The 68938-nt window shown below is 38.5% G+C and overlaps 9 protein-coding genes, 1 long non-coding RNA gene and 1 other non-coding gene across 16 annotated transcripts in view; 6 read left to right on the forward strand and 5 right to left on the reverse strand.

Moving 5' to 3' along the window:
- Nucleotides 1–886: 886 nt before the first annotated feature.
- Nucleotides 887–5205, forward strand: LOC103415524 (probable glycosyltransferase At5g03795). The gene is made up of 4 exons (XM_029093741.2): nucleotides 887–1981; nucleotides 2112–2365; nucleotides 2538–2886; nucleotides 4486–5205. The coding sequence occupies exons 1-4, from the start codon at nucleotides 1649–1651 to the stop codon at nucleotides 5152–5154; spliced, it is 1605 nt and encodes a 534-aa protein (XP_028949574.2). The 5' UTR covers nucleotides 887–1648; the 3' UTR covers nucleotides 5155–5205.
- A 100-nt stretch (nucleotides 5206–5305) lies between these two features.
- Nucleotides 5306–20325, reverse strand: LOC103456295 (TOM1-like protein 5). Of its 4 annotated transcripts, none has more exons than XM_008395986.4 (11): nucleotides 19941–20325; nucleotides 19676–19751; nucleotides 18850–18963; nucleotides 18056–18134; nucleotides 17741–17839; nucleotides 17539–17652; nucleotides 16295–16452; nucleotides 15711–15786; nucleotides 6998–7083; nucleotides 6055–6216; nucleotides 5306–5881 (listed from the first exon to the last, which is right to left on the reverse strand). In XM_008395986.4, the coding sequence occupies exons 3-11, from the start codon at nucleotides 18948–18950 to the stop codon at nucleotides 5545–5547; spliced, it is 1212 nt and encodes a 403-aa protein (XP_008394208.1). In that variant the 5' UTR covers nucleotides 18951–18963; nucleotides 19676–19751; nucleotides 19941–20325; the 3' UTR covers nucleotides 5306–5544. The 4 variants fall into 4 exon arrangements, with proteins under 4 accessions (XP_008394208.1, XP_008394209.1, XP_008394210.1 ...); XM_008395987.4 differs by having other exon boundaries at nucleotides 18850–18968; nucleotides 19941–20145; XM_008395988.4 differs by having other exon boundaries at nucleotides 19676–19746; nucleotides 19941–20107.
- Nucleotides 20326–21658: 1333 nt separating this feature from the next.
- LOC103456293 (uncharacterized) lies at nucleotides 21659–25847 on the reverse strand. Its single transcript, XM_017322814.3, has 4 exons — nucleotides 25719–25847; nucleotides 24389–24511; nucleotides 24219–24308; nucleotides 21659–24044 (listed from the first exon to the last, which is right to left on the reverse strand). The coding sequence occupies exons 2-4, from the start codon at nucleotides 24488–24490 to the stop codon at nucleotides 21816–21818; spliced, it is 2421 nt and encodes an 806-aa protein (XP_017178303.3). The 5' UTR covers nucleotides 24491–24511; nucleotides 25719–25847; the 3' UTR covers nucleotides 21659–21815.
- Nucleotides 25848–28106: 2259 nt separating this feature from the next.
- On the forward strand, nucleotides 28107–32426 carry LOC103456292 (filament-like plant protein 3). 2 transcript variants are annotated; one of them, XM_008395984.4, is made up of 5 exons: nucleotides 28107–28561; nucleotides 29182–29336; nucleotides 29665–29845; nucleotides 30325–31643; nucleotides 31958–32426. In XM_008395984.4, exons 2-5 carry the CDS (start codon nucleotides 29226–29228, stop codon nucleotides 32120–32122), a joined length of 1776 nt encoding a protein of 591 aa, XP_008394206.3. In that variant the 5' UTR covers nucleotides 28107–28561; nucleotides 29182–29225; the 3' UTR covers nucleotides 32123–32426. The 2 variants fall into 2 exon arrangements, with proteins under 2 accessions (XP_008394206.3, XP_017178836.3); XM_017323347.3 differs by lacking the exon at nucleotides 28107–28561 and adding an exon at nucleotides 28830–28947.
- A 624-nt stretch (nucleotides 32427–33050) lies between these two features.
- Nucleotides 33051–33673, forward strand: LOC114821673 (uncharacterized). The gene is made up of 2 exons (XR_003769401.2): nucleotides 33051–33288; nucleotides 33386–33673. It is a non-coding gene; the product is annotated as an uncharacterized lncRNA (long non-coding RNA).
- A 1470-nt stretch (nucleotides 33674–35143) lies between these two features.
- LOC103415527 (fatty acid amide hydrolase) lies at nucleotides 35144–41271 on the forward strand. Its single transcript, XM_008353851.4, has 19 exons — nucleotides 35144–35661; nucleotides 36010–36119; nucleotides 36457–36517; nucleotides 36938–37134; nucleotides 37381–37510; nucleotides 37830–37907; nucleotides 38041–38188; nucleotides 38420–38532; nucleotides 38819–38894; nucleotides 38994–39065; nucleotides 39148–39196; nucleotides 39409–39480; nucleotides 39629–39709; nucleotides 39878–39981; nucleotides 40074–40166; nucleotides 40374–40442; nucleotides 40535–40599; nucleotides 40750–40811; nucleotides 40925–41271. Exons 1-19 carry the CDS (start codon nucleotides 35565–35567, stop codon nucleotides 41084–41086), a joined length of 1839 nt encoding a protein of 612 aa, XP_008352073.3. The 5' UTR covers nucleotides 35144–35564; the 3' UTR covers nucleotides 41087–41271.
- Nucleotides 41272–41410: 139 nt separating this feature from the next.
- Nucleotides 41411–41499, reverse strand: TRNAY-GUA (transfer RNA tyrosine (anticodon GUA)). The gene is given in 2 exon segments: nucleotides 41411–41446; nucleotides 41463–41499. It is a non-coding gene; the product is annotated as a tRNA-Tyr (tRNA).
- Nucleotides 41500–42644: 1145 nt separating this feature from the next.
- LOC103415526 (histone H4-like) lies at nucleotides 42645–43139 on the reverse strand. The gene has a single exon (XM_008353850.4). It carries the CDS (start codon nucleotides 43074–43076, stop codon nucleotides 42765–42767), a length of 312 nt encoding a protein of 103 aa, XP_008352072.1. The 5' UTR covers nucleotides 43077–43139; the 3' UTR covers nucleotides 42645–42764.
- A 1474-nt stretch (nucleotides 43140–44613) lies between these two features.
- LOC103415525 (putative SWI/SNF-related matrix-associated actin-dependent regulator of chromatin subfamily A member 3-like 1) lies at nucleotides 44614–49666 on the reverse strand. Its single transcript, XM_008353849.4, has 3 exons — nucleotides 47455–49666; nucleotides 46390–46681; nucleotides 44614–45631 (listed from the first exon to the last, which is right to left on the reverse strand). Exons 1-3 carry the CDS (start codon nucleotides 49228–49230, stop codon nucleotides 44829–44831), a joined length of 2871 nt encoding a protein of 956 aa, XP_008352071.3. The 5' UTR covers nucleotides 49231–49666; the 3' UTR covers nucleotides 44614–44828.
- An 8463-nt stretch (nucleotides 49667–58129) lies between these two features.
- LOC139191669 (uncharacterized) lies at nucleotides 58130–58918 on the forward strand. The gene has a single exon (XM_070812658.1). The coding sequence runs from the start codon at nucleotides 58130–58132 to the stop codon at nucleotides 58916–58918; it is 789 nt and encodes a 262-aa protein (XP_070668759.1).
- Nucleotides 58919–59517: 599 nt separating this feature from the next.
- Nucleotides 59518–68938, forward strand: part of LOC103401519 (diacylglycerol kinase 2) — a 10283-nt gene continuing 862 nt past the window's right edge. The window contains exons 1-8 of one of the 2 annotated variants that reach the window (XM_070813986.1): nucleotides 59518–59658; nucleotides 59764–59874; nucleotides 60739–61961; nucleotides 67153–67519; nucleotides 67593–67669; nucleotides 67801–67920; nucleotides 68015–68179; nucleotides 68770–68907. In XM_070813986.1, coding sequence (XP_070670087.1) covers nucleotides 60852–61961; nucleotides 67153–67519; nucleotides 67593–67669; nucleotides 67801–67920; nucleotides 68015–68179; nucleotides 68770–68907 — 1977 coding nt within the window. In that variant the 5' untranslated portion in view covers nucleotides 59518–59658; nucleotides 59764–59874; nucleotides 60739–60851. Of the gene's footprint in view, nucleotides 59875–60738; nucleotides 61962–67152; nucleotides 67520–67592; nucleotides 67670–67800; nucleotides 67921–68014; nucleotides 68180–68769; nucleotides 68908–68938 lie in introns of both variants that reach the window. The other variant, XM_070813987.1, reaches the window with a different exon arrangement.

Here is a 68938-nt window from a genome sequence, read left to right on the forward strand (position 1 = left end):
AAAAATTGGTACATTTCACATATAATAAGGTGGTACATTAATAAAGAAAAATGAGTACATTATAAATAAATTAGGGTACAAATAAAAGATTAAAAAATATAGGCGCTAAAAGAAATTAATACATGGGTACAAAATAAAACTAAAAAGAAAATACTACAAATTTTAAAAAATGTTGCAAATTAAAAATGGGTACAAACTAAAAATATAAATATATGATACAAAGTTTAGGCATAAAACATAAATATACCATATGTAATTTTTCTATTATTAATTAAATATACAATATCACGTGACAGTATACACATGGGTATAAATACAAATAAAACTTTAAAAAATATGGGCACAAAAAGAAACTAATATATGGGTAAAAATTAAAAATGAAAAAAAAATTGGTACAAATTAAAAATAGGTACAAACTAAAAATGAAAATATATGATAAAAAATTTAGCCATAAATATAAATATACTAATTGTAACATTTTTAACACTAAAGGAATATATTTAAAAATAAAAATATTTTATTATTCAAATAATTAATGATGTTATTAATATCCAAGAACCTTAATCAAAAATTGAAAATGAATAGGATTTTAATCAATGAAATTCCTTCAAGATGTTTTCCACATGATTGTTACTGCACATATATCATCCGATTGTCTTACGAGGACCTATGCGTACACGTACGTCTAACAAAAAAAGTTCGACGCAGGCAGTTGCGGGCACATAAGCTGTTAACAAATTTTCAGACATAATATAATTATATAGAGATATATATTCATAATACAAACCTGAGGCCATAAGATATAAGATCATATATGAAACATGTGATCAAATATGGCAGAAGCCTCGGCAGCTATATTCTCCAGCTTTCTACCATACTAACAGATCAGAAACCCTCACCATATCAACTATCAATATATAAAGAAAAAAACTTAAGAAAATAAAAACCTGGTCCGACAAGGCACTCCTCGAGTACAACAGTCAATCAATCCATGCTTCCACTGCGAGAGCTACTGGCATTGCGACTAGGTAACGAGAGACCCCTCGCATGGCAAGCCAAACCAGAACCAATGTCCTGGTTTCCTGGAAGTATTTTTCCCTCTCATTTTCTTCTACCCCCATCCAAAACTGTTTCTTCCTATTCCAAACAAAATCAGATGGCTAAAATATTTGTATTAGTAATTGTTGTAAGATTGAAGCATATTTAATAATTTTTCATTATTTATCGGATTCTAATTATTTTTAAGTTAAAATGTTCATAATAATATAAATTAGGATAATCTACATAAATTTATTTTTAAAGAAGTTAACTGCAAAAAAAAAAGGTCTAAATTTATTCTTCAATAATCTCGGGCAAATATTTTAAATCCAAAACCATTGGAGGATAAAAACTGTTTTTATGGGTTAAAGCTTAAATTTTTTAGGCTAAAAATTTAGTATTGAACCCATAAAAACAGTTTTTATCCTCCAATGGTTTTGGCTTGAAATTCAGTATTTAACCTCAACCAGTAGAGTTGGTCTTAGTGGATACATATGGATAGGATATGTATATATGGATACTAGTGCTGTGCATGTTTGGTGGATGTATATGGAGCTAGCCTTTAAGGAATTAGCTAGGACACTAGGAAGAGATTATCAGCTGGAGAAAAATGAGGCCCAGTCGTAACAAACCAGTTTCATCTTTATCCTCGATTTTAGTGGGATTAATACTCGTATTAACTTTGGCAGTATCTTTGTTGGTAATCTCAAGGGCTTCTTCCTCCTCCTCCTCATCTTCGTCTTCTTCAGAGACAACATGGAAAGTAGCTGCAGCTTCAGCTGGTGGTAGTAGTGATATTAATACTACTACTACTACTTACTCTCATGCTGCTTTAACATCCACTCAACCACCACCACAACCTCTACTTTTTAGTTTCTCTTCACTAAATAACCTAAATACAGCCAACTCATCTCCAGCTCCTGCTCCTGCCCCTCAAATATCAGTGAGTCTCTCTCTCTCTCTCTCTCTCTCTCTCTCTCTCTCTCTCTCTCTCTCTCTCTCTCTGTATGTTAATTTCTTAATCATGTCTTTATACATATCTTAAGTTAATCTTGTGTTTTGTCATTAATTAGGCAGCTGATGTGTTGCAAGAGACGATAATCCAGAAAGTAGAAGGAGACGTGATTAATACAGTGGATAATGATGTTGTTGCCAATAGAACAGTGTTCATCAGCGGCAGCCAGCTTGATAAAGTAGAAGCAAGTTTGGGTAGAGCAAGGTCTGCCATTAGAGAAGCTGCTAAAGTTAGGAATAAAACATCCACACATCAAGACCCTGATTATGTTCCTCGAGGCCCTATATATCATAACCCTAACGCCTTCCACAGGTACATTATATAGACAAAGTAAACTCAACTTGATTAATTAATGATTTAGAATTGCAGTCTACCTAACAACAAAATTAAGCGTCTAAATCAGAATTATTAACAAATATTTAGTTAATTAATTGTTGTTATACAATATAATAATTAAAAATAAAATAAAAGGAAAAGTTGGCAGGAGTTACCTAGAGATGGAGAAGGTGTTCAAGATCTATGTATACGAAGAAGGAGAGGTTCCAATATTTCACGAAGGGCCATGCAGGGGTATATATTCATCAGAAGGAAGGTTTATTCATGAGATGGAGAAGGGAAAATTTTATCGTACAAAAGACCCTCACAAGGCACTTGTTTATTTCCTTCCATTCAGTGTGGTTACTATGGTTGAGTATATCTATATGCCTGAAACCTTTGATCGAAGTGGCATGAAGCTTGCTGTGGTCGACTACATCAATCTCATTTCTCACAAACATCCGTTCTGGAACCGAAGCCACGGTGCCGATCATTTCATGTTGTCCTGTCATGATTGGGTACGTACATTATATGTTATCTTCTAATTACGTGTGCTAATTTTTTTTTTTAAAAAAAAAGCTATATGCACTTTAAATTGAATATTTTATAATCTTACCTTTACTCGTAAATACAATATATAGGTGGCTAAAAAAGCATTAAGAAAATCACTTGATTTTTCTTTTCAGTTACCAACTCCTTGCTTCATAATAAAATTACCGTTTATTAGCTTCCAAATGCACACAAGGCCAATGTAGCACAGTCTGGCCCTGCTATCTTTTTCTCATTTTTTGTCTTTCTATACGTTTGTTTCAATTTGCATATGTATATGAAGGACCACTGCAATTCGTGGTTTAGAGATATATATGAAGCAAGGTATGTGATCTCCTTGCCTGAAGAAAACATGATTGGCAAAACCTTTGTTTCCAATACCTCAAAATTTGTGAATGGGTACTATTTTGAAGTTTGTAAAGCTCGACTGAATTTTGATTGGAGAAGATTTTTCTTGTCCTTCTATGCCTCTAACATGCTCTTGCAGCAACAATGTAAAGAGCGAAATTTCACCACATTCTTCAATTTTATTATTACCCTTTTACTCGTTGAAAAGCACAATAGTCTCCTAATGATGATTCATCAAGCGCACCCCACTAACTCAAAGACACTTTCTTTGCTTGAAGCAAGCGCTGGTGCTTCCGAAGCCCAAACCATTAATATTAGTAGTGTGATTTATTTTCCTTTTCTGAGAAGATTTCCTATTGCACATAGATTAGGTCCTTAGGATTTTATTTAGGGTTTCATTTTCCTTGCCCTACAAGGGAATGTATCACTATAAATATGTCTCCACAGGGATAAGAATACATAATGTAAAATTCCCTCAGAGAGAGAAGAGTACATAACATAAAATTCCTTATAAGTTCTATCTCTATAATTTAACAATAAGAGGGTCAGTAAATTGGGTAATGATTAATCAGTACCCAAGTATTGTACCCTCCAAAAATGACACCAAGTTGAAATAAATACAAAAATGACCCATTCTTATTCAGTAGATACTTAATCGATATTTAATAAATTTTGTTGATATGACATCAATATTTGGTATTCATACTTTAATAACGTTGTTAAGATGTCGTTGATATTTGGTTGATATATTGTCTTCCACATTGTTTAAGTCACTCCTTCAAGTCAATTTTGTAGTTGTTACAACTTTTGCCATTTTTGTAAGAGCTCATTCTAATGGTGTCATTACTGTGCATTTCCCAATTTTTTTTAATTTCAATAATTTAAATTATGTTATTGTCATTCCAAATATCTCATTATACATTTTAAGCTTCTGTATTTAGAAAAATGCAATTGTGAGAAGTGCAAAAATGAGATTGTTGAAATACCAAAAATAGCACCCTTAGATTTTTTTTTTTTCTTCTAAGTTTGATTTTTGTTTATTAAATTAAAGAGAATCGAACTCTAAACTTATTCTAATCCTAGCTCATTACCTAACTCAGTCTCATGCTGACTTATTTCGACTTATTTCGTTTTTTTCCTTCTACTTTTCTTATTGCTAAGCGACTGTATGAGTGTATTAGTTGGTCGATAATATAACCGAGTCCTTGTTCATTTTACAGGGACCATATACGACATCCTTCGTCCCTGATTTATTCCACAACTCCATTAGAATTCTATGCAATGCGAACACTACAGAAGGATTTAATCCGTCGAAAGATGCGTCACTTCCAGAGATTAATCTGAAAACATCGGAAATGTCGGGAATCGGCGGCCAGCCTCCATCGAAGCGATCCACACTAGCTTTCTTTGCAGGGGGTCTACACGGCCACATCAGGTACCTTCTCCTAAACGAATGGAAGGGCAAAGACCAAGACGTGTTAGTTTACGACAAACTTCCTCAGGGAGTGTCGTACGAGAACATGCTCAAGAGCAGCAAGTTTTGCTTATGCCCTAGCGGGTACGAAGTGGCAAGTCCAAGAGTGGTGGAAGCAATTTATGCCGACTGTGTGCCGGTGTTGATTTCAGATGGCTACGTTCCTCCATTCAGCGATGTTTTGAACTGGAACTCGTTTTCTGTACAAGTTCCGGTCAAGAATATATCCGACATCAAGACCATATTGACAGCCATATCGAGCAGGGAGTACCTCCGGATGCAGAGGAAGGTGAAACAAGTGCAACGACATTTTTTGGTGAATGGACCCCCGAAGAGATACGATGTTTTCCACATGATTGTTCACTCCATCTGGCTCAGACGCTTAAACATTCGCATTAAAGATGTATTCACCTAATTGAGCTCATCCATTTGGCTAATAAAAAGAAATCCTTCAAGATGTTTTCTACATGGTTGTTGCTGCGTATCATCCGATTGTCTTACAAGGACAGATGTGTATGTACGTCTAACAAAATAAGTTCGACGCAGGCAGTTGCGGGCACATAAGCTGCTAATAAATGTTGAGATGTAACATATATAGATATATGTATATTCATAAGACAAACCTGAGGTCATAAGATAAGATCACATATGAAAACATGAGATCAAACATGGCAGCTATGTTCTCCAGCTTTCCACAACACTACCAGATCAGAAACCATCGCCATATCAACTACCAATATATAAAGAAAAAAACTTGAGAAAATAAAAACCTGGTCATACACGAGAGGCCCCTCGAGTAAAACAGTCATTCGCTGAAATCCATGCTTCCACTGCGAGAGCTACTGGCATTACGACTATGTAATGAGAGACCCCTCACATGGCCAGCCAAACCAGAACCATCGGTCTTGGTTCCCTGGAAGTATTTTTCCCTCTCAATGTGTTTTGCAGGTGGGGGTGGAAGATGCCCATTTGCAGGTGGAAGATGCCCATTTGATTCATGCAATGGCTCTAACGAAAGTGGTCGTATAAGTGGACGGTTCAGCCGTTCTGCTGGCTGGGTTGATCCAAGCAAGCCCAAGTGGGGGCGCTCGGCTGATTGCTCTTCATCCTCAGGCCTTACACAAGCTTTTCCTTTCCGTAGCCTGTAAAGTTTTTCAGTAAAAGACAACTGATTTCAGATCACCAAATCATACATGTTTGTAGACATCCCCATACCGAAGTTGAACGATATTTTTTCAAACCATAGTTTGCAGTGATCATAAAGATTAAAAATGTTCATACAAGGAAAACCTTAGGCCCATGTAGTTGAACATACCTTCGGACAAGCTGCTCAGCCTCCTCTTCCTCCTCAGCCTCCTCTTGGTTAAGATGGTTAACAGTTGGTATAGGCTTACAAGAAAGTAGGAATTCATGTCTTGCAAGAACCTTCTGGAGCTGCTCATTTAACTCAATAGCCCGAGAAACGGCCTTCTCATCCCTAGGAAAATTAAAGACAAGGTTCAGTTGGAGCTACAAGTACTACAGGTTATACATGCAGGCATGTTTGTTTTAAAGAATGGGCAGCATCTGTACATATACTTGTCCCCTAAACCAAACTATCATATTTTGAAGGACTAACTACGGATCCCATCAGAGCCATACAAATATTTAAGACCACATTCGAATATCCCATCCTTCAAAGTTGAAAACAAAACAATTCAGAAAGTGTTCTCAATCCCACAGTTTTTCCAGTCTTGCAATATCAACTATATCACCATAGAAAATAGGAAGTTCTTCCCTTGGAGCTAAAACCAAAATGTCAATGAGCATAATTAGTACAACAGTTTAACAATGTCCAAGGCTCTTGAGCCATCTAGGTTTTATATATCTGCACCTGAATGTGCAACTATGGATTTCAACAAGAAATTTATGTAGTCCAATTACTATCACCTAATTGGAAAAACTTCATTCGCCTTTACATATTTCTTCAGCTTGAGATTAAACATCAAAACACCACCCCAAGCAGGCGAAACTTCTCATGACATTTAAAAAGTAATGCTATCCCTGTATCCTTAAACAAAATCTAACTACATATTGCTAACGAGGTAACTGAAGCAACTCAGTATCTGGGGGAACAAACTCACCCCGTCTAGAGTTAAACTTATCATGTACCTAATGAGATTTAATTACCATATCAACAAAATTTAGTATGAGTACAGTGCTATGCAACCAATAAAAAAGGAAAATTGTTATACTTTACAGAATAATAGAAGCCTTACCGAGAAGTCATCACAAGATGCATAATTTTTTGCTTTTGGAAAGAACATTGTTCCACAAGATCAAGTGTGAATTCATCCTTTGCCCCCTAGAGAAACATATATCTAAGAGTCAACATTACAGAAGATAATTTAAACATTAAAGGGCACCTTTAAACATCAACTTGTCAACCAACCAGACATGCAATGTAATTATGTCATAATCATCATTTGATTCATTTTAATACAAGGGACATGCCCCTGGGAGTAACTCCATGTCCAACGTGAAAGATGAGGACACAATGCAACGGAAAAATGACTAAATGTGGCTTAAAAAAAACCAGGTTATGGCAAAGATGAATCCAGACATCCCAATTGGATGGCTTATTTTGCACAATGAGTTTTCATGAATGAATTCCCTTTGAGAGTTATGAGGTGACATCTGTTTTACATTTTCCTAAGAAAATCAATATATTTTGTTGTATGAATGTAAGCAAGGCCCCTGCAAGAAACAGTAAATAGTCTTGCAAAGTTCTCCTACCTTGTTATCTCATGGACATCTGGATTTTTTTTTTAGTTTCATCTTTTACCATTCTGTTTGTATTTCTAAAGACTTCGCCATAACATCAGAAAAGAACGTGATGATCATGATGCCACCATTTAATATAGCAGAACAGCTAGTACATTAGTTTATATAGCTATCGCATACTACAGAATGCGTACAACTGCGTTCATGTGACAAACCGTGGTTGGTCAAGATTGACTCAAACAATGACTGCATAGAGAATATCTGGGTAAGTGATAGTCATGTAAATTAGCTCCATTATGAGCCTCTATTCATGTCAGAATTATCAACTGAGCCACCAAACTCGGACATTAATTTCTGATTAGTCTCCATATGAGTGGCGAACGAGCACTTTGGTGCCTATCTACAAGAATAAGGGCGACGTACAAAATTGCATGAACTATAGGGGTATTAAGTTAATGAGTCATACAATGAAGCTCTGGGAGAGAGTCATTGAGCATAGATTGAGGCAAGAGACACGGGTTTCGGACAACCAATTCGGGTTCATGCCAGGGCGCTCAACCATGGAGGCAATCTATCTCTTACGAAGATTGATGGAAAGATATAGAGATGGGAAAAAGGATTTACACATGGTCTTTATAGATTTGGAAAAAGCGTATGATAGGGTCCCAAGAGACATTCTTTGGAGGATCTTAGAGAAGAAAGGAGTACGAGTAGCATATATCCAAGCTATAAAGGATATGTATGAAGGAGCAAAGACTGCCGTAAGAACTCATGAAGGACAAACCGAAAGCTTTCCCATAACTGTAGGATTACATCAAGGCTCATCCTTAAGTCCTTACCTTTTTGCGTTGGTAATGGATGAGTTAACAGGACATATTCAAGATGATATTCCTTGGTGTATGCTTTTCGCAGACGATATAGTGTTGATAGATGAAACTCAGGAAGGGGTAAATGCAAAGCTTAACCTTTGGAGAGAAGTGTTGGAATCTAAAGGTCTTCGCCTAAGCCGATCAAAGACAGAATATATGGAGTGCAAGTTCAGTGCAGATGGAGGCCAAAACGAGTTAGGGGTGAGGATCGGAGATCAAGAAATACCAAAGAGCGACCGTTTTCGTTACCTAGGATCTATCTTGCAAAAGAACGGAGAATTAGATGGAGATCTCAACCATAGAATACAAGCTGGATGGATGAAGTGGAAGAGTGCATCTGGCGTGTTGTGTGACCGCCGTATGCCACTGAAGCTCAAGGGAAAATTTTATAGGACGGCAATAAGGCCGGCGATGCTGTATGGCACAGAATGTTGGGCGGTGAAGCATCAACACGTACACAAAATGGGTGTAGCGGAGATGAGGATGCTTCGTTGGATGTGTGGGCACACGAGAAAGGATAAGATTAGGAATGAGGATATCCGGGGTAAAGTAGGAGTAGCCGAAATTGAAGGAAAGATGAGAGAAAATCGGTTACGGTGGTTTGGACATGTGCAAAGAAGGCCTACTGACGCTCCGATTAGAAGATGCGACTATGGGACAGAGGTTCAGGGCCGAAGGGGTAGAGGAAGACCTAGGAAAACTTTGGAAGAGACTCTAAGAAAAGACTTAGAGTACTTGGATCTAACGAAGGACATGACACAGGACCGAGCACAATGGCGTTCTAAGATTCATATAGCCGATCCCACTCAGTGACTTGGATTTTCCAAGTCTCCAACCGAGAAGTTTACCTCACTCGAAAAATTAAGGGAACACTACCCCAACCTACATGCTCCACTCAGAAAGCTTCAACATACAAGCTTCAACAAAAGAAAATTCAAAGAACTTAGCGAAGAAGGCTTTGGTGTATTTAACACAATACGTTGAAATGAAGGAAAACTTATTTATTGATATCCCCGATAAGCTACAAATATGTACATATACATGAGTCAAAATAAACAAACAAGATGGAGCCTTCACAAAGGTTGCTTAGGAGAAGTCTCAGCAGTCGGTAGAGCCCCAGAAAGAGAAGGCATCGGAGGGGGATCATTCGGAGCCTCAGTACTGGACAGAACCCTAGACGGAGGAGGCATCAGAGGTTGATCATTTGGAGCTTCATTACGCGGTACAGCCCCAGAAGACGAAGGCAATAAATGCCTTTGGAACAAACCCACAAATCTCTGATGATCAAGTAAAACCTAACCATCAGTTTCCTTCATCTGGTCAAGCTTCCTCTTCATGTTTGTAGCATAGTCATGTGCGAGCCGGTGCAACTGTTTATTCTCATGCTTGAGCCCTCTAATCTCCTGTTTGAGACTCATCACTTCGGCCGCCAATGATTCAACTTGGCGGGTTCGAGCAAATAGGCGTTGGGCCATATTAGACACAGAACCTGCACACTGAACACTGAGAGCCAGTGAATCCTTAACAGCTAACTCATCAGACCGTTTGGAAAGTAGTCTGTTATCTTTGGGAGTGAGAAGGTTCCTGGCCACCACCGCAGCGGTCATATCATTCTTCATCACGGAATCCCCAACGGTAAGAGGACCAGTAGGGGAGACGAAGGATGGGCGCCATATGTTGTCTGGAGAAGGCGGGGCTGCCTCTTCAACAAGGTTCAAGTCAAAACGACGGTCGGAGGGGCCAGACATTTTCAAAGGTATTGAAGAGAGAAGAGGTCGGACAAATCAAGATCTTAGAAGTGCAAGAATGGAGCTTCTACTGGTGGAGATTCAAGTGTGCTTTGGAACTTAATGCCAGCCCCTATAAAAAGCTGCACTCGACGAAGCTTTAGACATCGAAGAGGCGCCTGCTCAGAAATCGAAGAGGCGTTTGCTTTCTCAAAAGCTGGGCTGCTTAGAGACCACGAGGGTTGATCTCATAAATCGAAGAGGTGTTTGCTTTCTCAAAAGTTGGGCTGCTCAAAGACCACGAAAGCCGATCTCAGAAATCGAAGAGGCGCTCGCTTCCTCAAAAGCTGGGCTCCTCAGAGACCACGAGGGCCGATCTTAGAAATCGAAGAGGCACCTACTTTTCCAGCCTTGTCAGCACCTGTCACACGCACACTCAGCTTTGCGGAAATTATGGGTATTCTGTCGAAGACTTCTGGGGAAGTAGAAAACACATGAATCTTACTGTCCAATCACCCACTTCCCACACGCAGCAATAGCTCATGGGTACCACAGATAACTTTGCCAAAGTTCTCTGCCAAAGTTGAGCACGTGAAGCTTGCAGCTCCCACTACATCGCTCTGACCAAGAAGGGTAAAAGAATAGCAAAGAAACAGCACTAACAAAGTTTAGACCCATAAATTTTGAAGGTCTAGCTACCATATTATTACCCACAAGGGTAAAGGAACAGTACCACTGTTGGATAATTGGAAAGTCCCTGTGTGTCAACCTCCGTGCTTCGTGGCAAGGTAGACTAGCAAACATGCCCAACCTTTACTCACATTCGAGAAAACACTCCCAATAAGATTGCTTGCTCCAAAATCGAAGAGGCACCGTCCTCCGAATCTCGAGAGCCAGACTCCCAACATGACTACTTTCTCAAAAATCGAAGAGAAGGTAAAGGAACAGTACCATTGCTGGATAATTGGAAAGTCCCTGTGTGTCAACCTCTGTGCTTCGTGGCAAGGTAGACTAGCAAACATGCCCAACCTTTACTCACATTCGAGAAAACACTCCCAACAAGATTGCTTGCTCCAAAATCGAAGAGGCACCGCCCTCCGAATCTCGAGAGCCAGACTCCCAACATGATTACTTTCTCAAAAATCGAAGAGACACTGCTCCCCTAATCTCGAGAGCCAGACCCCCAGCATGATTGCTTTCTCAAAAATCGAAGAGGCATCGTTCTCCGAATCAATCGAAGAGGCGCTCGCTTTCTCAAAAGCTGGGCTGCTCAGAGACCACGAGGGCCGATCTCAGAAATCGAAGAGGCACCTTCTTTTCTAGCCTTGTCAGCACCTGTCACACGCACACTCAGCTTTGCGGAAATTATGGGCATTCTGTCGAAGACTTCTGGTGAAGTAGAAAGCACATGAATCTCACTGTTCAATCACCCACTTCCCACACGCAACAATAGCTCATGGGTACCACAGATAACTTTGTCAAAGTCTCTGCCAAAGTTGAGCACGTGAAGCTTGCAGCTCCCACTACATCACTCTGACCAAGAAAGGTAAAAGAATAGCAAAGAAACAGCACTAACAAAGTTTAGACACATAAATTTTGAAGGTCTAGCTACCATATTATTACCCACAAGGGTAAAGGAACAGTACCACTGCTGGATAATTGGAAAGTCCCTGTGTGTCAACCTCCGTGCTTCGTGGCAAGGTAGACTAGCAAACATGCCCAACCTTTACTCACATCCGAGAAAACACTCCCAACAAGATTGCTTACTCCAAAATCGAAGAGGCACCGCCTTCCGAATCTCGAGAGCCAGACTCCCAACATGATTACTTTCTCAAAAATCGAAGAGACACTGCTCCCCGAATCTCGAGAGCCAGACCCCCACCATGATTGCTTTCTCAAAAATCGAAGAAGCATCGTTCTCCGAATCTCGAGAGCCAGATACCACATACCACTTTTTCAAAGTGCTCTGACAGAGTTAAAACATGTGAAGCTGGCAGTTCCCACTACCGTGCTATGACCAAGCAGGGTAAAGGAATAGCATTACTACTTGTTGTTAGGGAGACTCCTATATATGTCGACCTCCATCCCCAACGGACAGGCAGACCTGCAAAAATGCTCAACCCTTCCTCATATCTGAGAGGGCACTCCCAACGAAGCCTTTCGAAATATTCAGCTTTCTTTCCCCCCGATAATACCTCTGCAAACAAGCTATACTAGAGCAAGAATATCTCATATCATCAGGGTTAAAAGCAAGAGTATCCCATATCATGCTTTTTCCCTGTCTTTTCCTTTGGCCTTGTTTTTACCTGCAAGATAAGGAGAAAGAGAGCAATCAGTCAGCACTTGAAATCAAGCTCCTAGCCAGGAACTGACAGCCTGGAACCCCTTACCTGATTACTTACCTGGCATTGCTCTCGAGTACTCATCTTCAACATCTTATGTTGCCAGGGAAGATACCGCATCTGCTTGAGGAACAGATAGGGCAAGTGCGAAGGATACAAGGAAGCATGTGGAGACAAGCGTAACAGCACACGTGCCGATCCATCCATTACTCTGTCAAAAGCAAAAGTATCCCATATCAGCAGGGTCGAACGTACTCTAGATTTGATGGACTTGTTTTGACCCTCAAATTCTTCAGTCGGCCTTATACTCTGGAGGAAACCAGAAAACCCTCCAGCTCAGTTCAAGAATAAGCCTGTGGAAAGTTACTTCTTCAAAAGCAAAAGTATCCCATATCATCTCTTCTCATTTTTCTTCTCTTTATCCTTCATGCTGCTGCAAGATGGGGAGAAGGTGAACAATCAGCCGGAGCTCTGATTGCTTACCTTGTCTGTCACCTCTTTCAGCAAATCCCCTAGCTCGGCGACTTGGGGGACTCCTACTACATGGTTTGTATCGCGCTTGACCAAGCCTGAAACTACAAGTAAGCTTCAAGTAAAATTGATACATTACCTTGTGCATCTCCACCAGTTAAAGATACCACCCCTGGATGGAGGAAGAGTACTTCCAGAGAAGCTGCCACATCTACCTATGAGACAGATAAGGCAAGTCAAGATGATACCACACTCCGATACTTAGAAGTTTCGTGATTACGAGATCATTCTCCCACAATATTTCCTAATGTCATTTGTACTCTAATGTCATTTGTACTAAATCATTCACTTGTACTCACTAAAGGAGAGCTTGAACCTATGTACTTGTGTAAACCCTTCACAATTAATGAGAACTCTTCTATTCCGTGGACGTAGCCAATCTGGGTGAACCACGTACATCTTGTGTTTGCTTTCCTATCTCTATCCATTTATATACTTATCCACACTAATGATCGGAGCAATTTAGCGATGATCACAAAAAGCGACCGTTTTCGCTACCTAGGATCTATCTTACAAGAGAACGGAGAATTAGATGGAGATCTCAACCATAGAATACGAGCTGGATGGATGAAGTGTAAGAGTGCATCCAACATGTTGTGTGACCGTCGTAGGCCACTGAAGCTCAAGGGAAAATTTTATAAGACGGCAATAAGGCCAGCGATGTTGTATGGCACAGAATGTTGGGCGGTGAAACATCAACACGTACACAAAATGGGTGTAGCAGAGATGAGGATGCTTCGTGGGATGTGTGGGCACACGAGAAAGGATAAGATTGAGAATGAGGATATCCGAGGTAAAGTAGGAGTAGCCGAAATTGAAGGAAAGATGAGAGAAAATCGGTTCCGGTGATTTGGACATGTGCAAAGAAGGCCGACTGACGCTCCGGTTCGAAGATGTGACTACGGGACAGAGGTTCAGGGCCGAAGGGGTAGAGGAAGACCTAGGAAAACTTTGGAAGAGACTCTAAGAAAAGGCTTAGAGTACTTGGATCTAACGGAGGACATGACACAAAACCGAGCGCAATGGCGTTCTAGGATTCATATAGCCGACCCCACTTAGTGGGAAAAGGCTTTGTTGTTGTTGTTGTTGTTGTTGTAGTCTCCATATGTCTGACCACAAGTTTCCAGCCAAGATAGCACGCATTAAAATGTCAAGAACAGACTTCCTCTGAGACAAATAATACCTTACATTAATCTTTAAACTTCAAGTCTTCAACCTAGAAACAACAAAGCTAACTTAATTCTACAGTACGAAAATTTGACCCAAAATCAAGGACTAGACTTGAATGCCCCAACTCTCACTCCCAGTGATAACAGTGTCATCGACACAGACAATCAAAATTGCAATGTCATGATCTGTCTCTCTCTATTTAAAGAATGTTGAATGCTCAGTCCCGCTTCTAAACTTGTCATGAGTAACCATTATTGTTCTCAACCGGTCAAACCATGCTGAAGGGGATTGTTTGTAGGGGTGGGCTACCTTGTTAACAAATCAGCTAAACCGAACAACACAACCCGGGTTGGTTTTCTTCTGTTCTCTCTTAATTTTCACACTAGGGTCACAATCCAAACCAACCGGCTCCATTTAATGATAACTGGTCACTCTGAGGACCCGTAATAACCAAACCAACAATGATTCAACTACCTGATAATACTTATTAAGTCGTACCATTTCCTTTTAACCCTAATAGGCTATAACTCATCCACTTTGTTCTGGTCACTCATCCCTCTCATCAACTTTCACATCTTCCCTCTTTCACCTACTTTGTAAGTACCTCCCAACGCCAATACTCTTTTAGCTGTAAAGCCTCCTTCATTTTAAAGGTTTAGTAAGTCGACTAACCCAAGGCTTATTACTTTCTGCATATAATGCATGCCTGTTGTTTGCATGTAAACATAAAATGTCATGTACTGTTGTTTTCTAACAGTGGTTTTAGTAATCTACATCTTTCTTCTGAACTATAGATATCCATACGCATGCCTAGTAGGCACACTGTAAAAGTACGAGGACTCTAATTGGACTGTACCATCAAAGTACAGAACCAAGGTCGTACCCAGTGCACAAGGCTCCCGCTTTACGCAGGGTCTGGGAGAGGTGAATGTCGGCTAGCCTTACCCCCATTTATAGAGAGGCTGCTCTCAAGTCTCGAACCCGAGACCTACCGCTTATGGGCGAAGGCACTTGCCATCGCACCAAGTGCGACCTCTAAAGTACAGAACCAAGGAATAAGTATAATAATCCTTGAAAAAAGGGACAGATTTTTGTAAGAGACGGAAAAGGAATAGGCAATGCAGCTTACGTTGTCCATCCACATTAGAAATTAACAAGAAAGAGTTCCACACTCAAGCAGTAAATTAATTCCATTAGGCAACTTTTGGCATGCACAAGGCTCCTGTTCATTTCCATATGTGAGGTTGGGGTTGAAATTCACTTTTAAGCTAAACATCAGTTATGATAAGATAACCACCTCCTGACACAAACTTCCCATCATCAAGCACTAACTTGACTCTTCAAGTATTTATACATGTCATCTTTTCCAAGTCAATCATAAAGAAGAAACAAACCAGCTAAGTGATCAAAAATTTAAACCATTGTAAACTGGACAATAACTACTTAAAAGGCAAGGAAAGATATGAACATGCAACAGCTTTTGTGTCATATGGCAATGAAAGCCGCTGTGCAAGTGTGCAACTCATCTTTTCCAGAATTTAAAAAGCAAACGATAGTCCACAATCATACCTCAGGATGCTGACTATCAACAGCATCAAGAACTTCCTTCAAAACATCTAATGCATTACTAGCCTTCTGAATAATACTGCATAAAATAAGTACAGAAAAATCAAAACACGTGCTATCAAACTACACACACTAAGGAAAAAAAAACCCAGCTAACATGCTTAACCCCTCATTCACAAAATTTATCGTGCCATCGGTACAAATAAATTCAGAAGAAACAAAAATGGATACACAAGGAACAACTCGCTGTAAGGATTTTAGAATTTTTGAGTAAAGGAATACATTCTCATTTGCATTACGATAGGAAAAACATGAAGGCCTAACTATTAATCACAAGAAAATATACAGGCCTACTAAATAGGTCAACAATGAATGGCTTCACATGAGAGCACCAACATTCGTAATTTGCATCGGTTAATTTAGTCACCAGATTGGAAAAACAAATTTATGTACATTAGTTTTAATAACAAGAGATGGATAACCAAGAATGACAGACTATAGTAATGGTGGTTTTTTCTAAACTGTTGACTAGTGCAGTAAAAACCATTTGAATGCCCAAGTATATTCAAAGTAAATGTGGACGGTACCTAGATTCAGGAACAATATGTGGCTCTGCTTGAGGAGCAACCCTTTCATGTATAGATGATGCTAATTCACCATTAGGTGAACTTTTCTTAGCTGATTGTGGCGTTGGGCAATTCGTAGTGACCTGATGAGGCCTTTGATGGAACTCTAGTCCAGCACTCTGAAAATATTTAATTCAGAAATTTAAGACACAAGATATAGTCATTTCCTAAATATCTTTTACCATTAAACCACACCGTACTAAAAAACTGCAAAATATGTTCTTCAGAAGTTGACCAAGAAGCAGATGTTTCAATTATATGAAAGATTACAACCATGACGCCTACCAATACACTAATCTAGTTTCAGAACAATTTTCACCCTAAAGGAGGCCAAAATTGACATTTTTGTATCATGTGCAGCATGCCTCACAACTTGTAATTTTGAAAATTATTGAAACTTCAGTGTGTGTGGTTGCGTATTTAGCTAACAATTTAAAAGACAGCATTCATATTTGAACCCAAAATGGACCCTCGGGTGAGCTATCCCCAGTCCCCGGAGATCTTTCTAGTATATGATCATTATATAAGCAAAAGAGCTTGATTTCTATATGTTATTCGGACATCGGCATGTGCTTGGTGCAATGAAAACAGATTTGAATGTATAAGGGCTCAATCGTACGTTAAAATTACACTCAAAACTGGACTTTTCATGAGGAAGAAAATCTTCTGCAAATTGATGATTGCATTCAAACTTAGAAAAAGTATTATTAGTTGTCAACTGGAAACTTTATGTCAACATCATATCACCACTAGTTTACCACCTCAAAAGCCCATTACTCCACACCATTTCCCCCAGAAACATCCAACTTATTCATCTGAATCATTCCATCAACACTTACATTCTTAAAATGGCCTAATTGCCACACACAAAATTGGTCTTTTCAATAACAAGATTACTTACAATTATATGGCATAACTTTGATTTCTACCCATAATAAAATGACAAAATCTTAAAATATTTGAAACTGATACATCCAAACGCTTGTATTACAATTTACAATTGATTGTGAAGAACAAATAACAAAGAGCTCTATTATCTATAGACCTCGAAGTTCACATGACATACTTGGTAAAATCTAATCTATTTTCCAGCTACAACATGCCAAGAATCTAAACCAACCTACATGTGGAACAATTCTAATTTGGTTTGTTCTCATATTCATAAAATGAGCGTCTGAGTATGTATATTACTTGTTTGTACCTACCACCAAGTCATAATAAGCAGTATAATACTGTGGGAACTTCCCAGAAGCACCACCAAGGGATGTCTGTGTGGCATCTAGAAGTAGAAAGATGCGCTCTCGCACTGGCAAGTCTGACTGCAACCACATAAAAATGCGAACTGGATAAATTAATTATGAAATCAGCCAATTGTTAGCTACAGAGAAAATGAGAACAATTTTACACCTTTTTCTTGACTATCTTTACTAGAATAGGAAGAAGCCCAACATCGACCACCTGTTTATGAATATGTTCTCCTATGTTGTTCATCAACATCTCCAGCAACTACAAAATAAAAGGATAAATGGATGATATTACATCTAACTACATAACAGTAGAACAATATAAGTATAAAAAAAATTAAAAAAAAAACTCAGGTTTGAATGTCCCTTGATGTGCACGATTCAAGGAAGAAGAGAAGGGTAGGAAGGTACAAGAAAAACAACCAACATGATGGCTAACATAAACCAAATATCATCACAAAATCAGGCAATTACTCACCATAACCGCATAAAGTTGAGAATTTGCATGTTTACTCCCCAGTCGTTTTTTTATTGCTTTAATGACATCTCTAGCTTGCCTGCGCCAACCCAAAATTCATTAGTACTTATAAGTAATTTCAGCTCAAATTTCAATTTCCAAGCTGTTAGGTGTAGGTAATGAGAAAGCAACTTATTAAACTTGTATGTGGCTAGAAAGGGATCGTCTGAGAAGAACTTTCCAGATACAATACTCAAATCAACATATAATACATATTAGTTGATTCAGAACTTCCAACTCAAGGTCATAGGTTTCTTCGACAAAGTCGATAGTCCCAATCCAACGATGAAACCTAGATACAAATGTGTACAGTTCTTAAGGGATTAGCTACAAATGCTTATGAAAAAAAATTCAATCCTTTTTTGTCAAACTTAAATATCCTAAGGTCCCAATAACAGTGATGAAACCTAGACACAAACAAATTATGTGCAATCCAGTTTACTAGTGTAACCATCAACATCATATTAAACATGTCGCCCATAAAGTATGGATAGGTAAAAAGGCATTAAGCTGTTTCACATTATACTGAACCAGAAATACCTTCTAATACATTGTCCCCCTTCCCAAGAAAATTAAAGGTTGTAATTAATGAACTCCGAAAAATCTTCAGACTACAAATCAAAATAACAAGCACACATGCATTCATAATGTGTTACCCTATCTTCTTCTGAGAGAGAGAGAGAGAGAGAGAGGGAGGGAGAGAGAGAGTGTGTGAGTATGAGAGAGAGAGATTTGGAAGCTTTTAGAAATTATACCTATGATCATGCGCAACTAATTCACATATTTGAATATTCTTCATCCAGTCCATTTCAGCCAGTTTTTCGCTTGTAGCAGAATTGACAAGCTCAGCAGCCATCTTTTGGTTAGTTCTGGACTTTAAAAAGTGAATAGAAAGTAAGAATATGAACTAAAGATAAATTCAATCATTGAGGTATAAGTTCAAGGAAAAAGTGCCTATGCATCCTATGTTGTTCCTACTTGCACGCCTCTTGTGATTTCATAAGGTGTCTATTTGTCATATATCATTGATAAACATGGACACAACTATCCTCCCATAATATTCACCCCCCAACCAAATCCATCTAATGTCAGAGGACGAGATGCCCCTAGAAACCCAAACTAAGTTCCATGATTCAGAAAGACAGTAAATTTTGTTACAATAAGAGATCCTCTGAAACAAAAGCCGCCAAATTTGCAAAAGAACAAAAAAACAAAAAATAAAAACAAAACAAAAAAACAAATTTAGTGCTTCCCGAAACAATGAAGAAGCCGAATTTCATAAGAATGCCAAAGATCGGAACTTGATCCCACAAAGGCTCTAACCACTATCCCCCAAAACAGTCAAACATAACCAAAGAACAGCCACCAGACCCTAAGAAAGTAACTTCAAACTCTAAATTACTGCATTTCGGTCACAGAAAAAATCATAAGTAGTCGATCCTACAGCCATTCAATTGACTATTACTCCAACCTACCTAGTAGAAGAATTTTCTTCAATACTACGACCCATTCATATACACATACATTTTTATATACTGAATAAGAAATAAAAAAGTAAATAAAGTATCAAAAAGAATTAACCTGAGACGGAGAATTGGAATGTCAGCAGCAGCAACTTGAAAACTGATGGCCCTTCATATGCTAATGCCACTCTACTCTGCAAGCAAACATTTTTCACATATTTTTCTTAAGAACAATAATAAAACAATTAAATTCAATAAATATAATTGAAGAAAACGAGGGGGGGGGAAAGGAAAACCCTTGGATTTCACTCCCGAGACGAAAGAAGAAGAAAAAAGGACGATATATACATATATATATATATATGTATGTATGTATATATTACCAATAAAGAAACAGGGAGAGGAAGAGGAAGAAGAAGGAGATGAGCTGGTAAATCCTCAAGAGCCTAAGCATTTCTCCATGTACCCAAAACCCACACAGATCAAATCGAAGAGAGTTTACAGCGATTTGGTAGTAGAGCATATATAGTATGATTGATTCCCGTTATTAACAACAAATTATGTATTTAATAATATTACAAAGCTTACTTAAATAAGTTTAATTTAAATAAATAAATAAATAAATAAAAGGTGATAGAAAATGTAAAAAGAAAGTAGGAAAAGTTTGGATAGCCAGAGGGGCTTGATGTGGGATGACGAATCTTGTCCGGTCTTTCCTTCTTACTTTACTTGCTAAGCTTAAAAAGATAGAAATTATAAATGATTGATACAATATAATATATGGAGTTGTCTATGTATTGGCACCGCCAGGGCCCCCATCGGGCTCCATATTTCCTCGAAAAAGTAAAAACTTGGGTTTGGGTTTTCTCACAACCAGAAGAAAATTATTTTTAGCAGAGTTTGGGCGAGAGACTTCTTGATAAGTTTTCGTGTTGCATTTTTCTCTATGTTTTTTCGTTATTTTTTTGCTTATTTTTAGCGACTTATTTATTAGGAAGAGAGTGAATTCGGATTTGACAAAGAAAAGCCTCGAGACTCGCAATAAAGCGCATGTTGTGGAATGTGTGATCAAGTTTCACCAAAGAGTAGAGCAAGCTAGTCTTCAAGACTATTATAATGTTGAGATAGATGAAGAGAGAAGCTCATAGTCCATATTACATTAAGGAACTCACGGATCCGACACTCGTTGAACTCCGACCTTGTCCACTCTTTCCTTCTCACTTTACTTGCTAAGCTTAAAAAGATGGAAATGATAAATGATTGATAGAATATAATATACAGAGTTGTCGAAGTAGGGGCACCGCCGGGGCCCGTCGAAAAAGTAAAAAAACTTGGGTTTGGGTTTTCTCACAACTAGAAGAAAATTACTTTTAGCGGAGTTTGGGCGAGAGACTAGAATAGTGTCAGAATTGTTGACTTCTTGTTAATTTTTCGTGTTGCATTTTTCTTTATGTTCTGTCTTTATTTTTTTGCTTATTTTTAGCGGTTCATTTGTATCCTCATTTCGGCGGTTCTTGTAGGGAGGAAAGCCATAAGGTTCGTGGAGTATGTCCAAAGCAACGATTGTATACAATTACGAAAGATAAACTAATAAATGTAATTATACTAACTCACATGTACACTATTAACTTAAGCAATTTTAAATGAAAGTGGTACTAGAATAAGTGGCCTCCTAAGAGTCTTCGTGTTGCATCTCCTTTATTTTTTATTTTTTATTCTTCTTGATTTTTAGCCTATTTTTGGCGGCTCATTTGTTTTCTCGTTTCGAGGACTCGGGGGTCTTGGGATATGATGATGGCCGATTAATTTAATAATAATAATATCTAGCTGCTCTCGTAGGGAGGAAGGCCATAAAGTTCATGGACCATGGCCAAACCAAAGGTTTTAACAATTACTAGGTATGAATTGTCGAATGCGATCGTACTAACTCACATGCACTAGAATCGGATTCTAACAGAATTCTGAAATTAAACGAGATTGAGCGAGAGTAGTACTAGGATAGGGTGATCTCTTGGAAAGTCCTCGTGTTGTATCCCCTCCATTATGGGGTTTGACAACGGATGATAAATGTACTAATAATATCTAACGGCTCTTGTCGGAATGCCCAATAAGGTCATACAAAGCAATGATTATATACAATTACGAGTCATAAACTAACATATGCGATTAATGAAGGCACACTACTATACAAATTAACTGTTAAATCTTGTGCACATTTTCATTTATCTCAATGGATGAATGTAGCAAACTTGACATAATTACTTGATTTTAAGCTTTGGCCGTCTTTTAGCGGTGAATCCGAATTTGACACGCCCTCTTTTAGCCTTATTCGGCTGCATCTTGACTCGCCTGCGTCGAAACATTTGCCACCAATGCAACTTCTTCTTCTTCCTAATAATGCAACTTCTTCCTCCTCCTCCTCCTCCTCCTACTCCTCCTCCCTTTGACAAGTAGTTATTGGATTTCTTCGAATGCCTTATGTGCCTCAACAGCCCTTCCAACAGCGCATGAAAATGCCCAACCTCCCCCTGCTTATTATGCAACATGTTTTTCACTTTCACCAATGATTTTTTGCTCCCTCTGCTTTCTCGGGTGCCATGCGGGTTTTCGTGGCTGTCAAACATCTTCCTCCGTAGGTGTTTCCATCCAGAATGGCCGCGATCATCATCACTATTACCATTTCTGTCATAGTGGTGATGGTGATGGTGATGGTGGTGAAATATGAGTCCCAACCTGTTCTTGAGCCTCCTAAACCGTCCAACTGACTTGTCCGGATATCTTTTACGGCTATAGAGATCATCATCCTCCTCCTCCTCCTCCATTGATGAGCTACAGCTACTATTCCGTGAACTACTACTAGCACTTACTTCTGCCGCCGTATTTATCGACCTTGTTGAGGAAGAGAGATCACTTCTCATTCTCATATGAATATCACGAGTACGTCTCCTAGATAGGCCTCGACTCCAGGAATCCTCCTTTGAGTATTCATTACTACCAGCGCTGCTTTCAGCTTCAGAATTTGTCTCACTTGTCCACGTCGACCATGTTTCGGAATCAGTACAACCTGAGCTAGTCTCCTCCTCCATATCCAATACTTGCTTTCGTGGCATTCTCTTCTTCTGTTGGCCTGCATAAGACATTTTGTGTGTCCCACTAGGCTTGTGTTCATCTAACAAAACTGGCTTCACGGTCATTGTATGATGTCTCTGGTTTGTCACTAAACTAATTCTCCGAGTTTGACTCATCAACTTCTTACAACTAGGTCCATGTCCAACTGAAGAAGCTATGGACTCAGGTGGCACGAACCGATTAGATCTTGCAGCCCTTATTTTTCTAGTAGTTGCATTTTGGACTGGAGTGGTTTTCCATGTTTGATCAGGTGTCTTCACGTGCATAGGAGCCTGATTTGGCGTAGGAACACTTAGACCATTAACATAACCTGCCATCTTCTCTTTCCGACTCACTGGTTGACTCGGAGGGAACCTCAGCGATCCAAGTCTCTCCATCAGGCCCTTGGAGGAACCATGTTCCCTAGAAGTAGAAGCAAACTTCCCAGTCGGATTTTGAGACAGTAGTTGACTCGCCTGACGAGTTAGCAACTGAGTTCCACCCAACAAAGGAAAAGACTTGTCCATACCACTCAACTCTCTTCTAGTAATAGTAGTACTAATAGTAGGAGGAGGAGTTACCCGTTCTTCTATCTGCGCTGTAGGAGTAGGAGTACAAGGACTAAATGAAATGTCGCGCTTGAAAGAACCATGTTCATTAGCATCGTTGTTGAAGGAATTCGCCATTCCAAAAGAACTCAACTGCACAGCCAAAATGCGCGACTCAATTTGTTTGATTGCATTTGCAACTACTTTAGAGTAATCACTACCCTCATCTGACTTTTCCTCGCTCTGGCCAATCGGGTACAAACCGACTTCTTGCTTGCTATCCATTCTTGTTGGAGATATTGGGGAACAAGCACCAGAACTAACAATGCTTGGATTTCCAAGAGTTTCACTGATGTCATTCCCTCTCACTGTGGACTTTGTATTAGATTCTTGTAATCTTTTAGCATGCTCATCGAGAACATTGAGATGACTATGCCAATCATGTTGCTTATCTTGACTAACACTGTTTTCGTCAGGTACCTTGACTCTGTCATTGGAGAATTTTGTTTCCTTGGCTGAGTACTGTTTCTTCAGATTGTTTTCTAAGCAGAATCGACACACTTTCTTTTTCTGTTCAGGCAGGTCCGATGAGATGCTTACTTTAGACTCCGCAATTTCTCTCTCAGGCTTCAGCTTCTTCAGTGACCCATCCTCCTCTGGAGCGAACATGTACTTTTTAGAATCCTTTCCATCATCATTCAAGACCCTGTTAGGAGAAGATTTCACTGTAACTGTTGGGGAAAGAGGAGAATTCTTCTTAGGCACAGCCTTGGGTTGCTCTGGTTGAGAGGGGCAAGGTTTGCTACTAACAGCTGCCTGAGTTGTTATCATCTGCAAAACCAAGACCGTTAGAAACAAAGTTAGAAATAAAAGTCACAGGATGAATTAATTACACCGTACAAATCCTATGTCGTAGAAAATTATAAATTCACAAGAGAGAAGCAGGTTAAGAAAATCACAAAGCAGAGCTAATACTGCAGAAGTGCACCGATGCAACAAAAGTACCTTCAAATGAGTATTGAAAATCTTTTCAGCCGCATCATCTAGAAGATCTTTTAACAATTGTCGCGCTCTCGTGTCCAAAGCTTTTTCCACCTTCACGAAGATAATATCAGGAACCAACAGAACATAGAAAGTCATGTTATAAACCAAAAGAGCATAGAGTGCTAACTTACATTGTTTGAATTTACATGTTGCGGCCAGCCTTCGCCATTCTGGAGGAGTCCATATAACTGTCTCAATGCATAGAGATCAGACAAGAGTTCCACAGGATTCATGCTTTCTCACTGGAACCGAACCTGTAAGCATGCATTTCCAACAAAGATGAAGTTTACAAACCATGAATTGAGTTATAATAAAGGAAGAATGTTCAGATATCACTAACTAACATCAGTAGGTAATTGAATTTGATTTTGATCAAATGACATCAATGTTTACTTAGTACTTACAAGGAATAAGAGTTGTAATCGTTTAATTTTTTTAAGCTCCTGCGTTTACTAAAGTGTAGGTATGTGAAGCATTTCACTCCCTAACTTTTCCCGTGTTTACTTACACATATGAATTCGGAAAACTATAGGTTTCCTTTTGGAATTCTTAATCAAATACCTCAAAATCAGGAATCATATCAGTTAGGGGTAGTTGATCTGATCCCATTCCCTTCCTTACTCCCTCTATTCCTAAGTTTTCCGATTCCTTCCTTTTTCCATTTTTGTTATCCGATTACTAATTACTAAATACCATTAAAAGAAAGAACTTGAGAGAAAAAAAACATGAAATTGATTGATTATTCAACAAGTGGCAGTGTTAGTGTTGCATACTGACAAAAAATTTATCATCTCCGAATGTTTAGGCGAGGGACTTCCAAATCTCGAGAAAGGAATGCCCAACATGATCACTTCAAAAGTTATGTAAGAGGGATTTGGAAATTACTACTCCAAAGTTCCAAATCTACGTTGAATTGGAGTAGTCATTTTCAATTCTCTCTTACATAACTTTGCAATGATCATGTAGACTGTAGTGCATTTCTAATCACTGCTATCTAACATTTTAATGGTCCATAAGTTGGTCTTAGTACCAACCAAACAAATTGCAAATGATTCCTTTCAAGTAGTCATTTGCAAATCTTTAATCCAATCTTTGAATCTAGAAAATAGGAATCCCGGGAAATTAGGGTTATTCTCAACCATAATTTACCAATTTTCAGCAAAAACTGGATTTTCTCAATTGCCATAAACTCAGTATCAGTCGAGTTAAAATCACATTCTAATAATCACGTTTTCACTAAACAAATTGTGAATATGTGATGATGATGATGATGATGATAAAAATAATAATAATAATGAGAGAGAGAGAGAGAGAGAGAGAAATTGGAGTGGGGCTTGATATTGATCACAGAAATTCTAGAAATTGAACAGGCAACATCAGAAAAGCAAAATATATAAAATTCCAAATACCGAAAAATGCGAAAATGCAGTTAGAGAGAGAGAGAGAGAGAGAGATAGAGACCTGAATGTGATTGTGGTTTGAGCCTAGTTTACGTGCACTGCTTGAGACTGGTTGAGGGGTGGAGAGGGAGAGAGAGAGGGAGGGAAATTACGTTAAGGGTCCGATGACAGGGTAGTTGACGACTTGATGGAATAGGGAAAGGTTACAACCCATTTGCAAGCGAACTGGAGAAACAGGAGGGAAAACTGCCGCTTTTATTTTTTTAGACTTATTAATTGATTGCTGTCAAACTGTTATTTAGCCTTATTTTAGCGGGCGTTTGTTTGTCCTCACTAGACTTCATTAGACTATACTAGATTAAATTTGAAATGTTGATTAATTTTAGGATCTAGGTTCTCTGAAATAAGTGTGATGTGGGTTTTCTAAAATAAGTACGGTTGTTTTTTTTTTTTGTCGATATATAAGTATGATTGTTAGCTTGGAAGTTCATGAGGTCAATTAGAAGTTTTCATAACTAAAATTGAAAATAAAAATATAGTCCTAGCCATTCCAATACTACATCAAACGTTTCACAATTGTAGTACGGCTTAATCCATATCAAGCCAATTCAATTTAATCTCTGAAGCTAATCCAGTCCGAGATAGTTTGGTACAACAAATGCACTATAAAAGTGTTATTTTCATCTCATTAAGTCTCATTTCACCTCATTTTTATCCATTTTGTCAAATAGACATTAAATTACAGAGTATTATGAAAATTTCATTTTGACACAACTTTTTGCCTTTAAGAGCAATTTCACCCCTAAAGACTTTGCGCTAGCACCTAGCGCATTTATCCGCTCAGTGAACAGTAATAGACCCCGATAAACAGTAATAGGCTAAATGCATCTCCACCCCTAAAAATAAGCTGGCACTCAGCTTATCTAATATTATATTATTTTATTCATATCAATTACTATTTTATACTTTTATTTTTATTTTTTTCTTCCTTTCTCTTGAAAGGTCTAGCATTTTTGTTTCCTTCCCACTGCTTCCATTCCCTCTCCGATCCTTTCTCCCCTTATTTCTCCGATCAACCGTCTCTCTCCTCTCTCTTTTTTCCCCTTTTTTTCTCCATGTTTTCTTCTTCAAATAAGGAAGTGATTATGCAATGGTCTTTCTTCTTGTTCCTCGAATTAGAGAGAGTTATCTCTACGCGGTCCCTGTGCGTAGCAACCGGAGTCCCAGGATTGGCGGGGTGGAAATCGGGAAGAGGAAGGAGGGATTTAAGATGGGGCGTATATGAAGAAGGCGTACGGGTGTATTGGATGGGGTTCCAGGGATCGAGAGGCGTTGGAGGCGCGATGGAGAGTGATGGAGGTGGAGATTGCGATGAGGGCGGTGCAGGTGGAGATTGCAGAAATAAAATTAAAAATGCCCACGACGTCACGCTGGCGTCAACACAGCATCATACGGGCCGGCTCACGCCTCTGTCGATTTTGGGCTGGCCTGGAGACTAGCTTGGGCTGGGTGCCAATCAAAATGCTGGGCTGGAATGGTTTCACTGGGTGTCGGGTTGGTTTTTTGGCTGGGTGTTGGCCTTTCTCACCCCCGGTGGAACTGCTCTAACCTAGTAAAACAATCTAATTTCCGTTTTTGACAACTCTAATTCAAACCCATGATTTTCTCCAAATGTACGACAAATTGTCATTGTTGCCAAGAAGATTAGTTATCAATAGAACTCAAGGATTGGATTCTCAAGCCTAAACTTCTTTCTCCTCTTTCACCGACCTTATAAGTTGTGTCCCCAACTTTTCTCGCCACAATTCACATGTGCCCTAGTAAATATGTGATGATCAACCAAATTTCTCATATAAGTGCCACGCGACCAATCAAGTGGCTTATCTTTGCTTGTGTAACAAATGAAGTGTCCATACTACCTTTTAATTTAATGTTTACTTGATAAAATCGATAAAAATAGAGTGAACTGGGAGCTAATGAGACGAAAATAAGACAAAACCAATTTAATGGGGTGAAATGAGACTAAATGACAATTTTATGAGATAAATCAATTAATTATAAAATCTATATAACACGGGTATACTGGTCAATAAAATAAGAAAATATACACAAAAACTTACACATGTTTTTATTTCATTTGCATGTGATGTCAGAATGTTAGTGTACTCATGTCTTTTAAATCATGAGGTGTGCTATCCACACACCATTTTTTACTTCTTACACACCCTTTGTTAATTTATGTCCGTTTATCTTATTCAATTCATCCGATCCGACGGTCGAAAACTAAAAAAATATAGAAGAAGTAAAAAGATGTATGTGGATATCACAATCCATAAATCATTACGATGAGAGAGGGGTCTAGTCGCGTTGGAGGACTTATATAACACGAGTGTACTCTTACAGCGACATCGCGTACTAATAAAATAGAGACGTATGTAAGTGTTTATCTATGTGTACTTATTTCGTTGACGCAGAAGACGACATAGCGGCAGCTTGTGTGTTGGTGAATTCCAGGGATTAAGTGGCGCGACCTTACTAGTTGGGGAAGCAAGGGGGAAAGTGAGACGTTGCTGGAAAAGCAAGGGGATGAATTGTACACTAGACGGGGGGAGCGAGAGGTGGATGGGCGGGAATGAGGGTGACACGCCACCATTAAGCATTGCAAAGTCCAAGGAAGAAGAAAGAAAGAAAGAAGACAAACGCAGAGGTGTTGATGATGACTCGATGATGATAAACACATGTGTCCTTTTCCATGGACCTCAACCTGGAAGAAGAAAAACCTCTCTTCCAAATTAAGATTAAAATTAAAAATAAATCAAATCAAAATTAAAAGACATAAAGAAAGAAGCTTTGCCCCTGCTTCCTCCTCCTCCTCCTGAGTCCTGAGATCTGCAGCATCTGCAGGTTGGTTGTCTTCTACTTATTTACTGCCATTCGATTCATTTTTTTCAATTTATTTGTACTTGTAGAATACAATTTCTTTTGAATATATATATATTCCTTGCAAATTGTAATTGATAAGTGACTACAAATGGATTGGGTTTAGTTGGTAGTATATCTATTTCCAGTTTCTTGGGATATCCTTGGCCGTTGGGTGGGTGAAGGGTCAGGACTCATCAGCATCAGCAAGCAAGCTAAGCAAGTGTGTTCCATCCCAGTTGTATTGCCCTTTAAATTAAGGGGTACTTTGAATCTACATACAAATAGAGACAGAGTCCTATGTCTTTCTCTCTCTCTCTTTCTTTGTTTGGGTTGGTAACTTGGTAGTTGGTGCTGGAATACTGGTGGAGGTTAGTTAGATCAAAATTTGGACTGTATATTTTAAGTGAATTTTAAGCAATTCTGCTGACGATTGAACATTTGCTATACAGCAAGTTACTCAACTGGGTTCTGATTTAAATTATCGTATCTTTGTTTGAACCTTAAGTTTTAAGCACAACTGTGTATTTGGGGTCTCGAGTCAAGGTGGCCTGTTGCTTTCTAATGGTGCCTAACATTATCATGAAACTTTGATGATAATGTAGGCCAAGGCTCTGACCGAGATGCTGTGGCGTTGCTGATATTCCAGATGGACAGGCGGAGTCGGCTATGGCAAAGGAAGTCATCAGACAAGAGTCCCGGCGACACTGAGAGTTCGGGATCCATATCTTCTCACTCTGAAAGGTTTTCTGATGATCAGGTTGATTGCATTCACATGAATTGTTCTCGTACAATTCAGTTTGCATTTGAAGTTTGATTAATAATTGGATTGTCGAGTTGCATGAATGTTGCAGATGTGAATGTTTCTGCTTAACATGTTGTTACTTAATCATAATCATTTGTTTCTTTCGATTGCACAAAACCATTTTTTTCATCTCTCTCACTCACTCTCTCTCTCTAAAATGGTGAAAAAGCAAGAGAATTCATTGTCAACAAGTTAAAAGCTTTCCTTGTTGTTGAGTTCCACTTGAATCTGTTTAAGTGATGTTATTGATCAAACTTAAATGTTTCTTACTTTGATGTCAAAGGCAAATCCAACTCATGGCATTCTATCGCCAGAAGTCGCTTCTAAAGCTCCACCCGATGATCGACAAGTTAATGGGAGTGTTGAGGCTTTGACGGAGAAATTATCCGCTGCTCTTCTTAACTGTAGTGCCAAAGATGATTTGGTAAAGCAGCATGCTAAAGTTGCAGAAGAAGCTGTCTCAGGTTTTAACTTTTCTGCTTTCCATTTTTTGCTCCCACTATATTTTACTGCAGTTCGAAATTTAGGCTACTTTCTTGAATCTTGTTGTGCATAATGTGTATTCTTTACTCTGAAAAAAGAAACTCTAAGGATGTGAATCTCAAAATTAATAACCAAAATTAGAGAAAACATGTAAACGATATAAATAGAAAGCTAAAGTGTTTCTCAACTGCATTTTCTTCCTATTTTAAGGCACATTTTATTATGAATGGTATTTAATGACTATATATCCGCATTGTTCGCATACTTATGCAATCTGCCATTACTTGATTTTGCTGAAACATTTTTCTTTTTCCAAGAACAAGAATTTCATGAAAGTCATATTCTTAATGTTTCTTCAAGTATTTCTACAATGGATGTCGTAGATACTTTTACATTATATTGTTTTTCCCTATTTTAAAAAGGTCTCATTAGTTGTTCCTCTATTCCATTATAATGGTAGGCTGGGAGAAGGCTGAAAATGAAGCGGTTCGTTTAAGACAGCAACTTGAGGCTGCAAATAAGAAAAAATCAGCTCTTGAAGACCGAGTTGGTCATCTCGATGGAGCACTGAAAGAATGCGTGAGGCAGCTTCGACAGGCACGAGAAGAGCAAGACAAGAATACCAATGATGCTGTTGCCAAAAGAACTCGTGAGTGGGAAAGTTCAAAGTCCATGCTTGAGAGTCAGATTGTTGAGCTCGAAGCACAACTTCAAACTGCTAAATCGGGAGCTGCTGCCTCAACTGATTTTGATTTGCTTTCAAAGCTTGATGCTACTGAAAAAGAGAACTCTGATCTTCAACTTAAGCTTCTTTCTCGAGTGAAGGAGCTAGAAGTCAGGACTATTGAGAGAGATTTGAGCACCCAAGCTGCTGAAACAGCCAGCAAGCAATATTTAGAGAGCATAAAAAAAGTGGCTAAGCTTGAAGCTGAGTGCCGTAAGCTAAAAGTCTTGACTCGCAAAGCATTACCTGCTAATGATCACAAATCCTTTTCTGCATCCTCAGTTTGCGCAGAGTCTTTTACAGATAGCCAGTCAGATAGTTGGGAGAGGATAGTGGCAATTGATCTGGATACACACAAAGTGAGTGGCTTGGAGCATGATCCAAGCCAATCAGATTCACGGGCTCCTGCTCAAATAACAGAACCTGGCCAGTTTAAGAACAAGAAGAGGTTTGGAAAATATGTCCCTTCAGTAGAAATCAATCTCATGGATGATTTTCTTGAAATGGAAAGGCTTGCCGCAACTCCAGATACAGAAAATGACAACTGTCGTCAACCTAGCGTTAGGGAAAACCCTTTAAAAACTGAACTTGAAACCATGATACAAAGGACTGTGGAACTTGAGGGGAAGTTAGAGAAGATGGCAGCAGAAAAAGTGGAACTCGAGATGACTCTGACTGAGTGTCAAAAGCAGCTTGAGACATCACAGAGTCAACTTACGGAGGCTGATACGAAGTTGGAAGACCTTAAAAGACAGTTGGCTCATGCAAATGACTCGATGTATGATGCACAGGAAGAAGTAAAGTCCTATCAAACAATGAGAGAAGATGCAGAGTCACAACTAAGAGCTGTTCAAAAGGACTACAATTCCTTGCTTTTAAAGGCTACTTCACTGGAAGAAGAGGTTTCTAAGGAGCGAGATTTATCAGCTGAAAATGTGGCCAAATGCCAGAAACTGGAGACTGAGCTATTAAGTATGAAACGTGAAGCTGAGCTCCAGCGTGAGGATGAGCTCCAACGATTGCGCAGTACTAATGGTGAATTGAAGATAAAGCAGGTTGGTTTTCTTGAACACACTAAACCCAATTTTCAAATTATAGTAAATGAAACTATGCATGTTGGAATAGAAGGAAAAGTGAGGAGAATATATATGTAGTGGAAATGAGAATGTTGGATGGATGGTAGGATTGAGTAGAAAAGAGAGCTAAACATTATGGACTCATTGGGAAACAATATATGGTGTAGGTATAGTTTAAGAATAAAATTAGGCTTAGGTGGTATGCCATCTAATCAAAGTAAGAATAATAAAAGAGATTAGAGATTATCTTTCAGATATGTTGGTTTTTGATGTTGTATTCTTGTTTGTGGCAGGAGAAAGAGCTAGCATTGGCTGCGAACAAATACGCAGAGTGCCAGAAAACAATTGCATCTCTTGGCCAACAGTTGAAGTCACTTGCAACACTGGAGGACTTCCTGGTGGACTCTGAAAGGCCATCGGAGCTTATCGGCGCGGGGATACAGTGTGGAACAACATGATTTACACCCAAATCTGAGGCTAGTATAAATTTTGAAAACAGCAGATGATTAGCCAAATCCTTCAAATATTGGTGGGTTTAATGAATTTGGTGAGCTTTTTGCTAGATTTTGAAGGCAGCAAACGAGAATTGTAATAGAAGGAATTGTAATAGAAAAATTGTAGATAGGTCTTTTAAGATTCATTGTATAGCAATAACTGTGGAATCAATGCCCCTCAATCTACAGTTTGTATTTACATACGTGGTGGTAATGTTGAAACAAGGTACAGTACAATAATACATTGGAAGGCACATTGTTTATGGAATTTTCTTTTAATACATTCGATATTAATTCGATTTGAATTCCTTTTAGCTAAAATGGAACCTAAAAATATCATTAGACCGTAGCACTAAATAGTTGTTTGTGGAAAGTTTTAGATTGTGGGACATTTTATAATAAATTTACTCTCAAGGCTGTAACTTCAAGGAATTGAATAAAGGCCAAATACATTGTTTCTCGCTCCAGGAAAAGTACTTTGCATGAGATGCATGTTGGGCCATGTGTGAATTACATGTGCTTCTTGCCATCCTATTTGCGTATGTGTATTAGGTATGAAACTTTGTCACATGTGTGATGACATGCTGAGAGCAAACCATAAGGGACCAAGCATGCTTTCATAAGGCATTGGACAATATTAAAAGAGACATGTCGATTGTGGTCTAAAATTGTAGACTACTCCTATGTGCATTTATAATGGTCGTTTGTAACTTCAAGATACAAGCCTCTTGATAAAATTAGAAGTGTGTTTCTGTCTACTTATATCACAATCAAGTGGTATCTATCTCTATTTGTAAGTGAGCGATCTTGTGTGGCTAGCCAAATTCCTCACACCCTACACACACACACATATATATATATATATAAGAAGGTTTTCAAGAGGGCAAAATATATGCGCCAATCAAATGGTGAACCTTAGGGTCAAGAGGGCAGATGTGCTAAACTCTCTTATTTGGGCTTATGAGAAAGGATATAACGAGTTAATGGGTTACTGGGTAGAGGCGGGAAAAACTATTGGGCCAATTTTAATTGTGGTATGTGATGTTTATTGGAAGGTGTGTAGAGCTCCGGCTTGGGTGATCACATCACCACTTTTCTTGTGTTTGCCATTCTCGGCCCCGTTGCCTGTGGTTTGTAGTTTTCCATTGGTTTCCCTTGTTTGGTGGTTTCGATCTTTGTTGTGGTTGCATACGGATGTTGAAGTTTGCTTATTTTCCAATTTTGCAGCTTGGAGTGGCTTGATCTCCGGCGTCTTCTTGAGGTGTTGGCCGGTGATGCGTTGGAGGTTGCTCGGTTCGAGGCGCTCTGATGGCGGCTGGGGTAATAGGCTGCTAGGTTTTTGTTTTTTGTTTTGTTGTTTTGGGCTCAAATTCTTATTTTGGGTTGGGCTTTCTTTGCTGTGTGGGAGGTCCATCATTATGCTTTGTGCTTCACTTGTATTTGGACCGCCTTTTGTATAAATTTGTTCTGTTGGTAATAAAAATTACCTTTGACCAAAAAAAAAAAACAAATAAACAATATCATTCACATTGAGGGAGAGAGAGTGAGTTTAGTCTCACAATGAGCTAGTAATAATATGGTTCAAATTCATTTGTGGCGAGAATTGACCTCTCACTTACAAATTACAAGTGAAGAGAAATACCGCTAAATCGTAGTACTAAGTGACTACAACTTTTAGTTTGTTAATTCCTCGTTCTTAATGTTATTATCCTAAGATTTCTTGTACCTTCATTACTTGTAGTCGCATGAATACAATCACAATATTATTATTATCATTATTATACGTGCTTGATAAATTCGATACGTGATTGTGACCTGAATTAAGTAAACAACATTCTTGTTGGGACGTTGATATGTATATTTTTGAGCACCAATCAATAAACACGAACAATAAGGAAGAAAACGAACCAGGCATTAAATTTGAAATGCTCATGTGAAGTGGAGATTCCACCTCAAATAGCCAGCTTCCCCCAAAAGGTACTATCATCAGTACTTCCACATTGCAGTTTGCGTGCTTGACCAGAAAACCAAACGTAAAATTATTAATAAGTGGAAATTTGCGTACTTACTTGACAACCAAACGTAAAATTATTAAATTGTTTTATCAACGTAAGAAGAAAAAAAAATAGAAGACGCAGCAGGTGAGAGTAAGACAATGACTGGCATGACACTGAAAGTTGGGTTCCGTCATAAAATTATTGTAATATAGAGAGTAATTTAACTTATTTATAAGTTTATGCAAGATCATTTTTTTTAATGTGAAATTCATTCTCAACGGGATGACCTAGAGCACGTGTGACCGTTTGGCTTCACACGTGGGACAATCTGGCTCTGATACCATGAAAAAAGTTAGGATTTCATCATAAAACTAATTGCCAATATAGGAAGTAGCCCAACCTACTTACAAGCTCATACAAGATCCCTCCTCTCATCAATATGAGATTCGTTCTCAACAACAACTACATAATTTCAGTAACGTCTCGTACCAATAAAATAATAATGCGTAAGTTTTTATTGACATTTTTATTTTTTTGACGCAAAATACCACGCCTCGATGTCGTATACAAGAGTTGTTCTCAGCGGGTGGAGGAGAAAATGTGCTTTTAACCGGTAAAAAAGGTCGGATCGTCTTCGATTGCATCGACGGAGAAATAAATAATTCCAAACTTTAGTGAAACAACTGCTGCCTAACTTTTCCCTCCCTCCCGCCAACTCCCTACTCTACGGGAAATTTTTTATTATGGCGGAAACACAAGTGGTACATGTGCTTTAATAGAAGTGGTGATAAATTTTATTTTTTAAGTTATTAACTTTTTATCACACATATCCCACCATTTATGTAGGGACACATCATGTATCATCTCATGTACTGGCCATACTGAAAAATCTCTTATACTCTACTACTAACTCCACGCTCTCTCTCCCTCTCCCTCTCCCTCTCTCTCCCACCCTCTCTCTCTCTAACATTTAACTTACCCTCTCCCTTTTCAAGCAATCATGCAATCATCCAATCATCCATCCGTGAACAAAAGCAAGCGCGAGGGTAGTTGTATGTTAGGCAGTTAGGCTCTTTCAGTTTTACTCTGGCGTCTGTCCCTCTCCCTATTTATTAATAAATAATTACAAACAATTTTCCTCTCCGTATTAAAAAGTATTATCATCATCATCATAGGCTCATAGTTCATAGGGATCTTCTTTTCCAGTTGTTAGAGTTTCTTGCCTTCTCCGCCATCCCTCCCTCCTTTTCTCCTCCCCAGTAATATATATATACACACACACATACGTATATAACTGGGGAATATACTGGTTGTGTTGGTGTTTTGATTCTTCAAGTGTGTTTGTAATAATATATATATAGTTTGGGTATATTGATTGTGGGAATTAAAACAGAGGAATTAATTTGAATATGATGAAGAAGGAGAGTAGAGTGGTTTACCAGGCTGCAAAGGAAGTTGATCTGAGTGCAGGGAGCTCCCAAACCTACTTGCGAGCCAATGTCAAAGGTCCCTTCCCTTCCCTTCCACTTGTATATATCTTCTTTCTTTTCTTTTCTAGCTACTTTAATTATGTTCTTTCTTTTTACTTTTAATTTTTTTTATAATTTGTCTATGATCATCGCCTCACTACATCGTTTTAGACTGTCAAAGAAGCTGCAGGTTGTCTATTAACTATCAGTCTTCTCAAATTTGGTGATCACTGGATTAACACTGGACAAAACATCCAGTGATTTTCTGTGCTTGATTTGCTTTAATCTACTGTTTCTAAGCATGTGCTTTAGTGAAATTTAGAAATTTTCAATTTGTTCAAATGTGTGTAATGTATCTACGCACTAAATCTCATTTGCTCTGTAGCTCCTCGTGTGGCTGGATTTCTGGTCAAGGTGTTCGCATGGTTTTTGGAGTCCCGGATCTTTGGAACCTTGATATTGTACATACTCAAAAGAGATAACTTAATTCATAAGGTACACACCCACTTTTTATATATTTTTTCCATTTATCTGGTAGCCTGGTAGGGGAAAAAGCATGAAAGCATTCGATTGTCACAAGCAAATCCGCCATCCTATCCAATAAACCGATCAAAATTGGATTGGATCAGTCAGTTTGGGCGGGTTGGATGTGTCACCGTTGTACCTTAGTATTAAGGTTCTTCTGTTTCCACCGAAATGCTTGCTCATTATATGCAACTCCCTAAAAGGAATTTGCACAACATTTTTGTAATGAAGGAGCCACTATATCTAGTTGATCACGGCACGTCCATCATCCGTTCTCAGTTGCTGAGAAATTCTTTGAACTTTGCAGCTGATCTCAAATGCTGAGATGGAGGAGGCACCTGTGTATGTTCCCATACATCCATTTGACGGTATGTATTCTTGACTTTATCTTTGCCACTAAATCCCTCTGAAATAGTCTATCACTTTGCATCAAACGATCAAGAAACCAGCAACCATTAGGATGTATTATGTTCATAACTAATGTTAAGGTACCAAATTACTACTTACTCTTACAAATGAAATTTTAATCAGCTGCTGCATAAGCTAAAGTTTAAGGTTTGTTGTTGTTGTTGTTGTTGTTGCTGCATAAGCTAAAGCTGGTTGGCAATGGAGTTACTGACCTGATCCCGTTGAGCGGAAATTGATTTTTTTTTTTTTGTGGAAAATAGCACTTGCATCCATTTCAACTTCACCCTCTGTTGTCTTAGAAATGATTTTTACACGGTGATGAATTTTGTCTCATTTTGCAATTTGTAATGAGATTTAGTTTTAAAATCTTGTTAATGCAGATGAAGAAGAACAAGATGTCAAACATGTAGGGGCTGATTTGTCTCCACCCGAACTAGTTCAGCAGGCAACGGAATGTCTGCCTCAGTCCTTAGAAAAGAGTCAAAAGACATTTAATGGTTTAAACTCCTCTTTTCGTTCTTGGACAATATCGGATTATTCAAGAGCCTATACCTCTGGAGATGTAACTCCTCGAACGGTATGTAATATTTTTGCCACTGTTCTTTTCTTCTTTCAATACTCTCTGCTTACTCCATATACTGTTTTCATCGTTATTTGTGTTGATCAGAGCCAAAGGCCAAAGAGATTAGCGCTTATTCACTTCTTTTTTTTCTGTTTCGACTCAGTTTTTATGTTTCCTAGTTATAAATCCCCAACTACAACTAAAAATAAAACGTATTCTGTACTTCCATACCCTCAGGCCTTTTTTCTTCTATTTCTGCAGGTTGCGGAGCGCCTTATAGCTGCCATCCGTGAATCTTATTCTCCATCATTTCAGATGTCATTTTTTATCAACTATGATGCTGAAGATATTTTAAAGCAAGCAACTGAATCCACTCTTCGGTATGAACAAGGTACTTGTGGAGACTTAATTGTATTCTTGAGGACATGGTAATACACCAGCATTTGCGGTCGAATGGAGAATTTTTTTACTACCCACCTTGTAATGAAATGCATTTCTACACTGATTTTCATCTCTCTCTCTCTCTCTCTCTCTCTCTCTTAAACTGGGAAGTTTCAGTCGCAGATACTTAAAAATCAAGACTCCTCGGTTTTGAAAGCATGTTAAACTTCGGTGGTTTTTCCAAGTCATATGGGCCAACTATTGTTTCTTATTCCCTGCCAAATCCTGCTACACACTCTTATATCATCCGTATTACGCTTCCTTTCCAGGAGTGCCTATTTCAGCTCTGGATGGGGTACCAATTGCAATCAAGGATGAAATAGATTGCTTACCGTATCCCACTACAGGTAACTTACGTTTCAGGTTTTCCGTTGACAGGACAATTCATGTCAGCCAACATTCATATTGTACACATTATAATCACGGTCTCTTTAGTTCAAATTTGAGTAACAGTTTCACAATCTGAAAACCGATTACTAGGAGGTACAAAATGGCTGCACAAACTAAGACCTTGCACAGATGATGCATGCTGTGTTAAGTGCCTCAGACTATGTGGTGCAATAATTGTTGGGAAAACCAATATGCATGAACTTGGAGCTGGAACAAGTGGGATAAATCCCCACTACGGGTAAGATCGATCTAATACTCCACATTATATTACCAGAGAGAAATTTTCCTTATCCTATAGAGGTCTTCCTATTTTATCAATGTATGTGTTTTGTTCTGAGTCAATATCAACTGAGATACTAGACTCCATGCCCTAATTGCCGGAAAAATATCGCTGTCATATTATTTTCTCAGTTAGTTCCGTGATCTCAACTGTTATCAGCATGTTTATTTTAAGTCTGCTGTACTGTAGGGCGACCAGAAATCCATATGATCGCAGCAAGATAGCTGGAGGCTCTTCTAGCGGATCTGCTGCAGTGGTGGCTTCCAGATTATGCCCTGTTGCTCTTGGTGTTGATGGAGGAGGTAATTTATTTCTCTCGTGGAAGAAGTTCGTGTTGTAATATAATTTTCATTTATCACATTAATTATCATCGATAACGTCATTTTAATAACGTTGTGAGAGAAGAGCAAAAGGGTCTATTTTTAGGTAGAACCAGAAGGTGAAGGGAGAGCAAAGTTTACACAATGGAGTAGGGAAATTTGGAAAACTTATGTCCTCATGCCTGCATGTGTGTGTTTGTGTGTGTTGGAGATAAATACGTATTGTGCAGGAACTGAACAGTGTATTTCATTTGTAACATATGATTAGGATCTGTACGGATGCCTGCATCTCTTTGTGGTGTTGTTGGTTTTAAACCCACCTTCGGGCGAGTACCTCATTCGGGGTAAATTAGTTGTTCAATATTCATCTAGTACTCTCTCTTGTTTCATTTGTTTGAAGGTTTATTACCATCATTCCATACTGATTTGGTTTTTTTTTTTAGCGTTCTTCCTCTAAATTGGACGGTTGGGATGGTTGGAATACTAGCAGGCACTATTGAGGATGCATTTATAGTGTAAGTAATGCTCTTTTTCTATGTGTTTGTAGAGGCCTTTCAGGATATTGAGGTTACAGCTTTTTCATTTCACGATCTGCAGCTATGCAGCTATTAGTGCGCGACTTCCGCCACATCAACCTACTGTATCAGTAAGAATGCTGTTCTGCATATTGATTAAAGCTATTTGTTACCATATACGTCTTTTCCTGTTGTGAACTTATTATCGGATAATTGGCATTTGCTTTAAGTATCCAAATTTCAGACTCATATTGTTTTCGTAGCAGTCTTAGCGTTCACCTTTGCTTACCTTAGTTGTTTTTCTTTCCATGCTTGTGATTTTTGATTGAAAATGTTCCGGCAGCCCAAATTATATTTTCCGCTGTTGAATCCAACAAAGTCTATATCCGGTATAAAATTGGCAAAGTACGGAGAGGTAAGTGACCTGCAGTTTCTCTACCTTATCACGTATATGATGAAAAATTACATTTCAAAGATAAGTGACAACTCGTTTTTATGTATTAAATGAGTTCTCGCTAACATTTAGTTATTTGATTGTCAAAACCACTAATTGGCTCGATTAGTGGTTTAATGATTGCAGTGATGATATCAGAGAATGCTGTTCTAATGCCCTGGACAGGCTTCACAAGCAATACGGCTGGAAGGTACTCGCTGTCAATTGCTTGCTTCAGAAGCACTGTGAAAACTTGTACACTTTCCATGATTACTACATAGTCAAACTTGTACACTTTCCATGATTACTACATAGTCAATACAGGAGCCGCTATCGATTACTTTCTAATTTTTTTGATTTTCTTCTTCTTCATCTGTAGACTGTAGAGGTGACCGTACCAGAGATAGAGGTGATGCGCCTGGCACATTATACAACAATCGGATCTGAGTGTACCGCTTCGCTTAGTAATTCTCTTGAAAATCTGTACGTTGTTGACCACCACGGTTTTCTCTCAACTATCCTTTTCTAACAGACAAGAAATCCAAAATGCTGACACAACAAACTCATAAAAATAGGGATTACAAAGAGTTGGGATGGGATGTAAGGGTAGCGCTTGCGGTCTACGGTTCTTTCAGCAGTAAAGAGTATATAAAGGCTCAAAGAATCAGGTAATCTTTGGAATATATATCGCTAACTGCTAAAATTTTCAATTATTTTTCGTGAAACAAGCGATATTACACTTTAAACTAAAAGTTTCAGTTTCATCAAAACTAGAACCTCTTACAAAGGTGTCAAAGTGGTTTATACATCAAAACTCAAACGCTTAATTTACAAGTCCTATATATTCATTTGAGAAGTGGTCTGTATATCCACAGGAACCGGCAGATGCAGTTTCACATGAATATATTTGCTCATGCAGATGTGATTGTTTCTCCGACAACAGGGTAACAGACTGATTTTACGAGATAACACATGAAACATCAGATGACATTTTGAAACATGTGTTTTCGATTGAATCTAATTACGGACATAACAGGGTAACTGCCTACTCGATTTTCGATGATGCTCTACAAACCGGCGAGCTTGACTACATAAATGGAGGTATGAATGAATCGACACGCCCAGAGTCACAGATCCGCTACCGAAATCAGCACCATCGATCAACTGCTTTCATGTTTTGATAACATTAGTAGAGTGATGTGATTACAAAAAAAGCTTACAACGGAATCTAATCAGTTTTCATTTACGCAGCTGCGCTTGTTCGATACTCGATAGCAGGAAACTTTCTGGGGCTACCGGCAGTGAGCGTTCCGGTATGCATGCATGCACGCATCATCTCGTCATTACTACACACAACCTTTTTAATTACTTGAGATTAATATTAAGCAGATAATTTTTGTGCGTTTGTGTTTTGTTTCCTTGATAGGTTGGATACGACCGAGCAGGGCTGCCAATTGGTCTGCAGCTGATAGGGAAGCCATGGTCTGAGGCGACGCTTATTCACATAGCCTTTGCGCTGCAGGAACTGTATGTCTCGGAGTACAGAAAGCCGGAAGTTTACTACGATGTGCTAAACCAACAAAAATAATTAAGGTTTGTAATCAAGAAAGAGTTGGCAGGTAATTAGGAGCAGATTGTTCAATTTGTAATGGTAATTTACACACCATTGACACCAAGACCGAATCGTATTGATAAATAGGTAGTGTTTGTGTGTTTATGATTATGGATTAAGTTAATAAAATGAGAAATGTTCGTGTGTGTTTCGAAGAAAAAGGTGGAAGAAATTCTATATTTTCTTTATTTGAAGTCTTTACATAATACATGAAATTTCAAATTTATTTGACCGTCGAGTGACGAGACAGATGTTGGGTTAAAAACATGGTAAAAAAAAGAAGGAAAGGAAAAAAGATGGTCCGACCTACCGGATTCGAACCAGTGACCTAAGGATTTCTGTTATATTACAACTACAGTCCTCCGCTCTACCAACTGAGCTAAGGTCGGTTTGTTGTTAAGGAGCAAAGCTATATCAAACATATTAATATACCACCCTCATAACTGAAAGAGTGTTGGTTCGTTTCCCACCCATCATAATTAGAAATTAGGGGTGATTTGACCCAAAAAAAGAGGAATTAGGGGTGATTTTCAAAAAATGGGATCAGAAATAACGCTTTCAAATTTTAAAATCGGATTACTTTTCAATTCGGAATATGAATAGTTTTGGAAATTTCAAAACCTAATTCCGAAATTCATATATTTTACAAGTATTTGAATATCGTGGTATTTGATACATTCTGATGTATAAATTCATTTAGTTTGTGGTATAACATCTCTCTATCTCGCTGAAAGAACTAAAGAAAACTAACGAAAAGTCTAAAAAAACTTCCCTTTGAATGAAAAGTCCAAAAAAACTTCCCTTTTAATGAAAAGTCATTTTTATAAGTATAGTGAATAGTATCAGAAAAATGTATAAATGTGGTTTTTCGTTAAAAATGAACCGTACAAAGAGTGTTGTTAAAACTCCCAAAAAACTATGATGGGGTGGTTTAGTCTTTCTTTACCTACCTTCTTTGCTTTTGACATTTTGGTGCCCTTATCCGACCTTTTGTCACACTTTATCCACGAGCTCGTCACAAATCCACGCTTTATACACCTTTTTTACCCAGATGTGAATTCTTGTCACAAAGTCTTCAACTATGACCCCCTACTTTTGGCCCATCACGTCTCTCCTATTTTTCACTATTTGATAAGATTATGACTGCACAAGTAGCTCCCTCACTCCTATTTTTCGTTCATCCAGTTGTTCTGTTGATTCGTTTTCTTTAACGGTGGCCTTGCGATGGCGGCCCAACTGATTTGGTGGAGGTGGTTGTCTTCAGTCTCCAAATTTAAGAAACCGATCACCTAGAACATACTTCTCCAACTGATTACCTAACGATTATATACCAATATTCAAATCCAAATTCTAGAAGCGAGGTGATTTCAATTGTTTTGGACTACGAATTTAACAAGTAATCGTAATAATCATCCGCGTACAGTGTACTTTCCCACTGCTGCAACAATTTTCCCAGCAACCAAACAGAAATCACATAACAAAAAATTACCAGGAAAACAAAAACGGATCCATAAAGTAGAATTGAAGACAAAGCTTTACTAAGAAATCCAACTTATATTACTTGAAAGTAAAGGTCCAAATTACATCAATACTAAATGCTACCATGAAAGACAATTAACCCTAATTCCCAACATATCGACATGAAATTCCCAATTTAACCCCCGAAACCGTAGAGGGTCCTTCCTTGCCTCTTCAGAGCATACACCACATCCATGGCGGTCACGGTCTTCCTCCTGGCGTGCTCGGTGTAAGTCACGGCATCACGAATCACGTTCTCCAGAAAGATCTTGAGCACTCCTCTGGTCTCCTCGTAGATCAGACCGCTGATACGCTTCACGCCACCTCTACGAGCGAGACGCCGAATCGCAGGCTTGGTGATACCCTGGATGTTGTCCCTCAGAACCTTCCGATGTCGTTTCGCCCCTCCCTTGCCCAAGCCCTTGCCTCCCTTCCCTCGGCCTGTCATTTTCTCGGAAAAATATTTTGGTTGAGAAAGTTTGATTTTTGGTGGGGTGGTTGGGGTTTTGGGTATTTAAATTGTTGGGGGTTAGGGGCTTGCAACTTTGAAAGGTTGGCGGGGTTGATGTTGGCCGTTGGATGCGGGTGCTCATCGAGGGCTTGAGAGCATCGATCCGCGTCATGTTGTGAAAGTGGATTTCTGTCGTTGATGGTGTGTAAATCTACGGTTGAGAGCGGTTCGACTTTGGTATGGCACGGATTGTGCTTTTTAGCGATAGTTGGCTTGGCTTGGCGGCGTTTGAAAGGTGGTGAGCCCAAGAGCGCAGAGGGATTTGGGGTTTGAAATTTGAGTTTTAGTTTTTTAGTTTTTTTAATTATGCGCTCGATTTTGATCATTTTCAATATTTGGATTAAATTTTTAACTCATAATTTAAATCTCTACTAATTAATAAAATACTCATTGTCAACCAAGATCCTATGAAATTACTAATTTAACTTTCTGATTAAAATAAAACATAAATAAGAAATATGGGGCATAAATGTAATTTCACACAATCAAATTTTATTATTTTTCTCCAAAGTTTCACTTACATCTAATCCTAACATATCTCTAATTAACAAATAAATAAATAAAATAAAAAATAAAAAGTAAAAACTTCATACTCCCACATTCTCTATCACTCTCTTCCTCCCTCTTTCTATTTCAAAAACAAAAATAAAAAAATTTCTCACACACTTTGTGTGTGCCCTTATGCAAGTTTTAATTAAGAAATCGTTATTTTTTATCATATTCGATCTCAGTTTTTTAATTTAGTGTATTTAAAATTTTAAAATTGTCTAAATTTTAAGTTTTAACTTAAAACTTATTTTAGACCCAACCATTTAAAAATGATTGAGTTAGTTTATTTATTTTATTATTTTTTTTAGAACAAACGATATTATCTACATTGAGAGGGAGGGGTGGACTTAGTCTCACAACAGGATAGCAGTAATCTAGTTTAAATTCGCCTTTGGTGAGAATTAAACCTAAGACCTCTCACTTACAAGGGAAGAATAATACCAGTAGACCATAATATTAAGTAGTAAGTTTAAAACCTAAATTTTGATAGGCGGGCCTTTTAATCCTGACCTAAATTCTAGGTTAAATTAGCCCAAATTTTAGTTTTTAACCCATAACTTATTTGATGTCTAACTACTACAGAAAAATTGAATTAGTTTAAAATCTAAATTTTAAATTTTATCCCAATCATTTGAGATGGTCTTAGACAAGATGTTGCTTCACTTTTATGGTGATTTCGCTTCACCCTTTGGTGGTGACCTGGGCTTCGCATTCGTCTTGAAGCAAAGAGACGGTGCCGCCACTGTTGCCACCGCAAAAGCTAACTAAACGGAGGTGTACTACCGGACTGGTTTTCTGTTCTCTCTAGATGGTCTCCCTGCTTCACTTGCTGCAAGTTTGTTCTTTTTTTTTGTTGGTTTTCCCAGAACCTTGTTTCAGCCTTTTTATTATCTGTAATGAAGTTTTTTCTTTAGTTTGCTTCTGCTAGTGTTTGTACTTCATTCGTACCCTTTTTAATGAAGTTTCATGCTTCAGAAAGCAAAAGCGCAAAGCCCGTTTTCGGGCTCGCTCACATTGAGTGCATAACAAAAGGAACTAGCTTCATAAATATGTACATTGTGCGCAATGACAACTGCGAAAACATGTGCAAGGAGAAGATGTACCATGCCTAAGATGCCTTGCCTGCATACTCGTACCAACTCACATGCCCATGAGGACAAGAAGATCATCGGCCCCTACATCCCTCCGATCCTTTGCAGCCTTCCCCCGGAAAGCTTCCTTAGCAAGTTTCTTCTTTTTGTCTTGCAACTCTAGTATCCTCTCTTCAATGCTGTCTCGAGCAACAATCCTCACAATCTTCACATCTTCTTTCTGCCCAATCCGGTGAACGCGATCCATTGCCTGTTCCTCAACTGCTGGGTTCCACCATGGCTCCAACAAATACACTCTACTTGCAGCTGTAAGGTTTATACCTGTTCCTGAAGCCTTGAGACTTGCAAGCAAAATCGTGGGCGCATCTTGTCCCGTCATCCCAAATTCTTTGATTACTTGTGCCCTTTTCTTTGCATTCATGGACCCATCTAACCTCAAAGTCTTAAAACCAGCTGCTTTGAGTGGCTCTTCAAGATATATCAGCATCTTTCGGAACTGGGAAAACACTACTGATTTTGTAAGTGGGTTTTGCTCCCTCGATGTAACAAGAAGTTTTAAGAGAGCATTTACTTTTGACGACAAGGTTGTTTTCGAGGATGCTGTGTTGTCGCTGTCAGAAGCTGTTTGAGGGGCTGAGAACAGATCAGAATGTGATAAAGCATGGCGGCAAAGGGGACAGCAGGGTTTTGTGCGCTGAAGGGTTTTCAGAATACAAGCTTGGCAAAAAATGTGAGCACAGCAAGTAATAACAATATCCGTTGGCGGAGAAATGCAAATAGGACAATCAAAATCTTCACCGTCTTGCAGCACCTCAACAATCTTTTTCAGCAGCTCAGGGTTCTTGGACGCATCTGCGTAGAATTAAGTACAGAATAACATAACATGTGAAACAGAAATTTGATATTAACTCAGAACATTGCACTAAAAGAATTATATTACTTGATACCAAAATGCATATTCCCAAGATACTTCATTAGTAGCTGAACATATCAACATTGAGCTTCTTTTTGAACTCTCATACATACTTTTTTTTTTTTTAGTACATCGATATTTTTACACTAAGGAGAGGGGGAGTTCGGTTACGCCACACAATGGGCAGCCTAAGTCATACATACTTATATTTGAAAGGTATATGATATCTAATAGGATTATAGGAAACAAATAATATGGTGGCATATGCGCAGGTGAGCACCATTCATCACATTAAAAATTTACTAAGTCACATGACACTATAAAAATTGAGCAGCAGCAGCTCAAAGTACTAATAAATTTTAATAATAAATCTAAAAACCAAACACAGACACCAGTTTCCAAAGGCTATGGCGGAAACATAATCCTAAGAAAAGAGTTGGACATGAAATTCAGTAGCTACCAATTTGGGAAAGCGAGTGTACAAGTACTGAACAGAGGGAGAATCCAAGAAGGTAAATAAGTAGAACAGAATCCTGACAAACTTCAATTAAGGTTTACTGATGAAAAAAAAACTTATGACTGAGAGAACTGTAAATAAATATAGCAGTGAAAGGGTTCCATTGATACTATGCATGTGAGTGAAGTTGCATAAAACAGATATAAACAAGATGCACAACTATAACATCCTTTCAAATACCTTCAATATTGTTCGAAGGGAGAAGTGATTTGAGATCAGAAGGGCACAATGCCACATCAGTACAGATCTGCCGAAGTCGTAAGATGATGCTAAGTACAGTGGAATAGTTGCGCATTACACTATCAGCATCAATGTAACTCCTCACAACACTCTTTGCTTCTCCTTCCATCTGATCATATAGTTCACGTTCTTCACCAGAGAGTTCCACATAACAAATCTCTAAAGTTTTAGGAGGTAATCCAATCAGCCCTTTGTCTTTTGTTCTTCGCAAAGAAATGGTTTCCATTAGAACCTGAACTATCACACAACGTATTAGGAACTTGGATTTTTGGAAAGAAATAAAATAAATAAAACAGATAACATGATTCTGTCTCATTCATTTTCAGTTAACTATTAAAGAATAGGGGGAAAAAAGTACGAAATAAAGCACCAAAAAGTATGCATGAAAATTAAATCCAAGGACTATTAAGGTATTTGATTGGCTTTATAAAGAAAACAAAGTCTTGGAGGTAAATCCTGGATCAACCATGTCATCAATCATATCTTTCTGATCATCTAATACTTATTTCAAAGGAAAGAAATTTGCTATCCCAGACCCTAATAACAAATTGAAGGTATGCGGGTGAGCGGCCTAATGAAGTTTGGTTATATTAGTTAATGAGATACTAAAGTTCATTTGCTAAAGAACAATTCAAGTAACTCATCTTGACTTCAATCTAGATCCCGTATTTTGGGGTCTAGAGTGAAACCCAATCTTACCACAAGCTTTTAATAAAAATTAAAACAAAAAGTGAAATAAAATACAATGTCAAGACATTCAAAACAGAATCCAGGCACACTTCAGAAGTCAGATGCACTTTCACATTAGACCTTGTATCATATGTGGGAAAAGAACATAAATAACGTAAGGATGATTCTCAAGTAGAAAGAAAATAATAATAATGATCTATTATGTTCAAATCTTGTCCCAGCACAAGGAGAGAACTACATGTAATGCAAACTTCCATTGCCTGCATCTGTTTATAACAAAAAAAAGAAAAGAAAATAAAGGTAGAATGGAATTACCTGCAGCCGTACGAGCCCTTTTTGGTTGCCATGAGCAAGTGGGCGCTGCACCAAGCTTTGCCAGTAGCTCTTAATTGAAAAAGGCTCAAACCGCAAAAATGCCATCAAAGAAAACAAATCAAATGAGCTATTCTGGATGGGTGTTCCAGTAACCGCCCACCTTCGCTTAGCCTTCAAACTAGTAACAGCTTGACTTTGTTGAGCATTAACATTCTTAATCATGTGTGCCTCATCCAAAATGACCCTCCACCACTCAATCTCTTTAACAGGGGATTCCGTCCAAGAATTTTCAGTAGCCAAAATACTATATGTAGTCAACACTATATCATACTCCTTAAGCTCCTCAGCATTGCTAGTCCGCTCTCCGTAGTACATATATACCTTCAGTCTACCCGGCCTAGTGTGTTCTCCTAGTTGTGTTACCCAAGTCGAAAACACAGAAGGTGGGCACACAACTAATGTTGTCTTGGTACTACAATACCCCAAAGACTTATCATCTACACTCAAACATTTTTCTTCCACATTGCTGCCAGCACTGGCATCCTCAGTTTTGCGTTTTTTCAGTGACCCGGTGCCTTTTTTACTTGGGGCACCCCTCTTACCTTTCTTACTAAAAGAAACAGACAAAGACTCATCCTCACGCATTTTGTTATCATCTAGTACGCTTACATCTGAACTACCATATTTATCAAACGCAATCAAAGACAGCAAAGTTAAAGTCTTACCCAACCCCATATCGTCAGCGAAAATCCCACCTCTTAGAGGCTCCGGTCGCTTATCAGTGTGGTAATTGGTCAAGACATTCACAAAAGAACCACCTTTCTCTTCCCAAAAGGGAGGCAAGTCACCAGAATTCTCTCTATGCACCAACCATCCCAAGCCTTCTTTCTGGTGAACAAACAGCTCTGATTTGATCACTTGATTTGGAGGTTCCAATGCTTGTAAGGCCCCCTTTCTGCTCGCACTCTCCTCCACCAGCTTGAAAATCTCATCTACACTCTTGGAACCCCTCTCAGCCTTCTTCTCCTTGACAACCACCGACTCGGATAGAGTGAAAGACGCATCGGAATCGGAAATCAGCTGCAACCCAGATTGCAAAATTGCTGATTTCGCAGAGGGAAAGGCTTCAAACCTTGCAAAGATGTGAACTTGGCAAGGAATCTTGAACCTGTTGGGCTTAGAGCGCATATTGGGCACAATGCCTTCGACGGAAATCAAATTCGAGTCGATCAAGGGGGCAAGGACGGCGGCGACGGAGCGTTCGATGTGACCCACCTGACGCGTTTCGGTATTAAGGACTTTGATGGCGTTGGAGTCGTAGGGATTGAGGGGTTCGCGGACAAGACCCACCATTTCTCGGCCACTGATGGTGCCTGAATAGTATTGAATTCCAACGATGCTGGCGATGACGAAGCCGAGCATGAAGGTGTCCGAGGAAGAAGAGAGAGACTGCGAGTCTTGGTCCTGGGAAGAAAGAGCGGCAAAGTCATCGGCGTCGGGCGGAGGGTCTTGCCACTGATCGAGGGACATGAAGAGTTTTACGGGATCTTCTTCCTCCATTGCTTTGATGTGATTTCTTTCTACAATTTGGACGATGAATGGCGGTTTCGAGTTTAGACTCCCTAGAGTTTTCGGTTGAGGAGAGAGAGAGAGAGAGGGGAAGGAGTCGGTGCGTCGGCTTTTGATTCGGTGTCGCAATCGTATATGAATGTGATTGAAACTTTGAATGGCATCGAAAGGAAAGGTGCGGTTCAAGGAGAAGATGACACGCACCATTTAGAGCCAAGACTGTCCAAACACCCGTTACTCGGCTTCAAATGGGTAGACACGTTATGACGTTAAAGCATCATCTCCGATATACAACACGAGACATCTGAATGCAGAAATGCATGGGCGCAGAGCCTACAGGTCAGTTCGTGCCGACACGCCCATCAAATGCAATTCATTTCAGAAACATCACATTTGATTTCACATGTTTATATTTCGCATTTTTAAACTTTTTGTTTCCCTCGCACCGCACGTTAAAAGACTCTATTCCTCTGCCAACGAGAGTTGGTTCGGTTGGTAAGTACGTGCTTGTTGGGATGGGTTGGTTCAGTTGGTAAGGATGTGCTTGTGGGGATGGATTTAGTCTTACAATAAGTTAGCAATGATGTAGTGCAAATTTACTTTTGACGATAATCGAACATAATATCTCTCACTTACAAATGAAAAAGAATATTACTAAATTGTGGGTTAAAGATTTGAGATCAAGGGTCAAAGATACAAATATAGGCTGAAGACCTAAGATCGAGAGTCAAAACTAGAGTCGAAGAGCCTAAGATTGAATATATGGTTGTCAAGATTATTTGTTGTACTTATTATTAAAATAGTGAAAGTTTGTTGTTGTTGCTTTGTGGACATGTACATGCACATAGCTGAATCACATAAATTTTTTGGTATTATTTGTCTTGATTATTTGTTTTTAATTTATGAGTTTGTTTCGTTTTCCCATTCTTAAACAAATTATTTGTGGAGCTGAAAATAATTCAAAGATTCATATCTTTAAGTTTTCTTCATCGAAGACTAATTCCTTCAAGTAAGGAATTACAATCAAATCCAACCAATGATTCTACAAGATAATTCTAATATATGATTACTTTAATATTTATCCGGGATAATTTCTCACTCCATCAAACGGATGACACACCTTAGTCAACTGGATGCTGATACGTGGTACGAGATCCCTTACACCATGGCTAGCCTAGCTTCTGTAAATACGCAATTCTACACTAATTTTTTGTAAGCTTTTACTACTCAACTAAGCTCTAAACTCTTTATTTTCATATAAACTAACTTATGCATTAGAGATCCATTAACCAACCCCCCAACACTTCTTAGGTGCGTAGTTTTGGTCTTTGATCAAATGTGCTTAATTGTTTTATAGGTACAATTTCGTCAAAACTAAAGACGATGGATTTTCACTACCACAATATTCACAAACCACCCCCTACTTACACAAAACTTCAAAATGTGCATTCAGAGTTCTTCGTGGCGAGTGATTTATAAGTGTGCAAATTTCAGTCTATACACATGTGGAGGTATTGCTTCTTGTAAGAAATTTTGATCCAACAACAACTGAAAAAAACTTGCTTTACAATGAAAGCATTGTGTCCCAGGTGGTTAGAGTCTTCCTCTTTAACCCAAAGTTTGTCAAGCTCAAATCCTTCCATATGGTATGTCACGTCCCAGTTCCAACATATGTTCAAGATCGACACGTGACCTCATCAAGTATCCGTAAATCCAACAGATCCTGCCTCCTACGATATGTACAAAGCATAATTGAATATTCGAATTGCATAGTAATTTTCATATACTTTATGGTTGCATCTAACCTCCTCGTTAGATTGCCTACGTTCCCTAAAAAGCAATCAAGCAATTCGTAGTTCACCATTCACTACACTCTAACGTTTATAACAGTACATTCAAGTAGAAAAGTATAGCATTCCCCAATCATTTATTAGAACTTGACAAGCATGAAATTACTAGGTCCAGAGCTGCATAACAAACCCACATGACATTCAAGATTTCCATTCCATCCATCATATAAATCACTATGTTTTCAACATGATATCTCAATCCACAACATGTAACATATCAAAGAACCAACGAAGCATAATATTATTCTCAAACCACATTGATCTACTAATTTATTCATAATAATAACAATCACGCCAATTAATAATAACAATCACTATGTTTTCAACATGATACCTCAATCTACTAATCATATCCAACGACACTCCACAATCACGTCAATTAATCAATTCCATGAATCAAAGATGCACGATATTAACGTTTGACTACATTAATCAATCAATGAAATAACATATCATTTCATGAATTTAATTAAAGAACTCTACATAATTCCCTACTTAGATTATAAGTAATAACATGGTAAATTTCATTTATATTCACAAGATCTAGTGTGGTTAATCCCCATTCACTCGAATCTAGGGTTCCAGACTAACTTATGAAAATGAGTAAGAGCAAGGATTTCGAACTACTCAACATAATCCAACTAAAATATGGCACCTACCGAAATGTTCTAAGTACCACTAATCCTCATCACCTCTGGTATGCATATGGTTCCCCATTGCGGATATACCAAGCATAACCGTAGGCATAATCTAAGCGTGCAAGCAGTGATCACCCATCGCAGATATACCAAGTATGATCACCCCTATAATACGTATGGTCCCCCATTGTGGATATACTAAGCAGGACCGCATCCTAACTCTAGGTAGTGATCACCCATCGCAGATATACCAAGCTTGAACACTCCTATAATGCGTATGGTCCCCCATCGCGGATAAACCAAGCAGAACTATATGCATAATCTAATAATGTAGGCAATGATCACCCATCGCATATATACCAAGCATGATCACCCCTAACAGTCCCCCATCGCGGATATACCAAGCAGGACTGTATCATATAACTCTAGGTAGTGATCACCCATCGCGGATATATCAAGCATGATCACTCCTAGAATGCGTATGATCTCTCATCGTGGATATACTAAGCAGAACCATAAGCATAGTCGAATCGTGCAGGCGGACCCATCACGGATATACCAAGCATGATCACCCTTGAAATACGTATGGTCCCCCATCACGGATATACCAAGCAGGACCATCCATGTACCACTGCTACATGCAGTAAATTCATCACACATTATACATAATTGTACACATACACGCTATTGATTCCACGTATCAACCAAGCATCTAGTCATATGGAACACAACACAAGGAATTCCCTTGATTACTATTTCTACTAAAAATCTAATAAAGTACCTGACTCATCTTCTGACTTTCATCTCTATCTCACACTAGGTAGTAATGCTAAGTTCATATATCCAAATAATTATCAAACAATATTTAGATCCCATAATAATACGATTAATAAAGAATAATACTTATGATGGAGTTTCCCTAGAACCTCCTACCTCATGTTCGAGTACCTTTGTCAACACAAGTCCTTCAAACTTTCTAGCACAACACCCGAATCTAAACCAATTTACAAACACATGAACAAATGAAAACAAACACAATTAAACGCATATTAGCAAGCATGGAAGTGAGTAATTACAAATTATTAACTTGTGTAGCATAGACATTATTTTAGTACAACTTATACTTCAAATAACAACACTAATATAAAGCAAAAGTAATTTAAAGAAAAACAGGAGAATGATTGAGTACTATAGAAACAATACTCCTCCACAAAAGCTACATAAAAACTGCTTTGATCAACCAAATTTAAACTCACTTTTGAACGCTCAATCCTAAACTAAATGGTAAAAACTTAAATGTTTTTGGAGACTTGTTTTGTGTAATTTATAACCACATAATGTTGGTAGAAAACGGAGCTCTGAATTGGAAGTAATGCCAACTATAAAATGGATCCCAAAACTTGAAATGCAGAACTTGCTGTCTGGCAGCTTTGTGACTGAAATTTAAACATAGTTTTGGTTAACCAAAACTCAACGGAATTAAGTGAAATCAGATGGGTTTTGATCATGGACATGTCTATTTTCAAAACACACAATATTATATCAAAAGGAGCTCACAAGGACATATAAATCAAGAGCCAAAGTAGGCTAGTTGAAACATAGCTTCTCTCTGCAAAATGAATAAGTTTTCTGCAATGTAAAACCCATACTTGTTTAATCTAGTTTACAATTTCCCAAACTCTCCAGGAATCATATTTAACTTCTATTTCAATGTGTTAGCTTACCTATATCATGTTTAATTCTTCATCTTTTAGCCAAAGACTACAAACAATTCAATAAAATTAAAGTATGTACCATTCCTTGTTCTTGTCCTGCCCTCCAAACTCCTCCAAAGTTGTTCATCCATCTACCACTTAGCTACTAAGCTCTTAAATCAACGTCACCACCACAACTCCTCAACAAGAACCCCATAATTTCGAGTTAAACACATAAATCTCAAACTTATTCAAAAATGAAACTTGAAATTCGAAATATCCACTTACATATCCTAGAAGCGCATGAAGAGATGAGTATTTTTCTCTCTTGGGTTGAGGCCTATCTCCGGCGAGGTTAGCCAGAATCGGCGAAAAACACCACGAAAACCGTCTAAGCTTCTAGGTTTCAATATATGGGTGCGTTTGGTTCCAGCATATGGGTTTGGTATCAAATTGAAGAGGACTTCGCTACGAATAGATAAATACGAGAAAGTTATGATTAAATGAAGTTTTTTTTTAGTGAATGAGACATAAAGATGAGAAGAGCACAGTAGCTCTGCTGTTGGTTTTGCACGCAGGGAAGAAGAAAAAGGAAGCCATTTCCACTTGAATTTACCAAAATGTCCTTTTATTTAGAAAATTCGTAACTTTTTCATTCAAATTTCAAACTCCAATTTGTTTGTACTTACGCGTTCATAGTAACACGTGATATCTAAATGCAGTGTTATAAAACGCGGTCTAGGCGGCCGCCTAGGCGCTAGGCGACGGTGCTCCACCACGATTATATAGAAATCGTTCACTAAATCGGCAAGGATAGTAAGCGGTGTAAGGCGGCCGCTTGGGCAGGCTAGGCGGGCTCGGTGGATGCTAAGCGGTCTGGGCGGCCTGGAAAAGAAACTTCAGTCGCGAGACTCACAACCTTCTTGTCTCCCCGAGTCTCGCCGTCTACCTCTCTGTTTACTATAAGAGATGTTGAATATCTGTGGTGGCGCAAGTTGGATTTGAGATCCAATTTTGAGGTTCTGAAAGGGCGAAGAAGAAGATGAGGGAAGAGAGTGAGAGAGACTGAAAGAACCAATTTTGAGGTTTTGAAAGGATCGGTTGCGTGAAATCCTTGTTTTTCATGCAAGTTGAAATCCCTGCTTTTCATGGTTGTAATCATGAAAACCACCCCACTTGCTTGAGCTTTTGAAATCCCTGCTTTTATGCAAGTTGATATTTTTGAAAACCACCCCACTTACAAAGGGTTAGATGGTTTTATCATGAGAACCACCCACTTGTGTGGGTTTTTATATTTTAAAAGTTTGGGGTGTATATCTATATCATATGTATATAAATGTTATATAAATTATTTAGATAATATTTTGTTTTTTTCCCTAGGCAAGTATATTGTATATGTACATAAAACATTCACATATGTATGTTCTTCTATAAGAAATAACTTATTATTCAATAATTATTTACATATGATATAGTAAGTTTAATTAATTCATATAAAATATAAGAAATTTACCTAAATCCTCCTAGGCCGCCTAGGCGCTAGGCGCCATCCCACCGCCTGATTAGAGCCTAGCGTTTTTTAGAACATTGTCTGAATATTCCAAGAACAGTAGAAAAATATGAAAGAATAAGAGAGGCATTTTCGTCTTTTAATCATTTCAAGAAAAAAAATAAACATGTCAAAACTAAGAATACAAAATACCTAATTTTAAACAGTCAAATCTGTAAACGGGGTTTCACATGCTAAGTGTGAATTAATATAGTAATATTCCTTACATTAAAAACATAAAATAAAAGCAAATGCAATCACTTAATATTTTGGTCTAGTTATATTTCAATCCACATTTACGTGACAATTATTACATTTAACTTCTACAAATGGTGTATTTGATATAATTTATTATGATTGACTCATTGTGTGTCTTAGTCTAAATCTCTCACACTTTAGTTTTAAAGTATCGATCCAAAAAGAAAATTAAAAAAATCAAATGCAAAAGTGTAAGGTTGATAACTTTTAGCCACTTACTACGAACTAGTGTTATTACTTTTCACTTATAAGTGAGAGGTCTTAGTTTCAATTATCGCCAAAAGCGAGTTTGAACCACATTATTGCTAGCCCATTGTGAGGCTTAACCAACTCTCACATCTCTTTAATGTAAATAATACCGTTTGTTAAAAAAAATACAAAACTTTTGAATCTCAAAGGCGTTTACAATCTAAGAATCGAAGTAAGCAAAAATCTAGTTACTAATTGTTAGCAGGGCCGGCCCAGGCCCAGTGCCATAGGGGCAATTGTCCAGGGCCCCAAAATGAAGGGGGCACCAAAAAAAAAACCCATATAACTAAGTATAATAATAATAATAATAATAATAATAATAATAATAAAAATGTTCACAGCCCAAATAGGGGCTGGCAAGAGCCCAAGAGGCAACAAAAGGACCCAGCAGTAGATTAGAAAGAAAAAAAAGACATAACAAAACATAACAGGGACCACTCGGTCCCAATTAAAAACCCTAATCCCCAATACTTCCAACATTTCCCGATTCCCCACCCCCCCATTTTGTTCCCTACATCCCCCACTTCTCTGCTGCCGTCCCCTGCCTCTCCCTTTTCTTTCTCTCAATCCATTGGTTGGTGCAAGCTTTAATGTTTTTGTGCTTCCTCTTGAGTTGGCAACTCAAGTCAACTCTCAAGTCTCAATTGCAAGCTGCTGCAAGTAGCTAGACAGGCAGGGTCGCAGGGCATCCTCCACACTCCTCAGCTCAGCGCGCCGCCAGGTCATTCACCATTGGCATTGGTTGCAAGTGCATTCACTCACCATCAACCATTTTGAGCTTTGAGGTAAACTAATTTTTAAAATTTGAATTATCAATTTATAATTTAATATAAAATTTTGCAATACAAGTGACATAGAATTATATGATAAATTGATAATTGATGTATAGAATTATTGTTGTTGATGAATTGAATTCTTGACTAATTGATTATTGAATGATTTCATTTCATTTCAAACCCAATTTTTAGGTTCAATTTTTATAATATGTTAGACTATGTGCTAGTGTTTTTATAATATATAATGTGTTGGAATGATAATTTTGATAGGAAAATTTTGTTATATCATGTGTAGGTAATTTTTGCAAACAAATTATCGAAGTCATGTCTTTTAGGAAACAACTCTCTGGTAATATGAAAAGAAAAAAAAGGCAAAGGATAACGAAATTGCCGAAAGTTTTAGAGGATCTCTTAATAAAATTTTCTCTACAAAAAATGAGTCAGTTGAAAATTTGAGAGAAAATGATGTTGGTGAAGAGCCACAAAATGTTGTTGGGGAGTCTCATGATCATGAAAATGGTAGCGATCTAGAAGAAAATGTTGGTGATGAGTCTCAAGACCATGAAAATGGTGGTGATGTGGATTTAAATGTTGATGATGATCATATTGGTGTAGAAGAAAATATAGAATCTCCTGAACCTATTTTCCATTTAAACATTTATGATCCAAGAGTTTGGGATGATCTTAATGCAGAAATGAGAGACTTACTTGTAGAAAAGGGGCCAATCGAGAAACTAATCTCACTTATCCTAAGGACAAACTCTCTAGAAAATTTTCCTCATACTACTATGATCAAAAATACCAACGGGTGAAATTTATGATAGGAAATGGCTCGTGTACTCAAAAGAGTTGGATAAAGTCTTTTGCTTTTGTTGTAAATTGTTTAAAACAATTGTCTCAAAAAGTGAGTTAACAAAAGATGGAATTAGTGATTGGAGACATCTTGGTGTGAAGCTTGACCAACATGAAAAGAATAAAGAGCATCTTACTAATTCGAGAACTTGGGTTGAGTTGAAAAGTAGATTGACAACAAATCAGACAATTGATAAAGAATTTCAATTGCGAATCAAGAAAGAGACAAATCATTGGAAGCAAGTGATGCTTAGAATTATTGCTGTTGTGAAATGTCTTACCATACGTAATTTAGCATTTTGTGGAATAAATGAAAGACCTTATGAAGACTCTAATGGAAACTTCTTAGATTTACTTGAAATGATTGCGGAGTTTGATCCAATAATGCAAAAACATTTTCGACTCATTGAGAATAAAGAGATTCATCACCACTATTTGAGCCATAAAATTCAAAATGAGTTAATAGTTACTTTAGCTTCAAAAGTCAAAACCGCAATCATTAGAAAAAGTAAAAGAAGCTAAATTTTTTTATGTCATTCTTGATTGTACTCCTGATGCAAGTCATGTGGAACAAATGACTTTAATTTTGAGATGTGTTGACTTGTCAAGTAGGTCAATAAATATAAGGGAGTATTTCATGGAGTTTTTAAGTGTGGAAGATACATCAGGACAATGACTTTTTAATGAGTTGCAAGATGTCCTAAAGTCTCTTGATCTTGATATTGATAATGTGAGGGGACAAGGTTATAATAATGGATCTAACATGAGAGGGAAACACCAAGGTGTCTAGAAAAGGTTGCTAGACATAAATCCCATAGCCTTTTACATGCCATGTGGTTCCCATTGTCTGAATTTAATAGTTTGTGATATGTCAAGTTCATATCTTAAAGCAAAATCTTTTTTTGGAGCATGTCAATACATATATACGGTGTTTTCCAACTCTACAAAGCGTTGGAATATTTTGCTTAAACATATTGATGGTTTAACTTTGAAGTCATTGTCAACTACTCGATGGGAAAGTCACATTGAAAGTGTTAAATCAATTAAATCCCAAATAGCCCAAGTTAGAAATGCTTTGTTTACGTTTATGGAAATTATTGAGAATCCCCAATTGAGTAGAGATGCATAATGTTTATCATCAGGAGAACTTCCCAGTTTTGATTTTGTATTAAGTTTGGTTATTTGGTATGATATTTTGATGAAGATTAACATGGTGAGCAAAAAATTACAATCTGAAGACATGCGTCTTGATGTTGTTGTAAAGACATTGGAAGTACTTGTTACCTTTTTTGAAAACTACAGAGAAACTGGTTTTGCTTCTGCCATGCGTGATGCTAAAGAAATTGCACTTGAATCGGAAATTGACCCTGTTTTTCAAACTAAACGTCATAGACCTAGAAAAAGACATCATGATGAAGTTGATGGTAATGAGAGGGAACAACAGTCTGCTGAAGAATCATTTAGAACAGATTATTTTCTTGTTATAGTGGATATTGTTATTTCTCAACTGAAACACAGGTTTGAACAGTTAAAAATTTTTAAATCTATTTTTGGCTTCTTGTTTGATGCGCCGAAGTTGATTTCATTGGATGATCAACAACTAAAAGAAAATTGTATGAATCTTAAAGCACATTTGAAACATGGAAATACCATGGATATAGATGGAGCCGACTTATGTTCCGAATTACAGGTGTTGCAAATGATGTTACCAGAAGAAGTATTTTTCTCTAATAACCCTCAGACATCCATGAAAATAGCAAACTTTGTAAAAGAAACTGACATGTGTCCTAATGTCTTGATTGCTTGTCGTGTACTGTTAACTATACCTGTGACCGTGGCATCTGCAGAAAGAAGTTTTTCAAAATTGAAATTATTAAAATCTTACTTGCAGACCACTATGACTCAAGATGGGCTAAATGGATTAGCAATCTTATGCATTGAAAATGATGAGATTGAAGACTTGGAGTATGATGATATAATTGATGATTTTGCTTCAAAAAATGTTAGAAGACAATTTCTTAAAAGTTGAAATTTCAAGGAGTTTTGCTAGGAATGGTTGTATATGATTATATTTTTGATTGTCGGGGTTTAGGTACTATGTTCCCCCCATTGTATATTTTCTCAAGTAATATAATTTGGGCGTGAGGGCCTAGCCCCCCAGCTTCGACTGAGTTCCAGCCCTCGTTAAATATTTTTTTTAAACATATGTTTCCGTATTAAAAAAGGCCACATTTTGAGCTTTTGCACTAGGCACCCAAAAACACAGGACCGGCCCTGATTGTTAGGAATCGAAATGAAAAATGTATAAAAAAAGAGACAGGTGAATTCTAAGTTCCAAAAACATGTTCAAAAAAGGAAAAAAAGAAAGGAAAACTAATGAAAATAACTTGAAAATTTTAAGTTTGAATAAGAATGACAAAAATGTGTTGTAAGTGAATAGTAACCGAAGTGACTTTTTAAAGTAAAAATATCATTTTCATTAAAGATAAACAGTACTGGAAGTGTTTCGTTAAAATTCTTAAAAAAGAATTGAAAAGCAAAAAAGGACATTTTTGTAATTGGGGTGGGGGGCATCCGCTCCATCTCCCACGGGTGACGTGCGTTCACGTTGAATTCCGAAAAGGCAAGGGCAAAGACGCGTTCTTTTGCTTTGGTTCGGCGAAAATGAAAATGCGCGCCCTTTTCTTTACTCTGTTTCCTCCGGCCCCTTATTTTTTTCGTGAAAAAAATATAATATATATATTTATTTACTTCCTTTCCTTCATTCTCGTAAGAAAATTAATACTTTTATATTATTATTTCGTGAAAATTACAATAATAATATATGACATCTGAATTCAATTCCTTTTCTCAACTCCAATTCTGATATCTCAGGTGATCGTTGTCGACCGCAATTCCCGCAACCTCGAAAGTCCTTTATCTCTCTCTCTCTCTAAAGAAAATTCACTTTCTGAATCACTAGGGTTTCATCGTCTCCTTCTTCAGGTACTTTCACCTTGTAGATCTAAATTGGATTTCTTTGAATTGCATCCTCCATTTCTAGATCCCACTCTTTTTCTATCATTTTTTGTTTGATAATTGATTTTTTAGCATGTATTTATTTCTTTTGGGAATTGTTTATTTGTGGCCTGCAAATACATTGTTTCATATTTTCATTCTGCTTGAAGGAGGTGTGGTGGTTTTTCATCAACTTTTTGTTTGAATTGTTTATTTGTAATTATTATTGCAATATTATGATTCTTTGTGGCCGAAAGGTCACGATTTTGAGTCGTGAAAACAGCCTATTTGCAATGCAAGGGTCAGACTGCGTAGATAGACGTTTTCTCCGACCCCTGCAAAGCGAGGAGCCTTGTTGGCTTGAGGCCGCCCTTTATTTGTGGGAAAATTTGAAAACAATATAGGTGGAGAATTTTGACACTCATCATTAAATCTGGTATAGCAGCTATAGCTCAAGTTAGACACAACAAAATTTCGATGTACCTGCCTACCTGGTGATCATTGTTTAGTTACCAGTTTTTTCATATTGATCGATCATTTGGGTTCACGTACATTTTCCGGTTCCGCTGTTTACAAGGGTGCTATATTCCCACAAGATAGATATAACTTATAGGGCAACTTAAAAGATAGATTAATACGATTATTGCTGTTCTTAGTGTAATTTTCATATTATTCTCGTGCATCATATAATCATGGAGAACTGGTGGCTTCTATTGTATCTTGTATGCTAATCGTTTTGTACTTCAATCATTTAGACTCTTAAATCCAAGTTAAATCTTGCTTTGTTTACTTGATGTGCTCTGTGCTTGCTAATCATTTTGTTTCTCGTAAATCAATTCCTTTCACAATCAGGTTTCCTATACATAATCTATATGTTGCCGAGCAATTTCATGTTTTTAGTTCTGGACAAGGAGCTGTATTATAATCTGGGACAAGGAACGATATTGGAAGTGGAGAGTTAAGTCATGATGGTTGATTTGGGCCTTTCACTTGCTAGGTTTGTGACCGCTGCGGATGGTTATGGTCCGTTTCTCTTAGGGTGGCTGGTCACTGGGTCATTCGGGCTTGTAGCTATCATCTTTGCTTTTCTTAAATGGCAGAGAAGGACATCTCTAAAATGGGTTAAAGCTGCAGCTAGAGCAAAAAAGAAAGTCTGGAAGAAGCTAAAAGTTCCATTATCACATCATACGTGGATCGAAGATATTACTAACGGTGAACAGCCATCCACATGTTGTGTTTGCTTGACTTCTTTAGTGTTTCTTCAATACCTAGGTACAAAAGCCTCATCGCGTACTCCTGTCCATCGTTGCTCTGTTTGTGGTGTAGCATCTCATTTCTATTGTTCCCAGTATGCAGTAAAGGATTGCAAGTGTATGGCACAAGCTGGTTTTACCTATGTTCGACACCACTGGTCAGAAAGATGGGTTAATATGCATGATAATCCTGAGATATCGGCCATTTGTTTTTATTGTGATGAGCCATGTGGTGTTCCTTTCCTCGATGCTTCTCCTACATGGCATTGCCTATGGTGTCAGCGCCTCATACATGTCAGATGTCACAACAAAATGGCAAAAGAATATGGCGATGCTTGCGATTTGGGTAGTCTTCGGAGGATTATCATTTCCCCTCTGTGTGTGAAAGAAGTTGGCCAATATAATGGACGTGGAATGCTAAGTTCATTCACAGATGAAATAATAACCTCATCTGTTTGTGGCCAGTATAGAAGAAAGCGCCACCACTGTAAGCATGGTAGTCAGGCAACTAATGGTACCTCTGCCACTGATGCATCTCCGGATTATCTGTTCAATGGATTTACTGGTATAAAGAGATCCCGTAGTGAGAAGAGTTTTGACTACATAAAGAAGAATGATAGGACACTGAGTTTGAAGGGCAACCATAATGGGTTTTTTCAGAATAAGGGGGACACAGTCTCCTATGGTCAAATTAAGAGATATAAAGTAGTTGATTTGCCACATGATGCAAGACCTCTTTTGGTCTTTATCAATTCCAGAAGTGGAGGTCAACGTGGGGCTTCTCTAAGGAGAAGGCTGAACATGCTGTTGAATCCTGTACAGGTAATGTTGTGCCTTTTTAGCATCATTCACTGTGATGGATTATAACTTTACATTGTTTTAGACGGGCAACAAAATGTGATCTTTGACGTCTAATGTTCCCTTGCTGTGTTGTAGCTCTTAATTTGTGCTAGATAACTTACAGTCTGCTGTAATTCATATACATATTTTTGTTTTCTGAATGAAACTTGATACTTAGTGACCTTAAGAAAATTCATTATGTCTGCCTTTGTTTCCCTTCCTTTTTCAAATTATATATGATGCCATGGTTGCATCATGGTTTTCTGGGCACAAGGTTGCCCAAACGTAGTAGCTGTGGGTTTTGTGGTACAGTTAAGGGAACATTGAGTGTAGTTGTTCACATGCTTCGTATGCGTTCATTTGAATGTATGTAGTTGGTTTGATATTTGGGGCTATAATTTGCATTGTCATTATTATCACTTGTGTAACTTCTATTGCTTGTCCAGAAATATAAGCATATAGATACAGCATTGCATCTTTCTCCTAGGAGAATTGTGACTGGGTTTACCCTCGACCACCTTCTCTCTTCCTTTGTCATTATTTTCCCTCATACGATGAAACAACAACAACAACAACAACAACAAAGCCTTTTCCCACTAAGTGGGGTCGGCTATATGAATCCTAGAACGCCATTGCGCTCGGTTTTGTGTCATGTCTTCCGTTCGATCCAAGTACTCTAAGTCTTTTCTTAGAGTCTCTTCCAAAGTTTTCCTAGGTCTTCCTCTACCCCTTCGGCCCTGAACCTCTGTCCCGTAGTCACATCTTCGAACCGGAGCGTCAGTCGGCCTTCTTTGCCCATGTCCAAATCACCGGAACCGATTTTCTCTCATCTTTCCTTCAATTTCGGCTACTCCTACTTTACCTCGGATATCCTCATGCCCAATCTTATCCTTTCTCGTGTGCCCACACATCCCACGAAGCATCCTCATCTCCGCTACACCCATTTTGTGTACGTGTTGATGCTTCACCGTCCAACATTCTGTGCCATACAACATCGTTGGCCTTATTGTCGTCCTATAAAATTTTCCCTTGAGCTTCAGTGACCTACGACGGTCACATAACACGCCGGATGCACTCTTACACTTCATCCATCCAGGTCGTATTCTATGGTTGAGATCTCCATCTAATTCTCCGTTCTCTTGCAAGATAGATCCTAGGCAGCAAAAACGGTCGCTTTTTGTGATCTTCCCTAGATTGCTCCGGTCATTAGTGTGGATAAGTATATAAATGAATAGAGATAGGAAAGCAAACACAAGATGTACGTGGTTCACCCAGATTGGCTACGTCCACGGAATAGAAGAGTTCTCATTAATTGTGAAGGGTTTACACAAGTACATAGGTTCAAGCTCTCCTTTAGTGAGTACAAGTGAATGATTTAGTACAAATGACATTAGGAAATATTGTGAGAGAATGATCTCGTAATCACGAAACTTCTAAGTATCGGAGTGTGGTATCGTCTTGACTTGCCTTATCTGTCTCATAGGTAGATGTGGCATCTTCTTTGGAAGTACTCTTCCTCCATCCAGGGGTGGTATCTTTAACTGGTGGAGATGCACAAGGTAATGTATCAATTTCACTTGAAGCTTACTTGTAGTTTCAGGCTTGGTCAAGCGCGATACAAACCATGTAGTAGGAGTCTCCCAAGTCGCCGAGCTAGGGGATCTGCTGAAAGAGGTGACAGACAAGGTAAGCAATCAGAGCTCCGGCTGATTGTTCACCTTCTCCCTATCTTGCAGCAGCATGAAGGATAAAGAGAAGAAAGATGAGAAGAGATGATATGGGATACTTTTGCTTTTGAAGAAGTAACTTTCCACAGGCTTATTCTTGAACTGAGCTGGAGGGTTTTCTGGTTTCCTCCAGAGCCGACTGAAGAATTTGAGGGTCAAAACAAGTCCATCAAATCTAGAGTACGTTCGACCCTACTGATATGGGATACTTTTGCTTTTGACAGAGTAATGGATGTATCGGCACGTGTGCTGTTACGCTTGTCTCCACATGCTTCCTTGTATCCTTCGCACTTGCCCTATCTGTTCCTCAAGCAGATGCGGTATCTTCCCTGGAAGCATAAGATGTTGAAGATGAGTACTCGAGAGCAATGCCAGGTAAGTAATCAGGTAAGGGGTTCCAGGCAGTCAGTTCCTGGCTGGAAGCTTGATTCCAAGTGCTGACTGATTGCTCTCTTTCTCCTTGTCTTGCAGGTAACAACAAGGCCAAAGGAAAAGACAGGGAAAAAGCATGATATGGGATACTCTTGCTTTTAACCCTGATGATATGAGATATTCTTGCTCTAGTATAGCTTGTTTGCAAAGGTATTATCGGGGGGAAAGAAAGCTGAATATTTCGAAAGGCTTCGTTGGGAGTGCCCTCTCAGATATGAGGAAGGGTTGAACATTTTTGCAGGTCTGCCTGTCCGTTGGGGATGGAGGTCGACATATATAGGAGTCTCCCTAACAACAAGTAGTAATGCTATTCCTTTACCCTGCTTGGTCATAGCACGGTAGTGGGAGCTGCCAGCTTCACATGTTTTAACTCTGTCAGAGCACTTTGAAAAAGTGGTCTGTCGTATCTGGCTCTCGAGAAGTCTTCGACAGAATGCCCATAATTTCCGCAAAGCTGAGTGTGCGTGTGACAGGTGCTGACAAGGCTAGAAAAGAAGGTGCCTCTTCGATTTCTGAGATCGGCCCTCGTGGTCTCTGAGCAACCCAGCTTTTGAGAAAGCGAGCGTCTCTTCGATTGATTCGGAGAACGATGCATCTTCGATTTTTAAGAAAGCAATCATGATGGGGGTCTGGCTCTCGAGATTCGGGGAGCAGTGTCACTTCAATTTTTGAGAAAGTAATCATGTTGGGAGTCTGGCTCTCGAGATTCGGAGGGCAGTGCCTCTTCGATTTTGGAGCAAGCAATCTTGTTGGGAGTGTTTTCTCGAATGTGAGTAAAGGTTGGGCATGTTTGCTAGTCTACCTTGCCACGAAGCACAGAGGTTGACACACAGGGATTTTCGAATTATCCAGCAATGGTACTGTTCCTTTACCCTCTCTTCGATTTTTGAGAAAGTAGTCATGTTGGGAGTCTGGCTCTCGAGATTCGGAGGACGGTGCCTCTTCGATTTTGGAGCAAGCAATCTTATTGGTAGTGTTTTCTCGAGTGTGAGTAAAGGTTGGGCATGTTTGCTAGTCTACCTTGCCACGAAGCACAGAGGTTGACACACAGGGACTTTCCAATTATCCAGCAGTGGTACTGTTCCTTTACCCTTGTGGGTAATAATATGGTAGCTAGACCTTCAAAATTTATGGGTCTAAACTTTGTTAGTGCTGTTTCTTTGCTATTCTTTTACCTTTCTTGGTCAGAGCGATGTAGTGGGAGCTGCAAGCTTTACGTGCTCAATTTTGGCAGAGAACTTTGGCAAAGTTATCTGTGGTACCCATGAGCTATTGTTGCGTGTGGGAAGTGGGTGATTCAACAGTAAGATTCATGTGTTTTCTACTTCCTCAGAAGTCTTCGACAGAATGCCCATAATTTCCGCAAAGCTGAGTGTGCGTGTGACAGGTGCTGACAAGGCTGGAAAAGTAGGTGCCTCTTCGATTTCTGAGATCGGCCCTCGTGGTCTCTGAGGAGCCCAGCTTTTGAGAAAGCGAGCGCCTCTTCGATTTCTGAGATCGGCCTTCGTGGTCTTTGAGCAGCCTAACTTTTGAGAAAGCAAACGCCTCTTCGATTTCTGAGATCAACCCTCGTGGTCTCTAAGCAGCCCAGCTTTTGAGAAAGCAAACGCCTCTTCGATTTCTGAGGAGGCGCCTCTTCGATTTCTGAAGATCCGTCGAGTGCAGATTTTTATAGGGGCTGGCATTAAGTTCCAAAGCACACTTGAATCTCCACCAGTAGAAGCTCCATTCTTGCACTTCTAAGATCTTGATTTGTCCAACCTCTTCTCTCTTCAACACCTTTGAAAATGTCTGGCCCCTCCGACCGTCGTTTTGACTTGAACCTTGTTGAAGAGGCAGCCCCGCCTTCTCCAGACAACATATGGCGCCCATCCTTCGTCTCCCCTATTGGTCCTCTTACCGTTGGGGATTCTGTGATGAAGAATGATATGACTGCTGCGGTGGTGGCCAGGAACCTTCTCACTCCCAAAGATAACAGACTACTTTCCAAACGGTCTGATGAGTTAGCTGTTAAGGATTCGCTGACTCTCAGTGTTCAGTGTGCAGGTTCTGTGTCTAATATGGCCCAACGCCTATTTGCTCGAACCCGCCAAGTTGAATCATTGGCGGCTGAGGTGATGAGTCTCAAACAGGAGATTAGAGGGCTCAAGCATGAGAATAAACAGTTGCACCGGCTCGCACATGACTATGCTACAAACATGAAGAGGAAGCTTGACCAGATGAAGGAAACTGATGGTCAGGTTTTACTTGATCATCAGAGATTTGTGGGTTTGTTCCAAAGGCATTTATTGCCTTCGTCTTCTGGGGCTGTACCGCGTAATGAAGCTCCAAATAATCAACCTCTGATGCCTCCTCCTTCTAGGGTTCTGTCCAGTACTAAGGTTCCGAATGATCCCCCTCCGGTGCCTTCTCTTTCTGGGGCTCTACCGACTGCTGAGACTTCTCCTAAGCAACCCTTGTGAAGGCTCCCTCTTGTTTGTTTATTTTGACTCATGTATATGTACACATTTGTAGCTTATCGGGGATATCAATAAATAAGTTTTCCTTCATTTCAACGTATTGTGTTAAATAGACCAAAACCTTCTTCGCTAAGTTCTTTGAATTTTCTTTTGTTGAAGCTTGTATGTTGAAGCTTTCTGAGTGGAGCATGTAGGTTGGGGTAGTGTTCCCTTAATTTCCCGAGTGAGGAAAACTTCTCGATTGGAGACTTGGAAAATCCAAGTCACTGAGTGGGATCGGCTATATGAATCTTAGAACGCCATTGTGCTCGGTCTGAGTTGCATTCAAAGTTTTTGTACTTTTCCCATGCTGGATTCGGGTTAATTTTTTTTTAAATTCAGTTGTTTGGATCTTCTATTTTGAGAGCATAATATTAGTAGTATGTATTCCATTATTAAATTGCCTATTTTTGTTAATTCAGTGATTGATATGTGTGTTATAATTTTTTTTTTTTTCTCATTTTTCATATCATGGTTTTTAGGAGTAACTAGCCAAGCTATATTTCTAAATTGCAGGTTTTTGAACTGAGTTCTTCCCAAGGGCCTGAGGCAGGTTTGGAATTGTTCAATGATGTGCAATATTTTAGAGTTTTGGTATGTGGTGGAGATGGTACTGTTGCATGGGTTCTTGATGCGATCGAGAGGCATAATTTTGAATCACCCCCACCTGTTGCTATTCTTCCCCTAGGTACGGGAAATGATTTGTCAAGGGTGTTGCAATGGGGAAAAGGCTTCTCTATGGTTGATGGACAAGGTGGCTTAACCGCGCTGTTGCATGACATTAACCATGCTGCAGTTACCATGCTAGATCGCTGGAAGGTAAACATCAAATCAGAAGCTGATCCGAATAAAGTTCAGTCCAAGTATATGATGAACTATTTAGGTATTTCTCTACATTTACTATTACCTAGTTATGGTTGTGGGATCTGTTTGACATTTTCTCATTTCTTTGAAAGGTATTGGATGTGATGCGAAGGTTGCATATGAATTTCATGTGACCCGAGAAATAAATCCTGAGAAGTTCAGTAGTCAGGTACCTTCGTATTTGGTGCGATGCTTTCATTATCACATTATTTATGCTTTCCTAAGCAACAAAATTTTAGAGAGATTTGTCATCGTTCATTTCCATGATTTGGCTTCACTGATAGTTGCTTTTATGAACAGTTTGTAAATAAATTACGATATGCCAAAGAAGGGGCCAGAGATATAATGGACCGAACCTGTGCTGACCTACCATGGCAAGTTTGGCTTGAAGTTGATGGGAAAGACATAGATATTCCAAAGGTTTACATTTATGAAATTTTTGTTATTATGTTTCAAGCTGTTTTCATTCCTTTTGAAGTGACTTCTTTTTCATATTTTTCTCTTCTTTTCCCAGGATTCTGAGGGTCTAATTGTGCTCAACATTGGCAGCTACATGGGTGGAGTAAATCTTTGGCAAAACGATATTGAGCATGATGATGAATTCAGTCTTCAGTTGATGCATGATAAAATGCTTGAAGTTGTATGTGTATGTGGAGCTTGGCACCTTGGAAAACTTCAGGTTTGTATAGTATGTCTATTTTTTGTTTTTCATTCATAATGTCTCCTCTCCCGATGTGGAATTTATATTCTCAACACGTACACCCTCCATTGCAGAATAATATAAGCCTAAACTATCAAAAGCACAAGTATATTTACATAATTCTTTCTTTGAGATGTCACTGTATATTTACATTGGAAATTCTATTCTTACTATCTATTGTACCACAATTTTATACAACCTTAGGTGGCAGCTGATGTGGACAGCCACATCATTTGAAATAATCTGAATTTCTATTTAATTAAAACAATTAAAAAAACCAGCGGAGAAAAAAGAGAGGAAACCAAAAACTTGCATGGTGTAAACTGGGTTTCAAGTAAGAAAGTAAAAAATCTACCAGCCCAATTCTCAGGAGTGTCCGCAGTTGATCCTTTACCTGCTCCCTTTTCGTTACAAGGTGTTCTTCTTCCGCCAAAAGTGGCGCCGGGGGGAGGGGAGGGGGGACTTCGGCTCAGGCTTTGGGCTAGAGGTCATGTTTCTTTTTTGAACAAGTAGAATATCCTAGTGGATTATGAATGGAAGAAGCTAATGTTTGTTGTTTTGCTGTACAGGTTGGACTTTCACAAGCTAGAAGACTAGCCCAAGGGAAAGTCATAAGAATACATGCCTCCAGTCCTTTCCCAGTCCAAATAGATGGAGAACCATATATACAACAACCTGGCTGCTTGGAGATTACACATCACGGACAGGTACAATTTGAAGCTCCCTGTGATGATGTCT

This window comes from Malus domestica, chromosome 15 (genome assembly GCF_042453785.1).
Source record: "Malus domestica chromosome 15, GDT2T_hap1".
NCBI classification, from domain to species: Eukaryota; Viridiplantae; Streptophyta; class Magnoliopsida; order Rosales; family Rosaceae; genus Malus; species Malus domestica.

Coding starts and splice junctions, on each gene's coding strand:
- LOC103415524 (XM_029093741.2), top strand. CDS start 1,649: ATGAGGCCCAGTCGTAACAAACCAGTTTCATCTTTATCCTCGATTTTA. Junction 1,982..2,111: donor CTCCTGCCCCTCAAATATCA/GTGAGTCTCTCT, acceptor GTCATTAATTAG/GCAGCTGATGTGTTGCAAGA. Junction 2,366..2,537: donor AACCCTAACGCCTTCCACAG/GTACATTATATA, acceptor AAAAGTTGGCAG/GAGTTACCTAGAGATGGAGA.
- LOC103456295 (XM_008395986.4), bottom strand. CDS start 18,950: ATGGCTGCTGAGCTTGTCAATTCTGCTACAAGCGAAAAACTGGCTGAA. Junction 17,840..18,055: donor CTCAACTTTATGCGGTTATG/GTGAGTAATTGC, acceptor TTTATTTTGTAG/TTGCTGGAGATGTTGATGAA. Junction 6,217..6,997: donor CATCTTGTGATGACTTCTCG/GTAAGGCTTCTA, acceptor TAATTTTCCTAG/GGATGAGAAGGCCGTTTCTC.
- LOC103456293 (XM_017322814.3), bottom strand. CDS start 24,490: ATGAATCCTGTGGAACTCTTGTCTGATCTCTATGCATTGAGACAGTTA. Junction 24,309..24,388: donor AACATGTAAATTCAAACAAT/GTAAGTTAGCAC, acceptor ATCTTCGTGAAG/GTGGAAAAAGCTTTGGACAC. Junction 24,045..24,218: donor TTTTCAATACTCATTTGAAG/GTACTTTTGTTG, acceptor TTGGTTTTGCAG/ATGATAACAACTCAGGCAGC.
- LOC103456292 (XM_008395984.4), top strand. CDS start 29,226: ATGGACAGGCGGAGTCGGCTATGGCAAAGGAAGTCATCAGACAAGAGT. Junction 29,337..29,664: donor AAAGGTTTTCTGATGATCAG/GTTGATTGCATT, acceptor TTGATGTCAAAG/GCAAATCCAACTCATGGCAT. Junction 29,846..30,324: donor TGCAGAAGAAGCTGTCTCAG/GTTTTAACTTTT, acceptor TTATAATGGTAG/GCTGGGAGAAGGCTGAAAAT.
- LOC103415527 (XM_008353851.4), top strand. CDS start 35,565: ATGATGAAGAAGGAGAGTAGAGTGGTTTACCAGGCTGCAAAGGAAGTT. Junction 37,511..37,829: donor CACTCTTCGGTATGAACAAG/GTACTTGTGGAG, acceptor CTTCCTTTCCAG/GAGTGCCTATTTCAGCTCTG. Junction 37,908..38,040: donor CTTACCGTATCCCACTACAG/GTAACTTACGTT, acceptor ACCGATTACTAG/GAGGTACAAAATGGCTGCAC.
- LOC103415526 (XM_008353850.4), bottom strand. CDS start 43,076: ATGACAGGCCGAGGGAAGGGAGGCAAGGGCTTGGGCAAGGGAGGGGCG.
- LOC103415525 (XM_008353849.4), bottom strand. CDS start 49,230: ATGGTGCGTGTCATCTTCTCCTTGAACCGCACCTTTCCTTTCGATGCC. Junction 46,682..47,454: donor AAGGGCTCGTACGGCTGCAG/GTAATTCCATTC, acceptor GTGATAGTTCAG/GTTCTAATGGAAACCATTTC. Junction 45,632..46,389: donor CCCTTCGAACAATATTGAAG/GTATTTGAAAGG, acceptor AATTCTACGCAG/ATGCGTCCAAGAACCCTGAG.
- LOC139191669 (XM_070812658.1), top strand. CDS start 58,130: ATGCGTCTTGATGTTGTTGTAAAGACATTGGAAGTACTTGTTACCTTT.